Genomic DNA, 72,089 nt, shown 5'->3' on the forward strand with positions numbered 1-72,089 from the left:
ACCAGGGAAGCAGAAAGTGTGTACTTTGTTACCTTTGGAGGAAGCGGAGCGGACGTGGCGCACGATGGAGTCACCGATGATAGCCACATCGCGACCCGTATCACGGAGAGGGGCGAAGCGGTTCTCCGTGAGGATCTCGAACACCGGAGGAGGAGACGTTCTGCCCTGGGACCTGTGGTAGCCGGGTGTCGGCGTGAACAACGCCTGGGAGAGCTGCGTCCTCGGTTCGCTGGGTCTGGACAGAGAAACACGCAGCGTTGAGGAAGAAGGAGTGCTGTGATTGTATTGTACTTACCTCAGATGAGCGAGTACGGGGTACATCGAGCAAAGCCCGTTGTTCCCGGAGCCACGCTCGCTTCGTCTCGAGGGAGCAAATGTGGGACTCCACTGCTTCCAGCTCCAGCTCCAGTGCCTCCATCGATGCTTCTCCTGCACTCAAGAACAGACACACAAGCGACATTGTACAGGGTGAAGAGCAAAGCCAGTAAGTGAGAAAATAAGTGAATGAAAGAGGTCGGTAGCTTTAGCTAGTGGTGCTAGCAGGCTAAAGCTACAAACAACAGGCGGATTCTCGAGAGACAGAACGTTTGAAAGTAGATTTGTTTGTATAAATGTGTTAAGGGATTGTTTACCCTAGGTAGGAGAGACAAATATTTAGCGAATCAGGAGGTATTTTATGATAAAAATGTAAATTGCAAATCTAAACTCCAAACACACGCAGCGAGGCTACCGTACAGCAACAGGAAGAACGGTTCCAGAAAGCAGGTTAGACAAAAACCAAAGCCAAAAAATTAAATAAACAAGTAAATAACAGGGTGAGGATGTGGTAAAATCTGAAAACACTGTAAAAATCAGGCTGCTGTGAGGACTTTTCTTTTTCTGGATTGCTTTGGAAAACACTGTCAGTTGGGTTTAGGGAAGTGGGTATGTGTTGGTCAGTCGGTGCTTTTTAAAACAATATCGGTTGGGTTTAGGAAAGAAGGGCGGTGGACAGAAAGATGTGTGGAACTGATCCTTCCATTATGAATAGGTTTGGCTGCACTGTTATAACATTTATTCTGGAGACATCAACTTCAGCAGAGCACCTGTGATTATTATTATTTCATTTACAATAAGTTTGTGCACAAAACTTCTTGCGTGTCCTCAAACATACCCTGCTTAAGTGCAATTCAGTGCGTTTATGTAGTGAGTATGTCTCCAACATTTATTAGATTTGCTAGGAATATTTATGAATGTCTCCAGTAGACCTACAGAGTGGCAGTAATGCGTCCTGAAGTAAAGTGAAATGGCTATAAACTGCAGCAAGATAAAGTCATTGTATGCAGAGCCATAGACCTTTATCTATAAAAAATATATATTTATGGAAACTGTGTTCGTCATAACTGAAAGCTACGTCGTGTTTGCTGGCCTCACGCATCACGCATCTGTCAGTCAGTAAGTCAGCACGTCGCCTTAAAGGGTTAAACAAATAACGCACAGCACTACTACGATTACAGAAAAGTTTGCGCTGTTATAATTCACTCACCTTTTAATACGTTTTAGTGCGATTATAACCCGCTATTAAAAAAACAACAAGACTGAAGGTTTTGAATGAGAAGCTGTAATGTAGCCGTGGCGGGATGAATTTTGGTGTGGCGCCCTGCCATGGAAGAATGAATGTAGCCATTTAGATGTTAGTCAAATAACGTTTCTATGTTCCTTCTTATGATAAACTGCTGTTTGTTTACCTTCAAGCTCGGCTTCAATTGCTTGACGCGTGTGCATGTGAAGGAGCCGGTGAGCACCAGCACACACACATATTATGTACATCTCGACATGCGAAAGTGTTCCTCCATATGTTTTCATGGAATTTGTACACAATACTTATCCTTCCACACAATTTGTAATGTAGTCAAGTGTGTAAATATTTAGCTGCTGTTCGCGCTTCTGCCTTTGGATGTCTCTGGGACAAAGCAGCTGCATGAATGCTAAAGCTTTAAATAAAAGTGAAGCTATCAACAAAAGCCTGACCACTTCTGTGTTTACGAATACAAGCGCTGCCGTTTAGAGCTCATTTCTGGTTAATAATGTCAGAATTTACTGGTATTTTGAAATGGATGTGTGAATAGTCTTTTCTGGAAAAATCCCTGAACGTCCTTGCTTTTGTGAACAGCGCTTTTTTGAATTTACCGGCAAAGTAGTTCCGATAATTTTCTGGATATTTACCGGTATCACTGTGTATAAAGGGGCTTATAAAGCTAAAATGTGAATTTTCACTTACTAGTCAAACAGAACCAAGCGTCCTGGAGATGTTGTCTGACAGGAGTTCAGCTCCAGCTCTACTGGGGTGCAGACCATCAGCACGGAAAAGCCTAGGAAGCTCCCAGAAAACATTCCAGTTATTGGCAAAGAGCAGCTTTTTTTCTTTACACCATGTTCATTCAGAGCAAAAAGTCTAGTAACCTTTCATTTTCTCAGCTGTAAGTAGGAAGAAGTCCAGAAATGATAATCTGCATGGCGGGAGAGGTGCATTGAATTGCAATATTGCATCCTGTCTCACAGAGGGGGGCAAAGCAATTCTCTGTGGGGATCTCAAACACTGGAAGCAGTGGCGGGGGAGACCACCTGCCCCGGGTCCTGACTCGGGTTCGCTGGGCCTGGACAGAGGGGTTGAGGTGGAAAGAGTGTTGAGATTGTATCGCACACTTACCTCAGACGGCCAAGCAGCAGCCCAGTAGACATCAAGGCTCGTTGTTCCCGCAGCTGAGTTCTTTTCATCTTGAGGTCACGGATCTGTGCTTCCACTGCCTACAGCTACATCTCTAACGCCTCCACCGATGCTTCTCCTGCACTCAAAGATAGACAAACAAGCGACATTGTACAGGATGAAGAGCAAAAACAGTAAGTGAAACAGTTTTCAGAGATGCTCTTCTGCATACCTCAGTTGTAACGAGTGGTTATTTGAGTTACTGTTGCCTTTCTATCAGCTCGAACCGGTCTGGCCATTCTCCTCTGACCTCTGGCATCAACAAGGCATTTGCGCCCACAGAACTGCCGCTCACTGGATATTTCCTCTTTTTCAGACCATTCTCTGTAAACCCTAGAGATGGTTGTGCGTGAAAATCCAAGTAGATCAGCAGTTTCTGAAATACTCAGACCAGCTCGTCTGGCACCAACAACCATGCCACGTTCAAAGTCACTTGAATCCCCTTTCTTCCCCATTCTGATGCTCGGTTTGAACTGCAGCAGATCATCTTGTGATTGACCATGTCTGCATGCCTAAATGCATTAAGTTGCTGCCATGTGATTGGCTGATAACAAATCTGCGTTAACGTGCAGTTGGACAGGTGTACCTAAAAAAGTGGCCGTTATGTGTATTATTATATAGATACAGTGTAAAAAATGTATTTAATCACAACATTTTATGGGCAGCTTTAACCAAAACAACTCTCACAACAGAACACTAACTAGTGGTACAATTCCTCCTTAGCAACCTGGAATCAGTAGTTTTGTGTAAGGCTGTATAGACCATACATTTAAAATAATAATGATAATAATATCTAGTCTACTTAATATTGACATGTAATTCATATGGGGACGTTTTTTATTAGTCCTACAGTTACAGTATGTAATATTCTATGTAGCATTTACCTATTTTATTTCACAGTTCTATTTTTTTCTCTCAAATGTAAGTATAGATCTTCCTAGTGCAGACTTTCTAAGATGCATTTATAACAGTGGTGAGTTTGTATTTTCTAAGAAAAAAAAAAAAAGAAGTGTGAGATATAAACGTATGTTATTATTATAATGATGGAGATTATGACCTGAGCTAAAATATGCTAAAGGTAAGATAAAAATGTGAACACATGATAAAAAGTCTGAGGCCTACTGACAGCATTGGTGCCAGGTTAAGGTGCCAAGATGGGAGAACTGTTGGAATTGGATCCATACTGTAAACTGGCGAAACTAAAGTAAGGGATTTCATTTTAGTAACTATTTTAAAGGGGTAATAAATTGCATTTTTATTTTGTATTTTACTGTACAAGACTTTATCAGGACTCAACAACAAGGACTGCCCGATGGCAAGGGTCAGTGTGTGAGACGCTCGGGACAGAAGACAGGATCGTTACTAGCCTGATCGGGCCATTGCTGTCTTGTGATTAAAGTTAAATTTGCCTGCGACTATTTGTCAGTTGCATGCAAATACAGTCTTAGAATCAAGAAACAGTTTGTGTTTTTAGCCTTCAAATGCTACCTTCTCTGTGATGTCGTAAACACCATATTGCTCTCTGGTTCCTCTTATCTGATTGGATGTTGTGAGCATGTTGTTTTTTCCATAACAACCAGTACAGCGAAAAGACAGCAACCTGGCGGCAACATTAAATTATGATGCTAAAAGAAAACGTCTGTTTCTAACGTCTTGGAAGCAGACATTTACAAGGGTACACCACGACTAAAAAAATGAAGTGATGTTTTGTACATTTTGCCGTCAGTTTGACAGGTCAGCCACCTTTTGTTTTGCAATAAAATACCTGCACATTTTCCATACTGCTACTTTTGTTTGTTTGTTTGCATTGAATTTTGCTCATTATACATTTATTAACATTTTATTAATATTTAAATTCTTGATTTACAAATATTTTGACACATTATTTAAAATATGTGGCCAAGAAATAGCTATTAACTTTTCTTATTTTTTTATTCGTTTTGGTGGGGCTAGTGAAAATCTGAACCACTGGTTCAGAAAATCCTTAGCGTTGAATCCTGCTTTATGTAATGGAGGCCAGCTGGTGAGTGCTTTGCAGTAAACTTCACTGCTCTGACCTCAAGAGGTGAGATTCTTGAATCTGATTGGTTAAAAGCCCTGCTATATTCCACTATACACCGATCAAACTCTTCACACCCCTGTGAGAGTGAAGTGCCAAGCACATACTGAACTCACTGTAGTTTGACAAATGCTGCAGCATGCTGTTGGACTACATCATGTATTACTAAAACTTTTTTTTTTTTTTACATTTGTGTTTTTAATGTATGTTACAATGTATCCAGGAGTCTGATGGATGCCTGTGAAGTGGTTAACTGTGAAATATAATTCATTTAAGCTACAATATAACGCCAATATTTATTTATTACATAATAATAACAACATTGTAATAAAAATGAGAACATAAAATATATTCGTGTTATTTTGCACCAGAGCAAATAGGTTTGACTGCAATTTTAAGCTTTACAGCATAACAATAAATGCAATATGAAAACGTTGTTCTTTTATCTGATTTATTTAACATCTTTATATTGTTGTTTGTTTAACTGTATTGTTCAGTAAACGTCATTTGATATACACTGCAGTAGTAAATAATACAAGTATTCTATATAGAAAAATGTGGCATGTTTGTAGAGCTTAACAGTTGACATTACATTGTCCCACCATCAGATGGCGACAGAGACCATATAATAATCTGTTCTAAAGGCTTTGAGCAAACGAGGCCAGGGTGTTCCTAAAGAATATGGGCATTTCAATCTCATTCAAAACCAATACAGAAAGTAAGGTAAGCTGGTTAGACTGTTTTTCAGTAGTGACTTTAACACATATGTATGCCTCATTGAGCCAAATTCATATACTGAATTCAATTTCACCTCATTCATTATTCAAACATATTTAAGTTTTCAGTGTTTCAGAGAAATTGGTAATTTTTGTCTTAATAATCTTTGATGGACTATTTCAATAAACATGCTATTCTCCTTTTTTACCCTATTTTTGGTTATTAAATGGATGACAAGAGATTGTGCTTACTGTTTAACCTCCATGTGCAAGCATTTGCGTCTATTTAAATGCACTCTATGACTCTAAGTTGGCTTTACTTTAGGCTAAATGTAGATAAAAACCATCTATTTTATAAGTAAAATGTGTATTTTGAATTGTTTCAGTGTTTATCTTTTGGACTGCCGAATGAATAATTATGCATTGACAATGGTATGAACCATTATGGGATTGGGGGAGGGGGCAAATTTATATTAACTTATTATCATTACTAATTTTATTCGAGATGCAGACCAGAGCAAACTATTTACCACTATTTAATAATATAATCATCCATAATATATCAAATGTAGCGCTTTAAAATACAGCCAATATCTTCATTTTCTGTAAATTGCTGTTTTCTTTAGAGCGCTTCTCTCTCCTGCCCTGTATGCAAATGAGCCATTACGTCAAACGTTCTAAAGTTCCATCGTAGTTCTATAGAACGAAGTGGAATGACATTCACTTGCAACTCCTGGCTTGAATAGTACAATATCACTAGATCTGCGTTTTATATCTGATTTATTCAGTTGATCGTGGTATTAAATATTCAGTTCACCGTTGATAACGATTCTCTTGATTTTGGAAAGAAATCTAAAACAATGGGAGTTGGAAAGAAAGTTAAAAAGTTCTGTAACTGGGCCTTTTCTCGGAAATCCGGGAAAACCCAGCAGAACCAGCGTACAACCGAGGGCGACCTCGAGCACCAGAGATGTTCTGATGGCGAAGCTGGACCAAGTAACGCCGCGTTCATCTCTCACATTTATACTGGAGCTGGTGTTTCACCAAGCCCAGCACCACAGAAAGCGGAGAAGAAACTAAAGAGGTTCCGGAAATGGTTTTCTCGGAAATTCAAGAAAACTAAAACCAGAGCCCAACAGACCCAGCCGAGCAGCCCACAGACTCAGAGACCCCCTGATGGTGGAGCTGCAAGTGTGTCGCCGAGGCCGGTTCAGGACGAGCGGGTCAACAACAGGTGCGTGTCTATCCAGACCCCTGTGAAGACCCCGTCAACAGAAACCGAACAGCACGACGACACTGAATGCTGGCACTATTGTTTATCTTCACTGACCACCGAGGAAAACAGCGAATCTGACCGCGCTTCACTGCAAAGCTGGCACTTTTGTGCGTCTTCGCTTGGCACCGCGGTGATCAGCGAATCTGACCGCGCATCAGTGTTTAGCTGGCACTCTTGTGCGTCTTCGCTTGGCACCGCAAAGATCAGCGAATCTGACCGCGCATCAGTGTTTAGTTGGCACTCTTGTGCGTCTTCGCTCGGCACCGCGGAGATCAGCGAATCTGACCGCGCTTCAGTGCACAGTAGGCACCCTTGTGCTTCTTCGCTGACCCCTGACCACAACGATGAGGAAAACGCTTCCAGCGAGGACTCCAGCGTGTCCGAGGAAAACACCTCCTCCTCATCAGATGACATTTTTTGGAAGACAGAGGAGAACACCCCATTTAATGTGGAGGGGGCAGATACCGGTCAGTTTATTAAGTGTCCCCCTTAAGTATATGGCTAAGATTAGGGCTGCACAAAACATAGAAAAGTGTCATTATCACAATAATCGTGTATATGCAATATCCATATTGCAGAAAGTTGAGCCAAAGGCCCCAGAGAGCCAAAAATGAACACTTAATGGTAGGAGTATAGACAAGAGAGGAAAGTGACAACAGCAAAAATGAACAGTGAAACAGATTTTCTGCTGATATATATATATATATATATATATATATATATATATATATATATATATATATATATATATATATATATATATATATATATATAATCAGCTTAATATATTTATTGTTTATTTTACTATAGGCGATACATAAATACATTAAAAATAGCATTTCTCTAGGAAATATTGTTATGAATGCTTTACCTCATCTATTTTATCAGAATTGTGCAGCCCTAGCTAAAGATGTAATAAAATTAAAGATAAGACAAGTGTTATAATTACTTAAACACAAGAAAGTGTTAAGGAGTGAAAGTACTGTTGTTCCTTTCTTCAGGAATGTACTCAAGGTAAAGTAGGGCTTGCCAGTTTAAACTGTAGTTAGTTGAGTAAAAAACCTCCAAAATAATACTTATGCACAGTAATCAAATATTGGCAAGGCCTAATAGCTTAATAATGGTTTGTTACAATAGTGCTTTTCTAAAGCAATCTTCAGTTAGATTTGTAATGGTTTATGCTATAAATGTACTTCATTGTTTGTTTCATTGCTTATTTTTACAGGTAACATCTACAAGGAATATAAAGTCGATAAGCTTATAGGTCGTGGAACATTTGGAACTGTCTCTGCTGGAATTCGTCTGTCGGATTCACGAACGGTTTGTTTCAAACATTAAAAAGTGCTTTCTTGCTATTTAAATTTGATGAATGTTACATGACTGGATCATGTGAATTAACCATCTTTTTTTTGATGAACAGGTGGCAATCAAATATGTGAACAAGACTCATGCAAGAAGAACCATGAAGATTGTAAGTACACCGTGATAAAATTGTTAAAATACTGACTTCAACTTCAGTCCAATCACATCTCACTATCATATGTCTATTATCTCTCCTGTAGCTACCATATCAGAAGACTGTTCCACAAGAAGTCGGTTTGATGTATTTGATAAGCAGAGGTCCTTACGTTCCTCAAATAATACAGCTGCTGGATTGGTATGAGTCACGAAACCAATACGTACTGGTGGTAGAGCGTCCCGAACCATGTATGGACCTGGACAGGTTTGTAATGCAGAATGGTTGGAAAATCAGCGAATCCAAAGCACGAGTGATCATACACCAGGTGGTCACTGCTGCAAACGCATGCTGTGAAAGGGGCGTCTACCACAGCGACATCAAGCTGGAAAACCTGCTCATCAACCCCCACACCTTGCAGATCAAACTAATAGACTTTGGTGCTGGAAGTGTCGTGACCAAAATTGGCTACACAACATTCCGTGGTATGTATTATAATATAGACAAGTTATATTGAGTCTTCTAGGCAAAGCCAAAGAGATCAGCAGATCATTTCTTGTCAACATGATAAATAGCTAACTGCCCTTGATCTCTCTTCCAGGTACAAGAGCTTATGCTCCTCCGGAATTTGACAAATGTGGCAGGTTGCACGCCAAGACTGCAACAGTGTATTCTATAGGTGTGCTGTTGTTCAAGATGCTGTGTGGACATTTCCCTAAAAAAGAGCTCAGTAAGATTGCCACCAGAACCTGGCAGCCCGACGACCTATCCAAAGGTGAGACAGCATGTGGATGATGAAATAAAAACTTCAAACAATGTGATCATTTACACCAACCGTAAAGTTTGTGGCAATCTAATAACCTGACATCTGTTCCTACTTTTTTCACAGAATGCATAGATCTGATCTGTTCGTGTCTGCAAAGTGATCCAGCCAAGCGGATTCGTCTTGAAAAGATCCTCCTCCATGACTTTTTCCAGGTCTTGATCCTGAAGCCAAGCAACAGAAGAAACGATTAAGAAGATCAGAACAGTATAGAGGGAAATTCAGGTCAGTTTAATAAGATAAGCCCTAACATGACTTAAACATGTGCAAAATATTCTACTTTATCTCCACTAAATGTTTGTCCCAAATCTTCACTTGACGATAGCCATGTTTAATTTGTGAATGGGCTGAATATTATCAGTTAACCTATTAAATCAGTTCACAAATTGCACTGAGCTATTAATTTGTGCACTGGACAGATGTTTTGCATCTGTTCTTAAATCAACAGCTCACTGATTTAAATCATCCAGTCAAATTGAGACTTCAGTAAAACAATAGGTGCGTTTCCAAAAACCATTGCTGGCCAACTAAAGTCGCAAGTTGCGTCTTTACAAATATAGTTTGTTGATTTGATGTTTCCCAAATCCATGGTTCCAACAAACATTCGCAAACTGCGTCGCAAACTTGTATGCTTGTGACTACACCTCTACAGCTGTAGTTAGAAACAGAGTTCCTGGTTGTGTTCTATTCCCAGTTATCCCTCCTATGCCCTATTCGTTTGGAAAATTCTAACATTTAAACTTGGAATTATTAAAAAAAAATTTAAGTCATCACTCTTAGGTGTAATTAGCTTTCAAAGTATTTTTACAATTCAGTTTTAGCGATCTTCATGTTTACAATTGCGCTCCCTTCGCAGTGCACTTTGAAAACATTGATGTCATTTTAAACGGCCATATTTGGCTCATGACAAAAGCTATAGGTGACCTATTATTTAAAAGCGGAATTTATGTTATGTCTCCAAAGCTTGTAAAAAACAAAAAACACAGCAAACGTTAATGCTTTTAATTTATAGTAGGTTATTTAATAAGTATCTGTACTGTATATGACATGGGCCTGTTGGTTAGAACATTTCTGCAGTGGTTTGCAAGTGTCAAATTGTAAAAGTAGACTTAAAAAAAAAAAAAAAAAAAAACAATATCCTACCTAATAATAATAATCATAATCATAAATATTACATTTCATTTCTTAATAAATAGCCTCATTATTAATTTATTTATATAATTTATATATAATATTATAATACGTGTTAGCTTTTGTAAGTGATTTCATGTTAATTAAGAATAGAATATGGAATGTTCTCAATAATATTTGTAAAGAAAACACAGCCCTATATGTGCCGTTTACATATATTTCAATTAATATGGAAAGCGAGTGCATGTTTTTACCAAAAATAATATTGGATTTTTTTTTTATGCGTGTAAAATAATATAATTTGCACAAAGAAATTATGGGGTTCTGCTCTAAAGAAGTAGTGACTCCACCCCGTTTAGAGCATCATTATGGGTGTTTTACGTAATAACTAAATTAGTTCAAACGATGGATCTGCGACAGAGAAACTACGAGTTTTGGGAAATACTCGTAACTACGTCGTTACGAGTTACGTCGTACGGCACCCCAGCCTAGTTCACACAACATGACTTCAAACATCAGCAGATCGCTGTGCTGTTCACACTACATGACTTGATTTTACCTCTTTAAATCACTGTAGTATTTCGCAATATGTAAATAATCCACAAGAGTGGGTCACACTACACAATTTGACGTTTTTAACACGTTTTAAAGATTTATATTAATCAACAATTGGTTGAATTTGGGTTGTACAGAGATGTTGTAGATACTACAGTTAATTATTGCATTGTATTTTGGATATGTTTGCACCTAAAGATATTGTTTAAGTTATTATGATATATACTAATATAGTTTATTGTTGTTTAAAATTAGCTTTTTTCATATTCCAATGTTAAGTTAACTTTTTGTTAATCATATATGTGCTTTAGATGTGACCATATAATTTATTTACTACCTACTATTTAGTTGATTATATTTTTTATTAATTTATTTTTGCTTATCTTACATGAAACTAATATTGCATATTTTGTATTTTCCAACCAGATACAACCAGATGAGCACAGCTGAAGAAACTCCTGTTCATCCAGAGACTAAAATCAAGCATCTCCTCTTCTTCATTGAGCGACTAACTCCATGCTTCACTTCACTTCATCAAAGCTACTGGCACCAAGCTTCTCCTCTTCATCAAAGCTACTAACACCAAGCTCTTCCTCTTCATCGCGCCATTAACACCAAACTCCTCCACTTCATCCAGCCACTAACACCAATGGGGCAGGTGTTTGTGATTGGATGAAGAGGAGGAGATGAATGGGGCTGGTGTTTGCGACTGGATGAAGAGGAGGAGCTGATTGGGGCTGGTGTTTGTGGCTTTACAATACGGAGAAGCAGATTAGGCCGATATATGTGGCTTTACAAAAAGAAGAAGCTGATTGGGGCCGGTGTTTGTGGCTTGATAAAGAGGAGGATCTGAAAAATGTGTTTTGTAAATAAATGTTGTATATTTATGCTTGATTTTAATGAATAAAATTGTGAACATTTCAAACATAAAGTTTTTTCATTTTATTCAGTGTTATTTTATTTATGCACTCTATGTTGACCTGTCCTGTGTGCACACCTAGCAGTTGGGGTTGCTCTAAATTGACCATAAAATATGGTGTCATTGTTTCAGATTTCACTAAATGGTGGCTCCGGCTAGGAATAAATGAAAATTAGTTATATTATTTATTATTTACCCATTAAAATATGTTTTATTAACACCCACCCTTTACAGTAATGTAAAATAAGAATTATTCTTGTACAGTGTTACAAAAATTGTACTATGTTCATGTGCGTATCTGCAGCTGTATACCTTCTATAATCCCTCCTATACTATAATCTTCTATGTGAAGCTGCTTTGACACAATCTAAATTTTAATAACGCTATAGAAATAAAGATGAATTGAATTCTAGACTTTACTGCAACTCTTTTTTCTTCTGTTTCTTGTGTAATCTTGATCTTAAAATTTAGATTTTTTTATTGTACAAAACAATTACTGTTTGTATGCTAGGCACACATTAAATGAAAGGTTAATTCGACACATTTGAATCAACCTTGCTTGCATACACACACATATACAAGTTTTATATATTTGTTATAAGATAATTTTAAAATACATACATTTACGTAAACAATAAATTGGCCTGTCTTTTACAGAATAATTTCATCCAACATACATTATTTACTCTTAGATTCCACTTGTTCAAAGCAATACAGAAGAATGCTGGATAGCCATTGATAGGTTTTTTTTTGTTACTACTATGTCAATGTCTGCTGGTTTCCAACATTCCTCCTCTATTGTGAGAAACAGAAGAAATTCATTCGAGTGTAAATAAAATTTTGTAAATTTTTTTGGTGAATCACCTCTTTAAATGTACTCAGAGGTTAGGCATGGGATGATAACTGGTTTCAAGGTATACCACAGTTTGGAAAAAAGGTTTTAAAACCGGCAAAATTTTCTGCTATACCATTCCTACTGTATAAGATTTTTTTTTAATGTTTTGTTTTAAGTTTTTCAGGATTACAGTATCTCCAGCAGAAAATATCTCCAAAATTGTCTTTTCAAGTAGAAAGAAATCTGTTTTTTAACTAATGAAGACAGCAGAAGTCAGTGATTCAAAATATTCTAAAAGTTTCTCAAAATAAAATATATTGTGTTCAAAAGGGAAAAAGGTTTTGTTTTTACCCAAACATTCAAAGAGAACATATTTTAGAGGTGTAATCACAATACTCCAAAACCATATTTTTATCCAACACTGTCAAAAATGCAGGGTTCCACATAATTCATTCATGTTGTCCCAACACAAATCGATTTAACTTAACACTTTTAACTAATTTATGTGGATTGAATATAAAAAAAAACTAAGTTGTCCAAATGAGATCTCAAGAATTGTGTTTCAGCTCATTTTAATTAAGTAGGTTGAAGAAGTATATATATATATATATATATATATATATATATATATATATTTTTTTTTTTTTTTTTTTTTTTTTTTTTTTATATTTTTGTTTAAATGGAAAGGTTTTACCGTCAGAATCTTGCCTCACAGCAAGAAGGTCGCTGGTTCGAGCTCCAGCTGGGTCAGTTGGCATTTCTGTGTGGAGTTTGCATGTTCTGCACGTATTCGCATGGGTTTCCTCCAGGTGCTCCGGCTTCCCCTGCAAGTCCAAAAACATGTGGTATAGGAGAATTGGGTAAGTTAAAATTGTCTGCAGTGTATGTGTGTGAATGAGTGTGTATGGATGTTTCCTAGTGATGGGTTGCAGCTAGAAGGGCATCTACTGTGTAAACATATGCTGGATAAGTTGGCGGTTCATTCTGCTGTGACGACCCCAGATTAATAAAGGGACTAAGCCGAAAATAAAATAAATGAATGAATAAATAACATTTTAAAGCTTACTCACTTGTTAACGTATCCGGTATTGTGCTGAGAAACACACCCCTGCTGCAAAATGCAGCCATCATAGACTTTCATAAACATTCTTAGTCAACATAAAAAAAACAAAGGCCATAATTGATTAAAACGAAAAATGATTGTTATTTTGATAAAAGCAAGGATAAGAAGTAAAACGCACTTTAAAATGCACTAGGTTTGCAAATAAATGTAAAATAATAATATTAGCTATGTTTCCATCCAAAAATGCCAATGAACTTTATGCGCAAAACTGGATTATCGCATATAAGATGTGCAAATAAAGCAGCGTTTCCATCCAACGAGTCAAAGTGAACAAAATCGTCTTTTCCTGAGTATCTGGCGCCAAATAAAATGGAATTTGCTGTGGTAGGAGAAGCTGCGTGAATCTTTTCTTCATTTAATAAATGACTTGCGCCTCAGAAGGCAATCGTGACACGCAGTGAACGTGCAGTGGCGTGAGACGCGGAGCACAGATGCTCTTGATTCTAGAGGTCATTAATATTATAACAGTTTAACACTAGTACTGAAACGGTTACAGCATTTTAAAATGACCAAAACAACATTTCAGATGTTTTACAGTGTGCTCAACCTGACATTTTTATTATCACATGATCTTATAACAAAATCATGACTTTTTTAATGCACATACTGGAATTTGTTCTGTAAATGTTTCCATCGCAATTCATGCGCATCTTTTCTTATTAAATAAAAAGTTTATCCTACTCAGTTATGTACATGTTTTTTTATGTGCAATTTCAAAATTTATGCGTATCTTGGCGTTTCCATCAACTATTTTTTTATGTGCATATCCAAAATGCGCATAAAAATAGATGGATGGAAACATAGCTAATGACTAGTGTAGCCTAAAATTAGGCTTTTGGGGGGTTTTCAAGAAAAAAAAAGGCTACATGGAACACATAAAATTGTTGTTGCTGTTTTAAACTAAATCACACATTAAAGAATTTACTTAATCTCATCTGTATTGTATTTAAAGTCAATCTATGTATTTATTTATTTATGTATCTTCTGTAAGGAACGGGTTCCATTCATGAAACTAAACTCAGTCAGTCTCATTAGTGTCATAACTGTATTAATAATTTTTAAAATCAATTTCAGATAATAGATGCACATTTTTAGAGGGGGTGCATTATATGGCAGGGGTGCGCCTCCCGGCACAACACTGGAAACCAGAGAACCTGTAGGTAACCCACGCAAACACGGGGAGAACTTGCACCAATACTAGAAACAATCAAAATTATGGAGCTCAAGTTTGTTTTTTACTAGTAAGTTAATGTCTCTGTTGACTTCCATTCATTTAAAATGACAGAGCCACAGTTGAATTTGCACTAGTTAGAAATACAATTAGAGCTCAGTTTACCTACTGCAATTAAAAAGTTTTTTAATGTAATTCTTACTTTAAATTGGAGAGCTCATTAGGGAGCTTTACAATTAAATTGTTAACGTTACTAGTTAATTGTGACGAGTAATGCTAACTGCTTTTTAAGCTTATTCGGCTTGCCATATGCGGCTGCCAACCCTGGATTGATAACGTTAGTACCACTTGAATAACAGAGGGTTACCTACCCTTCCTGTGATCGAGTAAACTTTCTTCATCCCAAAATTATACTTTTTTGGGATCATTAAACCCTTCTAACGTTAGACGTAAAGTAACGGTAGTTTGGTGGACCACAACAAAAAACGTTGGTTACCGTTAAAAGTCATTGGTTTAAACCATGATAAAAAATTCCGGAAACTGACTCAGGAAGAGCGTCGACGATTTTAAGGGACAACTCAAAGTTGAACATAATAAGGACCACAACCATTAATAAATGTTTTTCGAAATATATATCTATTTTTTTAAATGTTTAGACGCGCTGTGTTCGTTGCCATGAAACAAAATGGCGTCGAGCGTAACGTTAGAAGTGACCTGACAGAAAAAAAACAAGTTGGATTTTGAGTTCTGGGTTTGAGTTCCCTTGATAATGTGGACCTCTGTGGAGCTTACCTTTAGGATGCAGCACATTAACGGATGGTCTCAGGTAAAAAAGGCCTTGAAAAATTTAAAAGTGAAATTATGACTCATTAAGGGGAAAATTGTGAGACAATAAATCGACATTAAGACTTTAAGGTTATAGAAATGACAGGGATAAGCAAGCATCCAAATGTGTGTCACTTGATTCATTCTTTTAAAATTATTAATCTACATAAACATGAGATCTTTAAAAGCGAGTTATTGAATCATTAACTGAAAATGATATAAATTAAATAAAAACTTTTTTGTATAAAATATAAAACATATATTAGCTTATATAAGCAAGTTGTAGCTTATACATGAACATAAGTATACATGAACACTACACACACTCATATATATATATATATATATATTAGCTTAGTCCCTTCATTAATGTGGGGTCGCCACAGTGGAATGAACCGCCAACTTATCCAGCATTTGTTTTACACAGCGGATACCCTGCCAGCTGCAACCAATCACTGGGAAATATGTTTCATTATTGACAGTTTATATATGTGAAATCCAAAAAATGAACTTGTATTTCATATAATTCAGGCCCGTAGCCAGCCTGATTAACAGGGTGGTTCTTTTTTTTCTCAAAAAGTGGACCTTTTTGCAGTGATTGCCTCATTTTTTTATTTAATTATGAGATTTAAATACTGCATTTTAGTGTCATTTTAAGCACTTTTTTTGCTGGATTAGCTTGTCAGATGGTCATCATAACCACACTTTTTGATGTACCAAATATTTCCTAAAGATTTAGAATAAATTATTTTTAAAATACAAATTAATTACATCGGGCAGCACGGTGGCACAGTGGGCAGCACAATGCAAGGAGGCCACTGGTTCAATCCCCAGCTGGGTCAGTTGGCGTTTCTTTGGGGAGTTTACATGTTCTCCCTTTGTTTGCGTGGGTTTCCTCTGGGTGCTCCGGTTTCCCCCACAGTCCAAAGACATGCGCTGTTGGTGAATTGGGTAAGCTAAATTGTCCGTAGTGTATGTGTGTAAATGAGTGTGTATGGATGTTTCACAGTGATGGGTTGCAGCTGGAAGGGCATCCTCTGCGTAAAACATACACTAAATTGACAGTTTATTCCACTGTGGCGACCCCTGATTATTAAAGGGACTAGGCCGAAAAGAAAATGAATGAAATTAATTACACCATTTATCATTAGAAAAAAAAAATAGAAATCTGGTAAAGTTTTAAGTTAAAAACTGTAGCCTATTGTCATTTATTAGGCTAATAACAAACTGGCCAGCGCGTAAAATTTTCCTCAGTCAGAATTTGGCCATTTCAGTAAAAAATAATAGTTACTAAAAGTTACTAAAATGTGTTCTCTATGGAAAAACAATACAGTCAGTGCCGAAAGAAGACTTCTCTTACGTCAGATTGTGTGTTTTCTTGCACAGCAGGATGTTGGACTCATGAAAAATAATTGTTAGCATTGCCCAAAACTAATTAGCGGAAGTCATACAAAGCTACACACAACATAGGATTCCGCTTGGTCTTAAAGTCTTAAACCACCTGAACCCCCGCTGGATACGGTCCTGTCTTTATTTTCAAGTGTAAGTTACCTGTTAAAAAATATTAAGGAAAAGTTGGTTTTATATTAGCACATTAGATTAGTGACAACATGTGTCATGCTTACTATATTGTTTACCACGGTACTTTGAATATTTGGTCTGGAATCACATGCAATTATGACTTCAAAACAACACTATTTATTTGACTGTGAACAATGTTTGTTATTTGGCTTCTAATATGATTTCACTACTTAGAATTTGTAAGGAATACTTTTCTGAAATTATATTATTAAGAAAATAGTCTGAATGTGTGAATATAAAGCCAACTTTACCTCAATAATTAGTCTCTTACATAGTAGATAAACTAAAACACAGAAAATATTACTTTACAAATTGTTTTGTACATAAATGATCTAAACATTAGCACATTATTCACTAATATTCATGAAATAATTGTAAAAAATGAATAAATGTATATGTTTAGGCACATTCAAATAATAAATAATAAACAGATTTAATAAAAATTCTCAAAAAAAATAAAGGTAAAAACTACTAGTTGGTTTTATATTTGCACATTATATTAGTGACAACTTGTGACATGCTCCCTATATTGTTACTATGGTACTTTGAATATTCAGTCTGGAAACACATGTAAGTATGACTTTAAAACAACATTAGCACTGTTTATTTGACTGTGAACAATGTTGTACTTTGAATACTTTTCTGAAATGATATTATTAAGGAGAAAGTCTGAATGTGTGAATATAAAACCAACTTTACCTCAATAATTTGAGTCACTTGTTTGGTATATATAGTGGTCTCACCCGGTCTCACACATAATAGATCCACCGACTAAAAGACAGAAAATATTACTTTACAAATTGTATTGTGTATAAATGATGTAAACATTAGCTCATTATTATAAATAATAATATTATATATAAACTATCAAAAAAGAATAAATTAATATAGACACATTTAAATAATAAATAAGAAACGTGCTCAAAATCAATAAATGTGCTCAAAATCTCAAAATAAATAAAGGAAATAACTACCTGGTCAAAAATATTGAGGTAAATTTGGTTTTATATTAGCACATTAGATTAGAAACAACTTGTGTCATGCTCCCTATGTTGTTTACCATGGTAGGCTACTTTAAATATTTAGTCTGAAATCACAACAACTTCAAAACAACATTAGCACTATTTATTTCAATAGTATCTGGATGCAGCCTTTATTGTGATCGTCTTTGGCTGCTAATATGATTTCACTATTGAAAATGTGCAATTAACACTTTGCAGGAGAAAGTCCACATGTTTGAACACAGAACCAACTTTACGCCTGCGTTTAAGCTGCGCAGCCAGTGCGTGCTCGAGCACCTCCACCCAGCGTGTGATGGTCATGTGATCAGTTCCGCCTAGCGGTGTGTTGTGTTGCTGAAGATGGCGTGTTGTGGAGGATGTTTGTGTTGTCAATGCTGCTGCAATGAAGGCGAAACAAGAACACCAGAGGAGCTGGTATGAGCCCATTTATGCGTGATATTTGCTTCCAGACGCAAAACACTTTATTGACTGAAACGCGCGTGCTTTTCGTTGCTTTAATAAGTAATGCTTCCCCTGTTATTCTCCACCCAGATACACTGTAAACAGCATAATGTAAATCAAGTGTACATTTACAGTCAGTTTAGCAAGCATTAGAAGACTACTGAGATGAGTAAAATTCAATAAGCAGTTTAAATAATATCTATTAGTCATGAGTTTAGTTTAGTGTACTCATTTTTTGGGCATCTTACAGGATAATATATCATAAAGGATATGCAATTTGGGCGTTATCAGCTGTCACCACAATATTTTCTTATTAGAAAGTTCACCAGATTATTAGACACAGCTTATTTCAGTTTTTTTTTTATAATGGGATAAATAACCTCATAAAATACTGCTAATCAGTTACTTATTGTTGTGAAGAACTGATGATATTGTAGCAGACTGGACAAACCATTATCCTAGGTATAGTAAAGTTAAATGTCAAAGATGTGCTCAGAAAGAGTCATGCCATTGTGTGAAGTCGTCACAGGCCATCTGTCCATTTTAAAGACAGAGATCTCAGTCTTGGAAACCTCAGAACCATCAAAAGAAAGCATCTGAATGGGGGTTTCCTTTCTGAAGCATCTGGTCTCTTTTTTTTTAGCATGTTAAACTGATTTCACTGCTGGCTTTTTGCTTATTAGACAATACTCGGTGAAACCAGAGAAGATGATGATGAAATATTGCCAAGAAAAGACTATGAGGTCAGTAAATAATGGACAATGCAGATTATAACACGCCTATAAAAGCAATACTTGCATGATCTTTTGTCTTAATCTACAATTTTAAATTAATGCAGACATTGCTTATTATGTCTTGTATTGTGTTTTCTGTTTTATTTTTTGTTATTTCAGAGTTTGGATTATGACCGGTGTATAAATGAGCCATTCTTGGAGGTTTTGGAAGGGTTGGACAATAAGGTAAAATTTGTAGTGTTCACTTGTTCTCAAATGATTGTTTACAAATTGTAATAAAACATGTACCTTGCAGAAAGCCAGAAAATATGAAGCGATAAAGTGGATTTTAGTCTTCGCAATTGGAGTATCAACAGGACTGGTGAGTTTTATGTATGTAAAATTAAATTATTGTGATCAAGATTTATGATACACTATGGCGTAAGCTGTTTTAGGCTTTGAATTTTAAGATTTTAGAGAGTTGTAGATCCTGCAGATACTTGATTTGCTCACAAAATCAGAGTAACCTTAAACCTTGTGTATATATATATATACATATATACACACACACTCACACACACGCACACACACACACACACACACACACACACACACACACACACACACACTCACCTGGCCGTTTTGTTAGGTACACCTTACTAGTGCTGGGTTGGACCCCACTTTTGCTTTCAGAACTATCTTAATCCTTCTTGGCATAGATTCAACAAGGTACTGGAAATATTCCTTAGAGCTTTTGGTCCATATTGACATGATAGCGTCACACAGTTGCTGCAGATTTGTCTGCTGCACATCCATGATGCGAATCTCTCATTCCACCACATCCCAAAGGCGCTCTATTGGATTGGGTTCTGGTGACTGTGGAGGCCATTTGAGTACAGTGAACTCATTGTCATGTTCAAGAAACCAGTCTGAGATGATATGCGCTTTATGACATAGCGTGTTATCCTGCTGGAAGTAGCCATCAGAAGATGGGTACACTGTGGTCATAAAAGAATGGACATGGTCAGCAACAATACTCAGGTAGGCTGTGGTGTTGACAGAATGCTAAATTGGTACTAATGGGCCCAAAGTGTGCCAAGAAAATATCCCCCACATCATTACACCACCACCACCAGCCTGAACCATTTATACAAGGCAGGATGGATCCATGATGCCAAATTCTGACCCTACCATCTAAATGTCGCAGCAGAAATCGAGACTCATCAGACCAGGCAACTTTTTCCACTTTTCTATTGTCCAAATTTGGTGAGCCTGTGTGAATTGTAGCCTCAGTTTCTTGTTCTTAGCTGACAGGAGTGGCACCCGGTGTGGTCTTCTGCTGCTGTAGCCCATCCGCCTCAAGGTTCGATGTATTGTGCACTCAGAGATGCTCTTCTGCATACCTCGGTTGTAACGAGTGGATATTTCAGTTACTTTTGCCTTCCTATCAGCTAGAACCAGTCTGGCCATTCTCCTCTGAACTCAACAAGGCATTTGTATCCACAGAACTGCCGCTCACTGAATATTTTAACTTTTTCCAAGCAAGGTTTCTGTAAACCCTAGAGATGGTTGTGCGTGAAAATCCCAGTAGATCAGCAGGTTCTGAAATACACAGACCAGCCTGTCTAGGACCAACAACCATGCCATGTTCAAAGTCACTGAAATTCCCTTTTTTCCCCATTCTGATGCTCGGTTTGAACTGCAGCAGATCGTCTTGACCATGTCTACATGCCTAAATGCATTGAGTTGCTGCCATGTGATTGGCTGGTAAGAAATTTGTGTTTACAAGTAGTTGGACAGGTGTACCTAATAAAGTGGCCGGTGAGTGTAAGTTTATTATATTGAATCTTTGCATTGCCAATATAGAATATGACCATTGAGTTTGCATTCCAGTATGGTTGTTTTAGGAAAACAAACCTACACACTGCATCCATTTGGGTTCAATGTACACTCAGCTTTTTGGGTGGATTAGGCTCATTATAGGCCCCCTAGAGTTCAGTTTTAGCATTTTTTTAATTCTTTCAGTCAATCTCTGGGTCTGGCAGGAGCACTTTTAGCTTAGCTTAGCAAATTTTTTTGAACCAGAATAGACCATTAGCATCTTGCTCAAGAAATTCAAAAAAGTTTCTTTCGATAATTCCTATTTTAATATAGACTATTCTGTACAATGACATTATTGTCCACAGCAAGATAACTAGGTAAAAGTACTTCATTATATCATTGCACCTGCTGCACCTTGATTTGCATCTTCAGTGTTAGTACAACAGATACACAATGTAACTACAGCAAAGTCAAGCTTTAAAAAGGAAAATTATCAAATGTTTTTTTTTTTATACAATTTTGAATGAGATGCTAATGGTCTAATCTGATTCAATGATATATGCTAAGCTAAGCTAAAGGTTTCGGCTGAATAGTTTCAGAAATGATCAAATTCAACTGTTTACAAGTAGGTTACTGGCAAAATGAGCCCTTTTCCAAAAAAGTGGAGTGTATGTCCTTAAAAAGAATTGTTACCAAACATTGGAGTAATATTTGAGTTAACCGTTTTTTCTGTTTCTGTGATTACAGTATATTAAAAAATATACCTTTTCTTTTTCAGACTGGCCTTTTTGTTGATTTCTTTGTGCGGCTTTTCACTCAGCTGAAGTTCAGCGTGGTTGGACAATGTATCCTTTCTGCTCAGTGCTGCTGTGTGTTTTGGTTTATGTAATTTTGCACTATTTTGCTGAGTTGGAGTCCTTGACCTTTTATTCAGCTGTGGAGGAATGCAGTGAGAATGGCTGTCTAGCTCTTTCATTACTGGAGCTGCTGGCTCTCAATATGATGTTCGTGTTCATCTCCAGTGTTCTGGTGCTCATTGAGGTAGGTGAATAATTAACAATGAAGTCATTTGGAACAGACTGAGGGAGTTACACCCTTTTTATTAAAGGGTTCATTTGCACCAGAAAGAAAATTGTCATCATTTACTTACCCCTATACTTCTTTCCCTCCATTCAGCATCTTTTCTCCCAAAACTATGACACTTCCAAACATTCATAAAGACATTCTCAAATAAGCTAAAGAAACACTGCATTCATTCAGCTGATCTTTGGGTTTAGCGAGAGCACTTTAACCTTAGCTTAGCATAATTCATTGAATCAGATTAGACCATTAGCATCTTGCTCAAAATTTTGTGATAACTGTCTTATTTGAAGCTTGACTCTCCTGTAGTTAAATCATGTACTAAGATATTACGTAGCACCTGACAATAGTGCCCAACTAGGTGACAGTGCTGCATAATATCACTGCACCTCCTGTAGCCGTGGTAAGGTAGCAAAGTTCCTTGATTATTACGCCAGAATGAGAGTGTAGTTCCTAAAACTATACTAAATTAACTTTTCTGTCGGTCTTAGTACACAATGTAACTGTAGAAGTGTCAAGCTTTAAATAAGATAAAACACTTTTTGGAAATTTGAGTAGGATGCTAATGGTCTAATCCGATTCAATGATGTATGCTAAGCTAAGTTAAAAGTGCTCCTGAATAATCTTCTGAATGGATTAAAAAAGGTAAAACTCCACAGTTTACCTCAAGGTCACTTGTAAAATGAGATAATCTCATTTGTCTTTTCACAGTACATATTTTTCTTGTTATTTTGCTAGTATTACATTTAAATGCTTAATCAGGTTAACTAGGCAGATCATTGTACAAAAATGGTTTGTTTTTTTAGCCTATTAAAAACAAAATCTTAAGGAGGCTAATAATATTGTTTAGTGGTGTAACAGATCACAAATCTCACGGTTTGGATCCCATTATGGTATTTTAGTCACGGATTGGACCATTTTTCGGATCAGCCAAAAAGGGGAGGAGACATGTAATTTGCTTTTTATTTATTACAAAAACAGCACTGTAAGACACTTTGGTTTTAACAAACAGAGCTTAGAAGCTGTAATTTTAATAAAAATAAAATTAAGAAATTATCAGCTGAAAAAAATTGTTAAATATTCAGGACTGTGAAAAATTGACCGTTACTACTACTGTTGTCGATAATGCGAAATGTATAAATGTAATATTATATTTATTTTTAGTCAGATTTTTAATAAATGATTCCGTTATTCACTCAACATCTTGCTTTATTGCTAGATGCATCATTTTCGAAGAAGTATTCAGTGGCATTTTTTGATGGCTGGTTGTCGCCACCTTTTAGTTAAATAATGTAACTGCTGCCTTTAATGACGGTGCCACATGACGGTTATTTTTTAATCTTTACCATAAACATCACTGGTTTTATCTAAACTATAATCTGTTATCCCAGTACTTCTGTGTTAATTGACTGTTTGTAACTTTGTATTTAACTCAAAAGACTAAAGACTAAATCTCTTTTTTGATTTTTGAATTTTTCAAACACAGATTTGAATGCAACGATTTGAGGAATTAATAAACATATGCAAATCACCATCACATATCATTTATGTTGCATGGGTGTTGAGAGCACGATCTTTTAATGATTAATTGTGCAGCTTACACTGAATGCATTAATGCAGGCTAAACAAATAGTGAAAGAAAACACCTTTAATAACCTAAGAAACCCGCCACATCCCGAATAACCCACCGCAATTTCTTCCTTCATCATATTTTACAGGAAAGCCGAAATGCTTTTATACATGTGATTTGAATGAAGCGAGAGGTGATCGCAATCGATACAAATCTAGGATTAATCTACAAGCAATGTATTAATCTGCAGGTCACGTGTGTTTCGAACCTTTGCTTGTGATCTCTACAAATCACGGATCAACCGTGATGCGTTACACCCCTAATATTGTAATTTAAAATTATTTAAAAAATATTTTTTTTCTAGCCAAGCTAAAATAAATCAGACATTCGTTAGAAGAAAAAATATAAATTAGGAAATACTGTGAAACTTCCTTGCTCTATTAAACTTCACATGGGAAATACTTATGAAAAATAATTTATGTTTCACAGAAGGGCTAATAATTTACCCTCAACTATATATATATGTTATTTAAAGTGCTATTTAAACAATATTAATAATAATTGTGTAGTGCATATTTGTGGGAGGAGTAAAAAGTCATTTTGTTTTTCTCTGTGTAACAGCCTGTTGCAGCTGGGTCGGGTATCCCTGAAATTAAAAGTTACCTTAATGGAGTAAAGGTGCCAGGAATTGTGAGACTGCGAACCTACATATGTAAGGTGACGGGGGTCCTGTTTGCTGTTGCTGGAGGTAATTATGATGAAAATTTCACAAATCAGCACTATAAACAATGAAGTCAATTCTAAAAATGACTAAATTGTTTTTGTTTCAGGATTGTTTGTTGGGAAGGAAGGACCAATGATTCACAGTGGAGCAATAGTAGGGGCAGGACTTCCTCAGGTACAGCTTTATATGCTGATGTTTTAATATGATCATGACTGATTTCAATAATCATTAACCCCAATGAATGTTAAGTTGACAGAATTTTGTGTTCTCTTTAGTCATTTCTCCATCATCTTTTCGGTCACGGTCTATTAAATACATGCTTGTCTGTCTGGTTAGTTTCAGAGCATCACCTTCAAGAAGATCCGCTTTCATTTCCCCTATTTCCGCAGTGACAGGTTAGAAAAGCATTACTACATCCAGCCTCTAATCAGTTATGTTGTGCAAAAAATGACTGGCAACAAAACTGACTGGACTTCCGTTGACTGCAACACTCTTTATTTTTGGACATTTGGTGTATTTTTAGCAGGACACAGAAGATTAAAAATATTTTCACTATAAAACCTGTTTAAAACAATATTAGCGTATGGTTTTTATCCAGAAAATATTTTTAGGGGAAAGTTTAAAAAGGGATCTTCTGGAATAATTTTCCAATATTTATCACTGACTAAATGTAAAGAGCTTATATGAGCTTTTTATCGATATTGTTGTCATCTTTATGTTTCAAATAATGCTTGTTTGTTAAGAAACTGTTACTGTATGTCTGGAAAATGGTGTATTTAATAATTGCAATATCTATTACCAATATTGCCATGAATATAGCCAATGTTGCTGGCATGCTATTAAAACCAACAAACATAAATAAATAAATATATAAACAGAAAATCAATTAAATAAATAAACAAACAAACAAACATTCATTCATTCATTTTCTTTTCTGCTTAGTCCCTTTATTAATCTGGGGTTGCCACAGCGGAGTGAACCGCCAACTTATCCAGTGCATGTTTTACGGAGTGGATGCCCTTCCAGCCGCAACCCAACACTAAGAAGCACCCATAAACACCTTCACACTCATACACTACTGCCAATTTAGCTTATTTAATTCACCTATAGTGCATGTCTTTGGACTGTGGGGGAAACTGGGGCACCCGGGGAGAACATGCAATCTCCGCATAGAAATGCCGACTGACCCAGCTGGGGTTGAACCAGCGACCTTCTTGCTTTGAGGCGATCGTGCTACCCACGGTGCCACCGTGACGTCCAACAAACAAACAAACAACAAATAAATAAAAAATAAATATATACGTACATACATAAACAAACAAACAGACAGATAAATAAGTAACCAGACAAATAAATAAATAAATAAATAAATGCGTACATACACACATTGTTGTAGGAAAATTTGCAGTACATAATATTTATACTGGCAATAATCCAATTGAAACTTTCTGTAATTCTGCAAAGGAAATATTTCTCTTTTGATTAGTTAAACTTGAACTAAAATAAATTAAAGCAAAATAAAAATGAACGTTTTAGAAACCATCAATGTTTAGAAATTATGGAAACTTTTGCAAAATGATTGATCATACAGTAGGGCTGTATGGTATTTGAAAAATTTGACTTTACGATATTTTGCTGTTCATCGATATATAATGCGATATGAATACAGCTTTCCCACATGACTTCCTATATGACATATCTTTTTTTTGTAAAGAATTTGTCGTTTTAGATTGACTGGGATGATTTGGTAAGGGAGTGCATATGCATATAATATAAGAAACATCTACAAACATAGAGAAATATCATAAAGTAAAAGATTGAACTGAAATAAACAGTGTTTTATTGTTTGCGAGGAGTCTAACAGTATTCAGGTATACAGTAATTGAATAGTCAAATATAAAATAATATTACATAGGCTTAATTTTATGAATAATATGAATAAATCTAATCGTTATTAGAGTTGAAACCGATACAATTTCTTATTCCTGAATCCTTTTCAAATCCTCATACAGGTCTCAAAAACACATCCAAATGATCAACTATAATTCAACATTGATGATATCAGACTCAACATTGCATATACTTGCGATGTGACTATTGCGAATCATCACATTGCGATATCAAACCTGAAACGATATATTGTGCTGCCCTATTATACAAGTATACAGTATATAATCAAATAAAACACGTTTTATTACATTTAATAATCTTCAGTAACAGCAAAATCTAAAAAAAACTATTAAAATATTATCACAATAATACTACAATAATTATAATTTTTTTCTTTTTCAAAAATATTTATAATAATGATTATTTATTTGATATCTTTAGAGTATTGTGCCCCGCTGAAATGAACACAATAGCACTATAGACCAGGCATGGGCAAACTCGATCCTCGAGGGCCGGTGTCCCTGCAGAGTTTTGCTCCAACACTAATCAAACACACCTGAACACCCTAATTAGTGTCTTCAAGATCACTAGAAAGCTACAAGCAGGTGCGTTTGATTAGGGTTGGTGCAAAACTATGCAGGACACCGGCCCCCCAGGATCGAGTTTGCCCATCCCTGCTATAGACTATAGTGTGTAGGTCAGTGGGACAATTTAGAATTTTTTTTTAAATGATGTGCATTGGTTGTGTTTTTAAGGGACAAAAGGGATTTTGTCTCTGCGGGGGCAGCAGCAGGAGTTGCGGCTGCCTTCGGGGCACCAATAGGGGGCACACTCTTCAGTCTAGAGGAGGGGTCATCCTTCTGGAACCAGGCTCTCACATGGAAAGTGGTATGTGGATGTTTGCAGCATTTAGGTTGTGCACAGAAAATGCTACTGAATCGTAATGCGTCGTCTCTCTTTTGTCTTGAAGTTGTTCTGCTCCATGTCTGCCACTTTCACTCTCAACTTCTTTCGTTCTGGGATCAACTTCAGCAAATGGGGGTCATTCCAGCTGCCCGGCCTGCTCAACTTCGGAGAGTTCAAGGTGATTAAAACATAAAAAGAGTTTTCTTATTTAAATTATGTAAATTAGGTGGTTGTAATGGTACACACACTCAAGAATGACTTTTACTGCTTGTTCAAACTACCTATTTAAAATGAGTGGAATCAACACAATTTTAGGACAACTTAATTGTTTTATGTTCAATCCACTTGAATTTGTAAAAAGTATTGTTAACACTTACACGCTATGAATCATTTATTAAGCATTAGCATATAGTTAAATCATTATTTGTTAAGCATTATCTCTACATTAATAAATGTTAGTAAGTAGTTTATAAATGCAGCTACAAATGCTGACTTGTAAGCACATATATAATGTGCTTAATGATTGTGTTTTCATAATTTGTTAATAATTCATTTTTCGGTAACACTTTAATTTAGGTCACAATTCCCAATATTAACAAACCGTTAACTAACACTCCTAGCTTAATAAATGACTAATTAGCTGTTTATTAATAGTTAGTAAGGTTATTTAATGCTTGTGCGTGTAAAACAATGTAATTTGCACAAAGAAATTATGGTGTTCTGCTCTAAAGAAGTTGTTTCTCCACACCGTTTATTGCATCATTATGGGCATTTTACGTTACTAATGTGGTTCAAACGATGGATCTGCGACAGAGAAACTACGGGTTTTATATATATTGAGAACAATCTAAAACTATAGCAGGTTGTGTATATATATATATATATAATGCCTTGATTGTTTATCTTTGCTGTCTGCAGTGTCCAGATGGAGATAAGGCCTGTCATTTATGGACAGCAGTAGATCTGGCATTTTTTGTGTTGATGGGGGTGGCAGGAGGTCTGCTCGGTGCTCTGTTCAACTGCATCAACAAACGGCTCGCCAAATACCGCATGAGAAACGTCCATCCCAAAGCAAGATTCATCAGGTACTTGAGAAACATCTTAAACTAAATAAAACTACACAAAACAACTTTTAGAATTGAACAAATCGAATATGACGGTAACACTTTATAATACTACACACTATAAATCATTTATTAAACATTAGCAAATAGTGAATTCATCTGTTAAGCATTACCTCTACATTAATAAATGTTAGTAAGCAGTTTATAACTGCAGTATAGTGTGTATAGTGTGTAGTTATTAGAAAATGTTAGCAATATGACCTATTTTTTTATTTTCGGCAGGGTGTTGGAGAGTCTGTTGGTATGTATGGTGACCACACTAGTGATCTTCATGTCTTCAATGACTCTGGGAGAGTGTCGAGATTTGGTCTCCAACGTGAATAACAACACTTCGACACAGGTCAGACTGACATCTGCTTCCTTTTTTTCTTTTAAAAGTGCCATTATATACTGCATTGGTTCAATAAGTTAAAATTAAATAAATCACGAAAAAAAAAATTTAATAATTCTCAATATCGAATGATGTGAAACATGATATCATGATACGTTTTTTTTTTTTGCAGTATCGCCCAGCCCTACTAACATCCGCTAACATGAACAAAAACTGTAATAAATATATTGTTCATTGTTTGTTAATGTTAGTAAACGCATTGAGTACCGTTAACTAATACAACCTTATTGTAAAGTTTAACCTTTTTTTACTTTACAGTATTTATCAGATAGGTGCAGTAATGGTGTGTGATTTGTAGGGGTCCGTAAATGAAGAAGTCAACTCAACCATACGCCGATTCTTCTGTTACAACAACACGTATAATGACATGGCAACCCTTTTCTTCAACCCTCAAGAAGTGGCAATTCACCAGCTCTTTCATCAGAATGGTAAAAACACCCTATACATCAGTGTACTATATGAGCTTTATTCAGTATTATTAATATATAAGATATTTGCTTTCTAAATATATATAAATATATCAGCCTATGCTTTCTATAGGCATTTCAGAAATTTCAGCAGTGCACTTTAGTTTTAGAAACACATTCACTATTAACTTTTTTTCCCAGTAAACTGCTAATTCTTTGCAAAAAAAAAAGGGATAGTAAGAAAATACACAGAAATGCCAACTGGCCCAGCCGGGACTCGAACCAGCAACCTTCTTGCTGTGAAACCACAGTGCTAAAGCCACTGTGCCACCTAATAACTAAACAAATAAACTAAGCACATAACTAAATGAGGGACAGATGGCTACATGTATACATTAACCTCAATGTTAAAATGCAAGGGATATTTGTTTGACAGCGCCAATAAAGATTATATACAGGCCTAGCTATGTGTATAAATATATTAATATGTTATATAAAAGTCAGATACAAACACCACACTTATACAATATCCAGGAGAACATATAACTCTCCCTGCAATGAAGTGTCCATCTTGTTTTGCTTTAATTCAAGTCTTTACTGGCGTTTCGGCGGAATAAACAACCGTAATGTGAACATCGAGATGCGCAGCAGCGGTAAATGTTTGTTGGTGGTAAGTTCATTGACCGAACTCAAAAGAAATGCAACCCTTGCGACAAAACTAGATGGTTATTATTATTATTATTATTATTTTTTTTTTTGGGGGGGGGGTTCACCGTTATTAGATAGGACAATAGAGAGTATTGACAGGAAAGCATGGGGAGCAGAGAGAGGGGAAGGATCGGCATAGGACTGCGAGGCGGGAATCGAACTCGGGTCGCCGTGAGCACCAGAGTGCATGTGTCGATGCACTAACCACTACACCACTGGCGCTGACTAGACGGTTATCACTGTGAAGCACTTTTCACCCTTACAAAAATAAATAATTAATAACGTAGACTATACGCCCACGCTTTTGTATGCTTTCATCGGTTATTTCGGGATGTCTGGAAGATATCCGCATGGGAGAAAATACTATAGTAATTTATAGTAAACATGTTTTTGAAGCACATAGTAAAGTGTTTAATGTGTACAACTCTTTGTTAATGAAGGCTACAAAATACTGTTGCATAGTAAACCGATAAACTGTAATAAATACTGTAACATTAGTGTAAACTGTGGTGTATTGTGATGGTGTGTAATTATACAAACTTAAGCCTATTGAATAATTAGTTTATTACTACAGTAGTGTCATAACACAGCAACAATATAATTACTACAACAGTTTAATTCAATTTCTATAATTCTATAATTTCTATAATTATCTATAGTATGCTTCCAAAGAGTTTAGAATTACTATAGTATTTTTTCATGTAACATAGCTTATACAGTATCTACTGCCTCTGACAGGCAAATATATTTTAGTTCAGTAGAAAACTCTGCCCTCTTCTTGACATAAGGATCATGCCCAACATATGTGCTTATTTTGTATTTAAATCTCCTTTGAAATGTGGTTTAAGTCGCAAAAATATGGATTTTCCTCTGTCTCCCATTTAGATTTTTACTTCAAGTCCTCCATCTGAATTATGTGTGTCACCAGAATCACCTGATTTAAAACAACCTATAGTTAGTATCAATTAGTTCAAAATAAATAAAAGCAACAATCGCATGCTTCCACAACATTAAGGAATGGGTAAAACCACACTGCTGTAATGGAAAGACGTGTGCTGGATTTTATACCACAAGACAAAATGAGAGTTTGTAAAATAATAATCATTTCAATCCAAATTGACATTGACAAGACTTTATGAAATAAATATCCACCCCAACCTCTACAATGCTGTGCTCTGCAAAAATTAAGTAAACGCTTCTCTTTTCTTCCTCCTTGTCCGTCTTATCCCCACAGCTACCTTTAGTCCGGTCACGCTCTCCCTGTTCTTTGTGCTGTATTTTTTCCTGAGCTGCTGGACGTACGGTGTGTCTGTCCCGAGTGGTCTGTTCGTCCCATCTCTTCTCTGTGGAGCCTCACTGGGACGCCTTGTAGCCAATGTCCTAAAAATGTAAGATGAATTCCTGTTACCGATGTCAGAAGTTGTACTAGTGAGGACACAATTTGATGAAAGTGATGAAAGATACTAAGTTTTTTTTAAGCTTTAAAACCACTCAAAGCAAAACCTGCATTCATTTTTTTTATTATTATTTTGTAAACTTTGAATTGAAAGTGTAACATATAAATGCACATATCTATGGTGGGCTCTGCTAAACAGGTCAATAAGAGACTATTAATTACTATTATTCCTTTTCACAAATGTAAACAATCAGGTAAAACCAATTAAATCTGTTCAGTGGTTTTAATCTTATGGCATCTTGATGGTGCAGTGGGTAGCACGATCGTCTAACTGCAGATCACCAACTGTTGGTGTGGGTTTCCTCCGGGTGCTCCGGTTTCCCCCACAAGTCCAAGGACATGTGTTATAGGTGAATTGGGTAAGCTAAATTGTTCGTAGTGTATGTGTGTAGGTGTTTCCCAGTGATGGGTTGCAGCTGGAAGGGCATTCGTTGCGTAAAACATATGCTGGATAAGTTGGCGGTTCATTCCGCTGTGGCGACCCCTGATTAATAAAGGGACTAAGCCGAAAAGAAAATGAATGAAATTAATTACACCATTTATCATTAGAAAAAAAATAGGAATCTGGTAAAGTTTTAAGTTAAAAACTGTAGCCTAAAAAAGGAAAAGGAAATTAATGAATGATTTTAATCTTTAAGGTACTAGAAATACTTAACTTTAAACTACTGTAAGCTACTTAAAACTCAGATCTACTTAAAACTTAGAACTCAGCAAAAGTACTCTTAAACATAATGCTACTTAAAACTGTTTTAAACGTATAACTATTGTTAAACTTTAAGCTACTTAAAACTTAAAACAACTTAAAACTACTTTTACACATAAAACTACTGTTAAACTTTAAGCTACTTAAAACTCAGAACTACCTAAAACTACTTTTACACATAAAACTACTGTTAAACTTGAAGCTACTTAAAACTTAGAACTACCTAAAACTGCTTTTACACATAAAACTCCTGTTAAACGTGAAGCTACTTAAAACTATTTTAAACTTAAACCTTTAAAAATTATGTTTAAACTTTAAGCTTCCTAAAATTTAGAACTACTTAAAACTACTGTTAAACTCGAAGCTACTTAAAACCTAGAACTACCTAAAACTACTGGTAAACTTAAAGCTACTTAAAACTGTTTTAAACCTAAAACTTTTAAACTTTAAATTACTTAACTTAGAACTGCTTCAAGTTTAAAATAGCTACATAAACTGTTTTAAACGTAAACCTTTTCAATTTTAAGCTACTTAAAACTACCTAAAACCACTTTTAAATTTAAAGCGAATTAAAACTTAGAACTACTTAAAACTACTTTTACACATAAAGCTTCTTTTAAACTTAAAGCTACTTAAAGCTTAAAACTACTTAAAACTACTCTTAAAGTTAAAGCTACTTAAAACTGTTTTTAACTTAAAACTATTTTTAAACTTTAAGCTACCTAAAACCTAAAACTATTAAAACTACTTTATACTTTTGGTCTGAGCTTTCTCAAGCCAGTCAAATGTATGTCTTGGTGATCTTTTTAATCTAGTTACCAATTTTCCCATTCATTTTACAAATGTAAATAATCAGGTAAACTAATAAACTCTCTTCAGTGATTCGTCACTAAGGGGGCAGTGGGCAACCTTTTATTTTTTTAGGTCCTTGTGAAATTAAAATATTGTTTTTTTAGATGTTAATATCAGTGATTTAAATGCAGCCATCATCATACAAGTTTTTTTTCTATTAAATTATTTTCCCTTACTCTTAAAATGTTGTTTATTTGCAGTAATTTCCACATGCAAATCTATTCGGGGACCTTTGCTTTGATTGGAGCAGCTGCATTCCTCGGAGGTGTGGTCAGAATGACCATCAGCCTGACAGTCATCTTAATAGAATCAACCAATGAGATCACTTATGGACTTCCCATTATGATAACACTAATGGTAGGAAAACAGTAATCCTTGTAATAACTTTTTAACTACGTTTTTATGTATTGGAAATCTTCATTTCAGGGATTTGCATAGTATTAGTTACTTTTTTGGAGGCAATTTGTGTCAACATTGTGTCAAACTGTATACTTTATTGATGTTTTCCCATGATCGTGTATATAAAAAGCTACAAATAAAGAAGATTCCAAAAAATATATATTTAATTTTTGGAAGTTTGCTTGGTAATAATTACAGTTATTTTGGCAGTTTGTATGACATTTGATATAATATTATTAAACAGTTATCAGTAAGGTCTTGCACTCACCGGCCACTTTATTAGGTACACCTGTTCAACTGCTCTTTAACGCAAATTTCTAATCAGCCAATCACATGACAGCAGCTCAGTGCATTTAGGCATGTAGACGACAATCTGCTGTAGTTCAAACCGAGAATCAGAATGGAGAAGAAAGGTGATTTAAGTGACTTTGAACGTGGCATGGTTGTTGATGCCAGAGAAGCTGGTCTGAGTATTTTAGAAACTGCTGATCTACTGGAATTTTCACACACAACCATCTCTAGGGTATACAAAGAATGGTTTGAAAAAGAGAAAATATCCAGTGAGAGGCAGTTCCGTGGGCTTACATGCCTTGTTGATGCCAGAGGTCAGAAAAGAATGGCCAGACTGGTTCGAGCTGATAGAAAGGCAACAGGAGCTCAAATATCCACTCGTTACAACTGAGGTCTGCAGAGGAGCATCTCTGAATGCACAACACATCTAACCTTGAGGCAGATGGGCTACAGCAACAGAAGACCACACCAGGTGCCCCTCCTGTCAGCTAAGAACAGGAAACTGAGGCTACAATTCAAACAGGCTCACCAAAATTGGACAATAGAAGATTGGAAAAACGGTACCTGGTCTGATGAGTCTCGATTTCTGCTGTGACATTTGAATGGTAGGGTCAGAATTTGGCGGTACTAGTAAGGTGAACCTAATAAAGTGGCTGGTGAGTGCATACTTGACAGTGAAATATGCATTTCTAATTGGTGTTATGTTTTGTCAGGTGGCCAAATGGACAGGAGATTTCTTTAATAAGGGAATATATGATATTCACATTCACCTGAAAGGAGTTCCTCTGCTGGAGTGGGAAACTGAAGTGGAGATGGATAAGTGAGTGTCTTTTTACAAGTGTCACAGTTTGTGGCTTACAGAGATTTCCAGGTGTATTTAAACATAAAATTGCAAGGTTTCAGTTTTCAATGGAGAAATAACAATAAAAATGCTAATATTAAATGATTTTTTTTTAGCATACAATATCAAGATAATGTCATTATGACTATCGAGATAGATATCAAATTGTGATTTTAGTGTTGAGTACACCACCGATAGATAGACAGACAGACAGATCGTTTTTTTTTTTTTTTGATAGATAGACCATTTTTGTTTTGAATATTTTCATAGAGCTTTATTTTATGACCTAAAAAATAATTCAAAATTACACACTGTCCTAACTACACTACAACACAACACTTCAACGTGCAATAATAGCTAGACTGTAAAAAATGGAGCGTTCCTTCCCAAAGTTTTTAAAAATTGATTTTGTGAATTTAAGTTGATTGAACACAAAACAATTAAGTTTTTCCCCCAAAAATCCCAACTCTGGTGTTGTTTTAGCTCATTTTAAATAAGTAGTTTGTTTTCAGTGAATGTTTTCTATGTTAAAAGGTGTTTTTTTTTTTCTTTACTCTAAACCTCTGCTAGAAGCAGATAGTTTACCTAGAATTTTGACAATATAATAACTAACTAAAATAACTAGCAAACATAAATAGCATTAAAAGCGCATCTGAATCCACCTCTGCTTTTTATGGACGGAAAAATGTGCTCTACGCCCTGGCGCATGGTCTAACAGAGTTGTGCTTATTCTCTTAAGGAGTTATGAGTGTGTTTTGAGCATGGCCATTGCTTTTTACAGCGAGAAAACAGTTAAACAGAGCATCTGCAGCGCAAGGATAAAGAACTAGCCTCCTCCATTCGGCCTCTTTACTTTCTCTTTACTTTACTTTTACTCTTTACTTTGCTATTTTACTTTCGTGGATGAGGAAACCGTTTCTTAAGTGCAAACATATGTTTCAAAACTATTCCTAAATTTACATGGCGCAAAACGTGAAAATTATAGTTGCACTGGTCTGCAACTTATTGTGCCATTTTGAGTGTCTACCGATACCAAAACCATAAAATACATTAAAAAAAGAATAAAGAAGAGTAAAGAACCAGATCCAGGATGTTCTTTATTTTTATTTAATTCACCTTATTTTAACATTTAACAACTTTAACAAGCAGAGCGCTTCTGTGAGGTAGCTTGAACAGTCAAGTAACAAATAACATCAATTCTTCACTTTTGGACTTTAGTGCAACAGTAAATATAAAAAATAAATAAAGAGCACCTAATATAAAAACAAATAGCATCTCAACTTAAAATACCTGAGTTCCCAAGTTTACAGTTTGCTGTGGCAATGTTGTCGTCATCAACTTCATAATACCTCCAGACGGCAGAAATACTTGCGCTTTCTGCTTCAAGATGCTTGTGTTCTACTTTGCCGGTATTTAACCAATAGTGTCTTTTCAACGAAATGATGTCATACCCCATGCGTTGCTGTTTCTGTGTGAAGTCAAGAAAGAGGTCTAACTCTGTGCCACCGCAAAACTATAGATATGTTAAAAATAATGAGAATTTGTATATACACATATATATTTGAGTCCTGATCGGGAGGTAACGTTCGATTCTGATCGAGTCCAAAACAACTTGATGGGGCCCGATTTCTGATTACATGATCGGATCTGGACATCCCTAATTGATTTGATTTTAAACCTTACAATTTCATTAGCGTTCTTTCTTTCTTTCTTTCTTTCTTTCTTTCTTTTCTTTCTTTCTTTCTTTCTTTCTTTCTTTCTTTCTTTCTTTCTTTCTTTCTTTCTTTCTTTCTTTTCTTTTTCTTTCTTTTCTATTCTTTCTTTTCTTTCCTTTCCTTTCTTTTCTTTCTTTTCTTTTCTTTCTTTTCTTTCCTTTCCTTTCTTTCTTTCTTTTCTTTTCTTTCTTTTCTTTCTTTCTTTTCTTTCTTTCTTTCTTTCTTTCTTTCTTTCTTTCTTTTCTTTCTTTCTTTTCTTTTTTCTTTCTTTTCTATTCTTTCTTTTCTTTCCTTTCCTTTCTTTTCTTTCTTTTCTTTTCTTTCTTTTCTTTCTTTCTTTTCTTTCTTTCTTTCTTTTCTTTCTTTCTTTCTTTCTTTTCTTTCTTTCTTTCTTTCTTTCTTTTCTTTCTTTCTTTCTTTCTTTCTTTCTTTCTTTCTTTCTTTCTTTCTTTCTTTCTTTCTTTCTTTCTTTCTTTCTTTCTTTCTTTCTTTCTTTCTTTCTTTCCTTCCTTTCTTTTTTCTTTCTTTCTTTCTTTCTTTCTTTCTATTTTATAAATAATAAATGTAAATATTTTCTGTTCTGTTATTGAGGATGAACTAATTTTCGATTTGTTATTATGATTTATTATAAACACTAATTAATAATTATACTAAATATACACTAATTTATTATAAGTGTTTTTATGTGTTACAATTTATTTGTGATGGTAAATATTTTTGAATAAGGTTTTTTTCAAAATTCTTTCTGATTTCTTTCTTCCCTTTTTCATTCATTCTTTCTTTCTTTCTTTTTTCTTTCTTTCTTTCTTTCTTTCTTTCTTTCTTTTTTCTTTCTTTCTTTCTTTCTTTCTTTCTTTCTTTCTTTCTTTCTTTTTTCTTTCTTTCTTTCTTTCTTTCTTTCTTTCTTTATTTCTTTCTTATGCATTGCAATTATTCTTACAAAATCTTCTGTGTTTCTCTTCAGACTGACAGCCAGTGATATCATGGAGCCCAACCTGACATACGTGTATCCTCATACCCGCATTCAGTCACTGGTCAGCATCCTGAGGACCACCGTCTATCACGCGTTCCCTGTGGTCACCGAGAACAGAGATAACGAGAAGGAGTTTATGAAGGGAAATATCCTAATAAGCAACAATATCAAATTCAAGGTACAACAAAGCATCAGCTATACCATTACTGAACTGCAGCTTTAAGACCACAAGATGGTGCAAATGGCCTAGTGGATTTATACACCGCACTCAGTAGCACAGCTTTATTTTGGTTCTTAGCCCACGTAACATTTTTCAAGATATATATTGGAGTTCATCATGCACTAATAAACCAATAGCATGCTAGTGATAAACATGTCAACAATGTACTACTTAAAAGTTATATGTTTGCTAATCTAAACTGTTATCCAGTGAATGTCACGTTGTCTTTATGACAGGATAAAATACTACTTCCTGTAAACACAAGATTACTTTTACTGTTTTACCTTATTTGTAACTTACAATATGAATTATTTAATCATATTTTATCAGGAAAACTTCAATAAGCAACTTTTCAATGCAAGAAATTCAAAGATATGCTTCTACTGTTTAACTTTATATGTAACATTTACCTTATTTGTAACTGAATTGTATTAGTAATAAATTATTTAATTATATTACATCGAGAAAACATCAGTAAAGTCACCCAAACTTATTACAAATAAGACTTTCAACATTATGATTTATTTTTCTTGTGTCTCCTTATTTGTAGCTCTTTATTTATATTAAATTGGGAAGATATCAGTAAAGAATGTAGTTTAAAATAATGCCAAACAAGACGCTTATCAACAGATACGTCACTGTGATACTGAAAAGAAAAGGCAAGATCATTTTAAAGCACAAATTAACTAAATATTAATATTTTATGTCATCTTTCAATAATATGTGATAGCTTTCTCAGTCTATAAAAATAATGTGTAATTCACAAATTCTTATGGATAGGCTACTCGTGTGATATTGCTCATACATACATATATATATATACATTATATATATATATATATATATATATATATATATATATATATATATATATATATATATATATATATATTAAATATTTCCCAAATGATGTTTAACAGAGCGAGGAAATTTTCACAGTATGTCTGATATTTTTTCTTCTGGAGAAAGTCTTATTTGTTTTATTTCGGCTAGAATAAAAGCAGTTTTAACTTTTTAAAAAACATTTTAAGGTCAAAATTATTAGCCCCTTTAAGCTATATTTTTTCGATAGTCTACAGAACAAACCATCATTATACAATAACTTGCCTAATTACCCTAACCCCCCTAATTAACCTAATTAACCTAGTTAAGCTTTAAATGTCCCTTTAAGCTGTCTAGAAGTGTCTTGAAAAATATCTAGTCAAATATTATTTAGTGTCATCATGATAAAGATAAAATAAATCAGTTATCAGAAATAAGTTATTAAAACTATTATGTTTAGAAATGTGTTGAAAAATCTTCTCTCCAATAAACAGAAATTGGGGAAAACAATAAACAGGGGGGCTAATAGTTCAAGGGGGCTAATAATATATATATATGTGTGTGTGTGTGTGTGTGTGTGTGTGTGTGTGTGTGTGTGTGTGTGTGTGTGTGTGTGTGTGTGTGTGTGTGTGTGTGTGTGTGTGTGTGTGTGTGTGTTTGTATGTATGTATATGTGTATGTATATTATTTTGTTCTTATGTATGTGTGGATCATGTACACATGTACATACATGTGTAATGAATATAACTACACACACATGTATATATTGTCAAACCAAAACTTTTTTTTTTGCTTGCGATTTCATCTTGGCCCGGCACTAATGATAATAAGTCATCAACATGTTTTATGGTAATTTAAAGCATCAAATAAGTGACTTTTTTAAGCATGTGAGCTGTTTAAGTCATTTAAATGTAATGTAAAATGACTTGTAAGGTTGCTTAAAAATGATAGGCAACTGTTTTTCAACTGCTTTACAGCACTCAAAAAAAGTTTTTTGCAGCTTGTTTAAATTACTCATTTAAAATGAGCTGAAACAACACAATTGTTGAGTTTTTTTTGGGACAATTTAATTGTTTTTTGTATAATCCATTAAATCATTAATGGTTAACTTAATCAATTTGGGTTGGGACAGCATGAATGAATTGTATGTCTCTTTGTTTCTACACTGTAAAAAATGCTCGATTCCACACAATTCCTTGATGTGGATTGAACATAAAACAATTAAGTTGCTCCAGAAAACTGAAGAATTGTGTTTATTCAGCTCATAATAAAAGAGTAATTTAAGCAAGCAGCAAAAATAGATTTTTCAGAGTATATACAAAAAACTACAACAATAAAAACCTGTCTCTTGATTTTTACACTCATTCAGAAAACCAGTGTGTTGACGCGTGCGGGGGAGCAGAGGCGGAGGTGTCAGTCGATGAAATCGTACCCATCCAGCGAGCTCCGTAATGTGTGTGATGAGCATGTGGTTGTGGAGCCGACAGAGGAAGGCCAGGACATCCTTCAGCAGATGCTAGAGAGGAGGTTTGTTCCATCCAATTTCACCTTTTGTTTCTTCATAAATATTATAACCCTCTTGAGCACAGTATAATATTAGACAAAGTGATGTGGAGGATTTGTATGACAGCACTTTGAAAAATTATGGATGACTCATGCTGGAGTTGGTGGTACATTTTAAGCAGTTTTGTTTAATTCAACTGAAATGGCATGAAACAAATGTATATTTACAGTAAACATTAAAACATATTGATATACAGTTGAATTCATAATTATTAGCCCCTCTTTGAATTTTTTTTCTTTTTTAAAATATTTTCCAAATGATGTTTAACAGAGCAAGGAAATTTTCACAGTATGTCTGATAATATTTTTTCTTCTGGAGAAAGTCTTGTTTGTTTTATTTCGGCTAGAATAAAAGCAGTTTTTAACCCATTATAAGGTCAAAATTATATGCCCCTTTAAGCTAATTTTGTTTTCGATAGTCTACAGAACAAACCATCGTTATACAATAACTTGCCTAATTACCCTAACCCGCCTAGTAGCTGTGCAATTAATTGAAAATCTGGTTTCGATTTCGATTTTGGCTTCTAACAACTATAAAAAATCATTAATCGAGATAAACGATTATTGTATCATATTCCGCCCCCTTTCCAGTTGTACACATTTGTTGCTCTGCAAAGCTCAGTTTCACGCAAAAATGACTAAAAGCATGTACTGTAATGTAACTTTTGCACCACGGAATGCGCAACATTCATTGATGTACGTTCGAATCATTCATATTTTTAAAAGCGCAAAAGAGCACATGCTGTTGTGTGTGTGTGTGTGCCGCGCTTAGCCTCGGACAGGCTCGGAGACGAGTAAAGCACACACATCTAACGCCATCTTAATGTGAGCGCTTTAATGGTCAAATACGTGCATTTTTGTGTCAGAGCGCGGTGTTTAGTGATTATTCATATTAACCCTCATTTGTGTAATAAACAAACAAGTTGAGAATTAAAAGACATGTGAAAGAGAAAACATATCAGAGCCGCACTATTCTTAAAGTGACAGTGCGCTATATTCCCGCTGCCGCCTGTTTTTATTATGAATCAAACAACAAAAGGAGAAAATCCCTCACTGCTCTTGACTGAAAGATTTAAGATAGAAGATAAAAGAAATCAGTTATTAGAAATGAGTTATTAAAACTATTATGTTTAGAAATGTGTTAAAAAAATCTTCTCTCCATTAAACAGAAATTGAGGGGAAAAATAAACGGGGGCTAATAATTCAGGGGCGCAAATAATTCTGACTTCAACTGTATATTGACATTTTTTGTTAATTGAATTAATGAACAAGGGATTAGGGGATGGGATCAACAATAGATGGACAATATGTTACCGTTTACCTCTCTCAATATTTAATTTGTTTTGACATACAAAAGACCAATAAAAATATTAAGATAATAATAAAATATTGATACAATAATAACATATTTTCTACACTTTTACATACTGTACTGTAGAGCTATGAATAAAGAGACCACTTGAAAATGCTTAGTATCTCAGAATGTGCTTTATTTTGATCAAATGACATTAAATAAATGTATATTTGTAGTAAATTGAATTGATTATTAATGTAAAATAATGTTTAAATGTGATATTGAATATTTGTTTGTTACTATAAACTCTGTTAGTGGTTTACAGAGTTGAGATTTTTCCACCATTTTCCACCAAATCAGACTTAATTATTTCCTGATCATTTTGGAAAAGTTGTAGTGTTAGTACTTAAGTTAACATTTTCAAGACAAAGTGTCTCTAAATACACATACAGGCAATGTTTTAGTATATAACTTTATATAATTTCTGTTCATCAAAATGTTTACATTAAACTTTTTTGTTTTTTGGAAAGTAATAGGTTCATTTTGGAGATGGAAAATGTACCTGTGATTATATTGTCATGCAAATATGATGAAATGTCACTAAACAAATGTGTAATTTACAGTTGACTGAGTCCATTATTAATGTAAAATAATGAAAATGCTTAAATTTGAATGGAAACATTTGATTGTAAACCACTAACAGAGTTGATATTAACAGTGTTGACATTTTCCTCCATATTAGACTTCATTATTTCATGATAATTGTAGAAAAGTAGTAGCGTGAGTATTTAAGTGAATATTTTCAAGACAAACTGTCTCTAAATACACATACAGTGTATACACATACAGATAACTTGATATAATTTGCGTTCATCAAAATAGTTTCATTAACGTTTTTGTTTTTGGAAAATAATCGGTTTAATGTGGAGACGGAAAATGTACCTATGATTATATTGTCATGCAAATATTTAAACATTTCATATTTTTAATTCACTTTTACATAGAGCTATAAAAAGAGACAACTTGAAAATGCTCAGAATCTCAGGACTTGCTTTATTAGGATAAATTGTCACTAAACAAATGTGCAATTTACAGTAAACTGAATCCATTATTAATGTAAAGTAATGAAAATGCTTGAATTTGATTGGAAACATTTGATTGTAAACCACTAACAGAGTTGATATTAACAGTGTTGACATTTTCCACCATATTAGACTTGATTATTTCATGATAATTATGGAAAAGTAGTAGTGTGAGTGTTTGAGTTAACTCAAAATGAGACCTTTTGAAAGCTCTTAAAATCTCAGGATGTGCTTAATTTTGATGAAATGACATTAAACAAATGTGGAATTTACAGTAAACTGACTACATTGTTAATTTCAATTAATGAAGTACTTTTGATTGTAAACCACTAATAGAGTTGATATTAACAGTGTTGACATTTTCCACCAAATTAGACCTCATTAATTCATTTTAATTATAGATAAGTAGTAGCGTGAGTATTTAAGTGAATATTTTCAAGACAAAATGTCTTTAAATACACAAACAGACATTGTTTTTTGAGATAACTTGATATAATTTGTGTTCATCAAAATTGTTTCAATAAAAGTTTTTGTTTTTGGAAAGTAATAGGTTTCTCTTGGAGATGGAAAATGTACTTATGATTATTTAAACATTTCATATTTTTTCACTTTTACATAGAGCTATACAAAAAGACCACTTGAAATCAGAACCACTAAAACCACTACAATCTCAGGACTTGCTTTATTAGGATAAAATGACAAAACAAATGTGTAATTTACAACATTTACAACATGTAAACTGAATATATATATATATATATATATATATATATATATATATATATATATATATATATATATATATATATATATATATATACATACACATTCAGTTTACATGTTGTAAATGTTGTAAATTACACATTTGTTTTGTCATTTTATATATATATATATTCAACATGCATAACAGAAGAAATCAAATTATTAGGTCATAAATATCAAAAGAATTAAGCAAATAATATAGATATAAATATCAGGGGTAGGGAGTGACAACAATACAACAATGATATTATTATTATTATTATTATTATTATTATTATTATTATTGTTGTTGTAATTTTTACTATCGGTACATTACTAACAAGTTACTACACCAACTACTACTACTACTAACATAACTACTACTACTTCTAGTACTACATCTACTGCCACTACTGATACTACTACAACAACTACAACTGTTAACGTCTATTTAAAAAAAAACTGCTGTCTGTTGTTGATTTTGGCAGACACGCGCCATACCCAAACCTCTACCCAGATCAGTCACCCAGTGAAGAATGGACCATGGAGGAGAGGTTCAGGCCGCTCACCTTTCACGGGCTCATCCTGCGCTCACAGCTTGTCAACTTGCTGATCCGTGGCGTCTGCTATGCTGAAAACCAGTCGGTTGGTGTCATTCAAACTCTCTCACTTCTCTTTTCTTCCCATTTCTTCTCATTTTCAATCTGACATCGTTCTTTTCAAATGCAGTTGTGTTTGAGTTTAATGAATTTATAAAATAAAAGAGGTGAAGAAAGTACGAAATAACAAAGAAATGACTGCTTAATGAAAGTTAAGAAACATGAACAGCAGACTAATACTTGTTAGAGAGAATAAGTGAGTTTTAAGAAGAGATTTAAAAAACAGGTAAAGAGCTGGCTGTTTTCAGTTGAACAGGCAAATCATTCTATAAACGAGAAGCCACCAATGAAAAAGTTCGGTCTCCCCTGCGTTTTTATCCTCGAAATAGGGATTTTCAATAAATTAAGATTACAAGATCTTGAACTTCTTGGAGAATTATTAGGGATGCAGGAGATTTAATAGATATTTAGGCAACAAAATTAAGTTAAATTAATCCTGGATTCCTTTTCAAGTTTTTTTTTTAACACTTAAAGGGACAGTTTGCCCAAAAAAATTCAATTCTGTTATCATCATCAACTTTCTTTCTTTTTTGAAAACAAAGGAAGACATACTCAAGCATTTTGGGGGTAAAACAACCATTGATTTCCTTTTTTTTTTGTTCCTGATATGAATGTCAGTGGCTGCTTTTTTTCCCCCCAACAATATTTAGATTATATCTTCTTTTGTGTTTAACAGAAGGAAGAAGTTCGTAAAAGTTTAGAACCACTTGAGTGTGAGTAAAAGATAAGTAATATGCATTGCTAAGAACTTAATTTGGACATATTCAAGAAGTTGTACCTCGTCCAAATGTTGTCCTACTCTAACAAACTATACATCAATTGGAAGATCATTAATTCAGCTTTATCTATCATCTCTGTATAAAAATGTATTAAAAATTACACTTATGAATAGTTAACAATATTATATTTGTTCATATACATAAGATTAGTCAGTACTGAAGCCAAATGTGGAACTAATCGAACAAAATAACGTATGATAACGGTCTAACTTTAGTACACCCAAATTCATATGCTAGGGAAAAGTATTACATAAAAAGATTTTAGGTAAGACTATTTCGATGGTCTTTATTGCACTTTTTGTTGACTGAAGATTGCATTGCAACTACATGCCAATTAATTCTCATTTGAGTATTTGTAGACTGTCTGATTAATATCTGCTGATCCCTCAACAGACATTTAACTGACTATAAGAAACCTTTCAGGTACATGTCAACTTACACTAACCCTAACCCCAACCTAACAGTCTACTTATAATCTAGTGAGAATTAGTTGTCATGTAGATGCAATGTAACTTAAATTCAACAAAATATATTAAAGGGACCATCAAAATAAAGGGATACGTTATTTCCAATATTTTTCATCAATTTAAATTTATTATCTTTCTATTTTCAAAGATGTTTGGTGACTAAAATATTATTTTAATAAATCTGTTTAATAAATCTGTTTTGTTAAAATCCACCAAATATATGACCTATATTCAATAAGAAATTGATTAAAAATGCAAATTTTCAAAATTGTGTGTACACTACTAGTCTTGTCGTGGATCCTAGATGTAAGAACAACAAATAATATGATTAATAAAATTATTCTAGTTGATCATTTGGAAAAGTGTCATAAGATGATGAACTGCTTCCCAATCATCACAAATACTGCAGACGACCTATTGGAACCAGCATGGACTCAAGAAATCAGTCAAGTTTGGTGAAGGAAAAATCATGGTTTGGGGTTACACTCAGTAAGGGGCGTGTGAGAGATCTGCGGAGTGAATGGCAACATCAACAGCTTGAGGCATCAAGACATTTGTGCTACCATTACATTACAAACCACAGGAGAGTGCAAATTCTTCAGCAGGATAGCGCTCCTTCTCATACTTCAGCCTCCACATCCAAGTTCCTGAAAGCAAAGAAGGTCAAGGTGCTCCAGGATTGGCCAGCACAGTCACTAGACATGAACATTATTGAGCATGTCTGGTGTAAGATGAAGGAGGCATTGAAGATGAATCCAAAGAATCTTTATGAACTCTGGGAGTCCTGCAAGAACGCCTACTTTGCCATTCCAGTTGACTTTATTAAGAAGTGATTTGAGTCATTGCAGAGATCTATGGATGTACTCCTCCAAGCTCATGGGAGTCATACACAATATTCATTCTTTTTCCACAGCAACATGACTTTATATTCTACTGTACATTATTTTTGTTAAGTGACAAGACTTTTGTCTAAGCAAAGTCAGACCTTACTGTCCTAATGAAATCATTAAAAATCAAGGCATGATCATATTTTGTTTTGGTAAAATAAGCGTAATCTAGAGGCCTTTATCTTTCATATAAGCCACTTCTGATACCAAATGATCAACTAGAAGTCAAGTTATTATTTGTTGTTTCTAAAACTTGGATAAGTGACAAGACTTTTGTCAGGTAGTATGCTCATTTATTTTGAGCACTGTATATGCACAATACATGGAAAATATGCGATTGTGTGTTGCCACGATGATGTTTGTTTGCGATATAACATTTCCCTAGAGAAAAGGGAGGGAAGTTTTTTTATTTATGTAAAAACTCTACTAAATAAAACGGGTAATAATTATTATTTTTTGTCAAAATGGACAAATATGAATAAATGAAGACATGTGCAGATATTCTGACTCTTTTTGGCTGTTGTTATTTTCTTCTCTTGTCTCTAACTTTCGTCATTAGTATTTATTTTCAGCTCTAGGTTCACCTTCTAGCCAATGGCAGAACAGCACCTGCTGGATAGGCGGGTATAACGAGTAAGATAGGTTGGATAGTTGGATAGGTCAAATTTTGATAAAAAGTCAGTGCTGATAGCCTTGTGGGCAGTGCACCAACACACAGTTAAAGTTAGAATTATTAGCCCCCCTGACTTATTAGCCCCCCTGTTTATTTTTTCCCCATTTTCTGTTTAACAGAGAGAAGATTTTTTAACAATTTCTAAACATAATAGTTTTAATAACTCATTTCTAATAACTGATTTATTTTATATTTGCCATGATGACAATAAATAATATTTGACTAGATAATTTTCAAGACACTTAAAGTGATATTTAAAGGCTTAACTAGGTTAATTAGGTTAACTCTGCAGGTTAGGGTAATTAGGCAATTTATTGTATAACGATGGTTTGTTTTGTAGACTATCGAAAAAAATACAGCTTAAAGGGGCTAATAATTTTGACCTTAAAATGTTTTTTTTTAATTAAAAACTGTTTTTATTCTAGCCGAAATAAAACAAATAAGACGAAAAAATATTATCAGACATACTGTGAAAATTCCCTTGCTCTGTTAAACATCATTTGGGAAATATTTAAAAAGAAAAAAAAATTCAAAGGGGGGCTAATAATTCTGACTTCAACTCTATAACACCAGTTTGGTCCAGAATTTAAATTTTGGTGCATCTCTGCGATATGAATATTGCAAATACCATTATCACAATAACGATAATATTTCGATATACTGTGCAGCCCTAAATTTCCATATTCTCCCTCTCCACAGAGTGCCTCACAGCCACGGCTCTCTCATTCAGAGATGACTGAGGATTACCCACGATTCCCTGACATCCACGATCTCGACCTGGCCCTTCTCAACCCACGCATGATTGTGGTAACGTCCTCTGACCTGTCAAACTCTTTATGGCATGACGCAGCAGTTTATAATCTGCTGTAAATGTCATTTATATATGATGTGTTCTGGTGTGTGTGTGTCTATAATGAGTCTTAATTGGAGTTAATCAGAATTATTGAAGTGCTCTTGTAGTAAAGTGAACCATGCAGAGATGACAGTTTGTTCAGTGGTCTCTCTCAGACATAATTAGCTTGATTTCTCTCTCATCCTTTATTTATTTACAGGATGTGACGCCCTACATGAACCCCTGTCCGTATACAGTCTCTCCAAACACACACGTCTCCCAAGTATTTAATCTTTTCAGGACAATGGGGCTTCGACACTTACCTGTAGTCAATGCAGTAGGAGAGGTAAGTCAAGTGCTAAATAAATAAATATAATCATAAATACTGTATGAACACGAACTGAACGTGACTATTGTCTACTAACTATACATATACTGTAATGTGTATACACTCACTGGCCACTTCATTAGGTACACTTGATAAGAAATGTGATTTAAGTGACTTTGAACGTAACATGGTTGTTGGTGCCAGACGGGCTGGTCTGACTATTTCAGAAACTATTGATTTACTGGTATTTTTCACGCACAACCATCGATAGGGTTTACAGCTAATGGTCTGAAAAAGAGAAAATATGCAGTGAGCGGCAGTTCTGTCGGCGCAATTGCCTTGTTGATGCCAAAGGAGAATGGCCAGACTGGTTCCAGCGGATAGAAAGGTAACCGTAACTCAAATAAGCACTCGTTACAACCAAGGTAGGCAGAAGAGCATTTGTGAACACACAACACGTCCAACTTTGAGGCAGATGGGCTACAGCAGCAGAAGACCACACCGTGTGTCACCCCTGTCAGCTAAGAACAGGAAACTGAAGCCTCAATCACACTACAATCGACTCTCAGCAGCAAAGTGACAAGAGACCGCTCATTTCAACGTAGAGTGAGCGACTTCTGGCAACCTTCGGTTACTCAAGCATTAGCGATCGTTGTTGACCCAGGTGGGCGTATCGAGCAACACGACAAGGTTGAGATTCCTTCAACTTTATGCAAATGAAGAGCGACTTTCTTGAGCGACAGCCAATAGGAACACTAGTAGAGCTCACGTGATCCTCTCTCTGCTTGCTCAGAGACCGGTTGTATTCTCCGTGCTGTAGACCTACACAGACCTGTGTTTGCAGCAGGTCGCCACCCAGAGCGACAGGCAGCTACAAAGTTGCTGCTAGTGTGACTGAGGCATGAGGCTACAAATCACACAGGCTCACCAAAATTGGACAATAGAAGATTGGAAAAATGTTGAGTGTCAATTTCTGCTGCGACATTCAGATGGTAGGATCAGAATTTGGCATCAACAACATGAAAGCTTGGATCCATCCTGCCTTGTATCAATGATTCAGGCTGGTGGTGGTGGTGTAATGGTGTGGGGGATATTTTCTTGGCACGCTTTAGGCCCATTAGTACCAATTGATCATCGTGTCAACGCGACAGCCTACCTGAGTATTGTAGCTGACCATGTCCATCCCTTTATGACCACAGTGACGCGCCATGTCATAAAGCGTGAATCATCTCAGACTGGTTTCTTGAACATGACAATGAGTTCACTGTACTCAAATGGCCTCCACAGGCACCAGATCTCAATCCAATGGAGCACCTTTGGGATGTGGTGGAACGGGAGATTCGCATAATGGATGTGCAGCCGACAAATCTGCAGCAACTGCGTGATGCTGTCATGTCAATATAGACCAAACTCTCTGAGAATTATTTACAGTAGCTTGTTGAATCTATGCCATGAAGGATTAAGGCAGTTCTGAAGGCAAAAGGGGGTCCAACCCGGTACTAGTAAGGTATACCTAATAAAGTGGCCGTTGAGTGTACGTCCTAGATGTCGATTTGTACATTTGCATTTTTACATGTGCATCTTTCTTTTTCAGATTGTGGGAATAATCACCAGGCATAATCTTACCCATGAGTTTTTAGTCGCTAAACTGCGACAGCATTACATCACAATATAAGACTCCACTGGCACCCATCTGCCATCGAACAGCCAAGCTTGAGTAATGGCTGACTGGAGCTGGGATGAGCTGAAGACTGAGCTGAGACCATCCTCCCAAGACCACCTTCAGACCTGAACAGCGTCTCCAGGTCCAATCCTTAAGTCATTCCTTGTCACCCTGTGGACTGCTAGCTGGAGTGCCTGACCCGTCCAGGACCACACACACATACACAAACACACAACACTAATGCAGGTAAGGTACAGTTAATCCACACTTGTTCAGTAAAGCGTAGTGATTTTTTTTTTCTTCTGACGCTACCTGCGCTTTACCAACCTCACTTTAGCACTTTTAATTTTGACGTCTCAGTTTTAAATTCGTGGACCATTTGCTTTTGCACAAAGAATGAGGTAAACCACTGACCATCCCTGATCAAACTATTGTTCTTTTTTTTGTTTTCCGAAGAAGTAAAACGTTTTAAATTCATGCAACTTGTCTTTTTTTTTTTATTATGTCATTATTATTGTAGTAAGTACATTTCATCATGTTTCTGTACTGCCCAAACAATATCTTTTTTGACATTGTTTATGCTTATTTATGTTAAATAAAATTATTACAGTAATACACATTAGTATTATATAGTAAAATAACACCTTCATAAGTCAAAACCACTGTGTATTTGTATATCTACACTACCTGACAAAAGTCTTGTCGCCTATCCAAGTTTTAGAAACAACAAATAATAAATTCTACTTGATCATTTGGTATCAGAAGTGGCTTATATGAAAGGCAAAGACCTCTAGATTACGCTTATTTTACCAAAATAAAATATGATCATGCCTTGATTTTAATGATTTAATTAGGACAGTAAGGTCTGACTTTGCTTAGACAAAAGGCTTGTCACTTAACAGAAATAATGTACAGTAGAATATAAAGTCATGGTGCAGTGGAAACAGAGTAAATATTGTGTCTGACTCCCATGAGCTTGGAGGACTGCATTCATACATCTCTGCAGTGACTCAAATCACTTATTCATAAAGTCATCTGGAATGGCAAAGAAAGCGTTCCTGCAGGACTCACAGAGTTCATCATTCATCTTCAATGCCTCCTTCATCTTACCCCAGACATGCTTAATAATGTTCATATATGGTGACTGAGCAGGCCAATCCTGGAGTACCTTGACCTTCTTTGCTTTCAGGAACTTAGATGTGGAGGCTGAAGTATGAGAAGGAGCGCTATCCTGCTGAAGAATTTGCCCTCTCCTGTGGTTTGTAATGTAATGGGCAGCACAAATGTCTTGCCTCAGGCTGTTAATGTTGCCATCAACTCTGCAGATCTCTCGCATGCTCCCATACTGAATGTACCATGATTTTTCCTTCACCAAACGTGACTGATTACTGTGAGAATCTTGGGTTCATGCGGGTTCCAATAGGTCTTCTGCAGTATTTGTGATGATTGGGATGCAGTTCAACAGATGATTCATCGTAAAAATCTACCTTCTGCCACTTTTTCAAATGATCAACTAGAAGTATATATATATAGGGAAAAAACACATCGTAAATGTGGCATTAAAGAAATTATAAGTTTTTTTAAGAAGTCGTCCATAAAATGTATGCATTCACTTTTGATTATTTTTATAAAGGGATTTTTCACCCCAAAATGAAAATACTGTCATCAATTGCAGACACTTTACACTCAAAAAATGACCTTTGCTTGTTCAGACTTTTTAAATGACTTGAAACGACACAATTCTTAATTGTTTTTGGTTCAATGTACTTAAATTTGTAAAAAACTTAGGTTGATTTAAGCGATTGGTGTTCTGTGGATGGTCTGTTAAGAGTTTCTCTCTTACATTCTAAACAAAAGAAGATATTTTGAAAAATGTTGGTCACCGTTTACTTTTTTCCCTACTATGGAAGTTAATTATTACAGGTTTATCTTTGTGTTCAACAGAATATATAAAGAAACTCATAAAATTTTCACTTGAGAGGGTGTAAATAGTGAATACATTTTCATTTTTGTGATGAACCATCCCTTTAAGTCAATCCATTATTTTGGTAATGCCTTATGTCTATTGACAAGCTAAAACGCAATATAAAATGATTTCATTCCAGTGTTTTTGGCCTTTACAACAAATGTTTTTCTTGTTATCCTGGGCATTGTTATTTCTTTTTAGTGTTTTAAAGTGCATTTGGAGTTTTGCTCATTCCATAGAAATGCCCTGACATTCTTGACATCGTTCTGTCTGGGAAGAAAGTTCTCAGGGTGTGTATGTTATCGTGAATGTATCGAACCACCAGAATATCGTTAAATTACAGGGATTTATGCTTGTTTTTGTAAAATACAGTAACATCTGCTGTAACTACAGCCGTGATATCCGTATCATCACTCATCTGCAACTTGGGACTTGTACTAAATAGTATTAAAAGAAATGAGTGCACATTTTATACTACACAATCCTTATTTTTATTGGATTTATTTAAGATGAATTACATTAAGGACGTTTTGTCAAGTATATATGCTTTAATTTATGCTTTAAAATGTCATGTTTGTTTATTGTGATGACAGACACTATTTTACTAGCATGATTAATAACATGCTGTTTAATTTTGAGGTTTTCCTCTGATGACTGAATATGTGCTGCAGCGATGGAGAGTTGACTGAACAACCTCCGTCTGTTATTGTTGCTTCATAAAACAACAGGCAAATGATTTCTGAAAACCATCTGTAATCTCAATACTCCATTGTGATGCCATGTACGCTATCATTATGGTTCTTCGGGAGATGGATTCAATGCAGTGGTCAAAATAAAATATATACCATTGGACAAATTCGTGTGAATTTAGCATGTTCATATATCTTAACATGTTTTAGATAACTTTTATATTAATGGTACTGTATAGAATTTGAGCTTTTAAAGGAATATGATGTATTCTCATGGCCAGCTTTTCAAATAATTCTTACACTTATAAATGTATTATGAACCCTTATACTGATTGAATTAAAATCGTTGTATTACAAAAGTCAAAATTACTCTCGTATAAATATATACCCTTGTACCGAGTGGTGTAATGAATTTAGCATTCCTAAAACGGTTCATATATCAAAGTGTTTTAGAAAGCCAATTTTAGTAATATTAAACACAGCTCGATAAATAATTGTAGCTTTTTATATGAATATGATCTATATATATTTAGTGGCTAATTCATATTAATTTGTACGATCTCGTGTACATTTTAGTACAGTTTGCTTTTGCTTTTCCTCAATGAGGGGTGGGGTTTGGGGCAACGCCTCCTTTAGAACAAATGCAAATGTGCGCCCTATACTGACACTGAGGAGAAGAAACGGCTGAAAAAGTCACTCAAAAGTATTTTCGTAGCTTGATAATATTCTGATTGAACCATGAAGGCATATGGTCTGTTTTAACCCTTTAAACATAATCATTTTGCACCCGTATCAAACATCCTTGAATGGTTTTTATGAGAGGGTTTACTTGCGTCTTTGAGTAATGAGTCTTGATTAGACATCATTTTTGCATCCATTCCCTTATTCCTGTTTATTTATCTTGCTTGTGACATATTAAATGTGCAAGCTGATAGTTTTGCCTTGTTTTGGTCATGATCAGTAGCTACAGCATGTAAAATAAGTGTTGAACACGTCACCATTACTCTCAGAAATTCTCAGATGTGTAATGAAAATAAATGATGCAGGGAGAAAGTTGAACACATGAAGAAAGAGAGGTGTAGAAGGGAGTGAAAGCCCAGACAGCAGCTGAAATCTCTCAGTAGTTCTTCAGCAACCATCTGCCCTTCCTAATTGTAAATGAATATTAGCTGCTTCAGTCCATCATCTACATTAGCAGGAGGATGAAGATGAAAACAGGGTGGACATTTCAGCAAGACAATGAGCCAAAACACAGCTAAGGAAACTCTCAAATGCTTTCAGAGAAAGAAAACCAAGCTGTGGAATGGCCCAGCCAATCACCTGTCTTTAATCCAATAGAAAATACATTATAAAGATCAGATTTGATAGACGAGACCCACAGAACCATCAAGATTTTTACACACTGTTGCATTCATGTGACTTCATTCTCCATATGAGAGGCGTCTTTAAGCTGCCAATACCAAAAAGCCTTCAATATAATGTATTAAATACATTTCAGTAGTTCAGCACTTTCTCCTTGTGTCATATTGTTATTACACATAACTCAGATTTAGACACATTAGACACTCGGACAGAGTTTATTTATTTATTTATTTATTTTTTATGTTTATATTGTTTGGGTTTTTACCAAAATCTGGTTCAATTTCATGTCGACAGCTCCTTTAGAAATATAATTCCCAGGAAAAACATGACATGTTCAATACTTTATTTCCCCACTGTATGTTTCCATTCACATATTTTTGGCTCATTATGTTTTGGCACAAACAAGCTTAATGGAAACAACATTTTGAAAATGTGCATACAAAATCTTATAGGAAAAATTACGCACATAATTCACTACTATGGAAACACTTTTACTGAATAAATTCCATCATGTGCGTCAAAGGAGTCATGTGATTTTGTTTGAACAGATCATGTGATAACAAAAATCCGTGTGATGGGATTGTACGGACCAACCACATTGTAAACATTCTGAAAACTTGTTTCGATTTATTTAAAATCTCACCTCGTCAAAGTGGTTTGGTGTTATTACAACCAGAACTTTCCCGTGCTCTCCCAAAGAGTAGTTTTGCACCACCAAAAGCACAGCACGTTCATTTCATTTTGTCTTTATCTTGTGAGAAGCAAGTCATTCATTAAAGAAAAAAAAGGCCCACAGTGGCTTCTCCAACCAACAAATTCCTTCATATTTACACTACCTGACAAAAGTCTTGTCGTGGATCTCAGTTGTAAGTGATTCAAGTAATAACTTTTAGTTGATCATTTGGAAAAGTGGCAGAAGGTGGATTTTTCAGATGAATCATCAGTTGAACTGCATCCTAATCATCACAAATACTGCAGAAGACCTATTGGAACCCGCATGGTCCAAAGATTCTCATATAAAAAAGTCAAGTTTGGTGAAGGAAAAAATCATGGTTTGGGGTTACATTCAGTATGGGGGCGTGCGAGAGATCTGCAGAGTTGATGGCAACATCAACCACCTGAGGTATCAAGACATTTGTGCTGCCCACACTACAAACCACAGAAGAGGGCAAATTCTTCAGCAGGATAGCTCTCCTTCTCATACTTCAGCTCCACATCCAAGTTCCTGAAAGCAAAGAAGGTCAAGGTTCTCCAGGATTGGCCAGCCCAGTCACCAAACATGAACCTTATTGTGCATGTCTGTGGTAAATTGAAGGAGGAGGCATTGAAGATGAATCCAGAGGATCTTGATGAACTCTGGGAGTTCCTGCAAGAACCTTTCTTTGCCATTCCAGATGACTTTATTAATAGGTTATTTTAGTCAATGCAGAGATGTATGGATGCAGTCCCAGAATATTGATTATTTTTTCATGCACCATGACTTCATCTCTTTGAATCATTGGCGGTGTCATGGTAGCTCAGTGGTTAGCACTGTTGCCTCACAGCAAGAAGGTCGCTGGTTTGAGTCCTAGCTGGGCCAGTTGGCATTTCAGTGTGGAGTTTGAATGTTCTGCCTCTGTTCACATGGGTTTCTTCCAGACGCTCCATTTACATATGCTGGAATAGTTGGCAGTTCATTCCACTTTGTCGACCTCTGAAATAGAGACTAAACCGAAGGAAAATGAATGAACGAATCATTCGATGGAAGTTGTGGCAACTTAATTCGCAAATGTTGAATAGGATATTCCAGTTTTGCGCATAAATCTAATTCACAGCCTTGGATGGAAACATAGGCAATTAATATTCATTTCATGTATGACTTATCATAATATTGTGGCTCGTCAGTGTACATTACTTAAGTTTGTGAGTAAGGAAGTGCTCAAAAATACAATGAAATAATGTTGTGCAATAAAATCTTTTTATTTTAATGTATTTTAAATTGTCATTTATTGCCGTGAAGCTGAGTTGAACTCAAGAGACATGATCATGGAAACGTACAGTACAGTAAGAAGGAGCTCTTCATGGCGAATAATGTGTCGCTGCACCTGCTGTTCAGTCGGTCTTATTCACAGCAGAGCTCAGTGCCCGATTCATTAAGTTCTTCACAGCTGAGTGCATGGAGTTAAACACACAGTGACACATGCATGCAGACCTCCTAATGTAGGCTGATGTGTCGGACATGGACTATTTCAGCGCAGATCTGATTTCTAAGAAGGAAACAATTAAGGCTCATAAAAATGTTGAGAGCTAATTGTGGCTTTCCTCAATGGCAAATTAGGACGTTGTCATGACTTTCTTTCCAGTTCATATCTCCTGGAGGCCTGCACCAGCAATTTAGTAGACCTGAATTGTGTATGAATGACTTGGCTGCCTCCAATATCACTCCCTATACCCTTAAATAGTACACCTGGGGTGCCGAATCTTGTTTCTGGAGATCTACCTTTGTGCAGAGTTCAGCTCCAACCCTGGAACTATAGGTAGGACCTGAAGGAGCACTTGGCAATTAAAGACAGGTGTGTTTGATCAAGGTTGCAGCTAAACTCCTCAGGAAGGTAGATCTTCAGGAACTGAATTAGGCACCCCTGTACTACACTATGGCTGTGTTTGAAATCACCCACTACTCAGTAGGTACTACATTTGAATTTGAATTTACCACATGACTGTTAGAAAAGTATGTTCTATATCAGGGGTCACCAATCTCGGTCCTGGAGGGCCGGTGTCCCTGCAGGGTTTAGCTCCAGCTTGCCTCAACACACATGCCTGGATGTTTCAAGTATACCTAGTAAGACCTTGATTAGCTTGTTCAGGTGTGTTTGATTAGGGTTGGAGCTAAAATCTGCAGGACACCGGCCCTCCAGGAACAAGTTTGGTGACCCCTGTTCTATATAGTATGAATGTGAGTAGTTTGAATGGAACTCGGACGTACTACATCCACCATTTGTCATTATCACGTGACCTACAGTTGCATTGCTTCACTCCCATTCATAAATTGTCTTCACGTGGCATCATAGGATAGCATAGTGTCCATCATATGTGCACTTTAGAATCTCGCAGGAAATAGTATGTCATTCAGGTACTTCTCACAGTGGAGTCATACACTTACATACGTAAAAGTCATACAGTTTTACGTTTTGCACCACGTAGTTTAAATAGCAAATCCATTTGCGCCACTTTGTGGACTCATGGGCATGCTGGTCTAAAATAGAGGTGTGTTAAGGCGTTGCCTTGTTGCTATTTTGAAGAACTGAAATAGATTGCGCCATTGACCATCTAAATACAGGTCTAAAGTCCAGCATAGAGCGCGTTAGTTATGTGCCTATGTGGGTTTAAATCATGGGTGTTGCTAGGCCTATTTAAGGGGGGTGCTGTAGCCCCCCCCTAACTTTTACAATTAGCTCATAAACTGTACACTAAATTATCGTCTCTGTCCCCTTTAAATTTGATATGAAGATGGCAGCAGAATCCATCTCCTCCCCAACTTTTGTTTTTCATTTGATCAGCAAACCACAGCTGTGCAGAGTGAGAGATGTGTGTATATCAATAGATTGCTATTACATCTGCTTATTTGCAGTTCTTTGCTATAGATACACTTGTATTATTTGTACCCCAATGTCATGGAGGAGCAATCGTGTTTCCCATCTACTGTTTTATCGGCACTCACCTCATAACCACAGCTGTTTCCTCGAAAAAGTAGCTCTTATCGAACAGTTTGCGATTTCAAATTCAAAATTAACTACCAATATAAAAACACGTTTTGTGTTAGTGCATGTGGCATGAACTATACCATACAGCAGGGGTCACCAATCTCGGTCCAGGAGGGCAGGTGTCCCTGCAGGGTTTAGCTCCAACTTGCCTCAACACACCTGCCTGGGTGTTTCAAGTATACCTAGAAAGACCTTGATTAGCTTGTTCAGGTGTGTTTGATTAGAGTTTGAGTTAAAATATGCAGGACACCGGCCCTCCAGGAACAAGTTTGATGACCCCTGCCATACAGTCTTGCAGATAAAGGATTAAAAACAGTGACAGAACCACTTAGAGAATGTACTCATTTTAACTGTCTGAGTCACTGACAGAGATAGAAACATCACATGTTGTCTAGTATTACAAAAATCCTATTTATTGTTGTGATTCAGATTAGAAGAAATATGTGAATTAACTTTAGGTTTAAAATATATATATTTAAATATGCCGTTTAATCAGAAAAGTGGCAGTTTTATTTATTTAATACATGGAAACAAAAAATGTACTTGAATATAGAATGTGTTTTTATTACGGTAAACAGGTGTTTTGAACCCTACCCTATTAAACATTTGAACTTTTATTAAAGTAGGGCGCAAACCATATTTTTCTGTCCTTAAAATATTCGGACATGCCCTAAATGCTTTTGTGCCATGCGCTTTAGATGGTTAAAATAGAGCCCATACTGTTTTCCGAAAACTATGAATGAAAAATGAATGAATGACCATGTACATACTCCTGTAAGGATTGTGGTCAGTGGGTGAAAACTCTTGTCCTGACAGCGATCTTACCCAGTAGGTGTAAGAGAGCATCAAAATGACTGTCCACCACCTGGAAGACCTGGTTTGGCCTGTATGGTCATACATCATATCTGCCACTTATATCTCCCTCAGTGGATTAATCTCTTGGCTAACACCAGTCCTCACCTTCAGCTCTGACAGAGGTTTCTCAGAAGCTTGTCTAATTGGAAGATATGCAGGTCTCATCATTCTCTTGTCAGTGTTATCCCACTAGACCCACATTAAACCAAAGACATCACTCTCTGACAGTCTGTTAGTATGTGACGCACTCCTTGGTTTGGAATGAAGTTTCTAATGAGAACCGTCCTGCGTGGCAGCAGTCGAAACAGAGGCATTATTCATGCAATCAGGAGACCCCGCAGAGCTTGTGTAATAGGATTAAGGCTGACATGGTGGTGGGGTTTTTTTTACGGGTTAGGGCAGGTGTTGATAAGCCCAAGAGAAATAGCCACCTGCAGCTGTTGGACTCATTAAAGTGTAGTGCTGATGGGTCTTGTAATGAGTCTGATAACGGCCATTTGAAGAGAAGACGTGGGCAGCCAATGAGTCAGATTCCTTATGAATGAGAGAAGGGGGCTGATGGTCAGTTATTTAACCCCTTAATTGTCAACATCCCACCAGCAGGACGTTCAAGCTACTTCACAATATTGAAATTAAATCTTAATCTAATCATGACTTTTTTGTTGTTGTTGTTGTTGTTGTTGCTACATAGATTGTTTACTGTCATCCTACGACCCATGGGACCATTTGTGCCTACATATTTCAAGTCATTATGAAATCATCTTCTTCATTGTATGTACTGTATATAGTTGTGCTTGTTATAAACAATATTTAATCAAATATCATAACCTGCTGTATACGTGTAGCCTATACAGTATATTGTCAAACTTTGACACATACATTTAAACTAAACATAATTACATATAGGTCCATAAATATTGGGACATTAACACAATTCTATCAGTTTTGGCTCTATAAACCAACACAATGGATTTGAAATTAAACGAACAAGATGTTCTTTAACTGCAGACTATCAGCTTTAATTTGAGGGTATTTACATCCAAATCAGGTGAACGGTGTAGGAATTACAACAGTTTGCATATGTGCCTCCCACTTGTTAAGGGACCAAAAGTAATTGGACAGAATAATAATCATAAATCAAACTTTCACTTTTTAATACTTGGTTGCAAATCCTTTGCTGTCAATTACAGCCTGAAGTCTGGACTGCATAGACATCACAAGATGCTGGGTTTCATTCCTGGTGGTGCTCTGGCAGGCCTCTACAGCAACTGTCTTTAGTTCCTTCTTGTTCTTGCTGCATTTTTTCTCCAGTTTTGTCTTCAGCAAGTAAAATGCTTGCTCAATCGGATTCAGGTCAGGTGATTGACTTGGCCATTGCATAACGTTCCACTTTTTTCCCTTCAAAAACTTTGGTGGCTTTTGCAGCATGCTTTGTGTCATTCTCCATCTGCAATATGAAGCGCCATCCAATGAGTTCTGAAGCACTTGGCTAAATATGAGCAGAAAATATTGCCTGAAACACTTCAGAATTCATCCTCCTGCTTTTGTCAGCAGTCACATCCTCAGTAAATACAAGAAAACCAGTTCCATTGGAAGCCATACATGCCCACGCCATGCCACTACTACCACCATGCTTCACTGCTTTGGATCATGAGTGGTCTTGATCTGGCCAACTGTTGTGAAGGGTGTTTTCTTCACCAGGGAAAGAATTCTTTGGTCATCAACCAAAGTTTCCGTGGTCTTCCGGGTCTTTTTGTGTTGCTGAGCTCACTGGTGCGAATGTTCCAAACAGTTGTTTTGGCCATGCCTGATGTTTTTGTAATCTCTCTGATGGGTGTGTTTTGTTTTCTCAGCCTAATGATGGCTTGCTTGACTGACCAAAAACCAAAACTAAACTAAATAAAATAATATTTTAATTGAACACATCACATCACATACAGTACCTTTGCATAAGGTACACATACAGTACCATCCTATCTAGTATTGTGGAAAGGCAAAGCTGAAAATTCGAAGTCTATGGTTAAAGCGCCACCCAGTGGTCCAAAGCTGCAAGCGCATTTACTGTCACTGCATGGCGGCAGAGGGAACATATCGAAGTGTTAACATCTGTATATAGTTGTGTTTGTTATTAACAATGTCTCAGTGCACTTCATTATTTTGTAAAAATTAATTTGCCCTCAGAATCGTCCACCAAATATAACCTTCTCTCCCCTCTTGAAAATACTTTTCTACACCTTTGGTCACATGGAATGGCTTTAGGGCGGGGCTAGCAGGGCTTGTCTAATTTCTGCTCCACTTTCATTCATTAATTCATCAATCTTCTTTCAGCTTTTTGGCAACGTCCATCTTCCAACAATCCAATCAGTTCCCAAAGGTCGAAATCTTGCACCACCCTACATTTATTTCTCGTTTCAGGACACAAAATTGTGACAATGACTATGTTTACATGGACATCAGTAATCAAATGATTTGCCTTAATCTGAATAAGACAATAATATGATGAAGGTGTTTACATCCCTTTCATGATCTAGTTTTACATGTTATAGCACATAATTCGATTAATGTCATTGCGTTACCGTGCTATCCACATTTCCTCCGGAGTTTCATGTAATTTCGGGTGTTTCACTTTTAATTTGTCGACTTTAACTGCAGTTTGGCACTTTCACTTTTATTCAGGAACATTTCATGCATGCCCCCGTGACAAACGAGATATTAGATGCGAGTATGAACGGCCGGAAGAGTGTTGTTTTAATGTAATTTGATACACCACACTGTATAGGAAAAATCTTAGCATTTCGTGTGTGTGTCAGTGGTCCCTCACTAACTCTGTTGCTGCAGAGAATAGTGTCAAACAGCCGTGTGTGTATAGACTATCCTGTACGACTTTAATAGTTTGATTGCGGTGTTTACATGTCTGTACTGCACTTTAATAATGCAAATAAAATCAACATACTCCACATGTCTTAATCCGATTTCTGTTTAGTTCGATTATGACCTTCATCGTATTAAAGTATTCAAAAAACACTATTTACATTGAAATCAGATTATTGGTGTCCATGTAAACATACTCAATATTAAGAGTTTCATGGTGACGAAGTCATAAAGAAGCACATTTAGGCCACGCCCACACAATCTAACCTTCTTTATTGACTTTCTATGAGGAACGATCACCTCTATGTCATTTATGACTTATAACAAAAACAGAACAGGTGTATACCAAAGGTGTTTGGTGAACAAGCTAAAAGAACGTTTTTATAAGCTGTCGACTTCTAAAAATGAGTGTTTAAAGACACAAAAGTAGAGCAGAGTGTGTCATAGAGCAGTGGTCTCCAACCTTTTTGTCACCACAGACCGGTTAACACTTGACAATTTACCACAGCCTGGGGGTGGGGCATGTATGTAGGTGACCATCAACCAACAATCGACGTACACTCTGGGCAAATTTACCACCCTTTTATTGTGTTCGGGATAAAAACGTCCATTAAATTAAACTGCTGTGCATCAGATAAATATCTTTTTCAATTTTTTGGTATAAATCTGTTAATCAACCTCAGTCCTGATCAAAACTACTAAAATCTTTAAAAAATTATATATTTATTATATAGATTTTAACTCTTTAATTGCCAAATTCATAAATGATGTCTCTGATTTGGTGAAAAACACACAAAATGACGTATTTTCAATATATAAAGTAATTGTGGACTGGATTTTTGAACATGCATTATTTTTTTTATTTTATTTTTTCTCCCTAATTTACTGTTGGTGGCTGTTTTTGCCCACCATTGCATTGACTTCCTTTATAACCATATTATTTTTATTACAAAACCATGAAGCTATACAATCATGCATTTTTGATTGTTGATAGTTTTCCCTGTTGAGAAGAGGTAAAAATTTGTAATTTTTAGTATTGGTGATCAGTTGGCACCATTAACCTTTTAGATAGTTAAAAATTTTTTTTTTTTTGGATTTTATATGGAGTATGACAGCAAATTAAAAGGTGTAAGTGTGTCTGTGAGTGGGTGAGAGTGACCTTTACCTTGATGTGTCTGAGAAAATCAAAACATGCATCTCAGCTCCCAGAACTACATGGAGTAAACAAAAACAAAGACTAATGTATGCACCATCAAATGTATCTATAAATGGAATCAATGAAGCAAAACAGCCAGAGTTAATTAGGGAGAAAAAGTTAAAATCAATGCATCAAAGCCACATGTCCAAGACTGTGATAAGACTTAAAAAAATCCAGTCCACAATTACTTTATATATTAAAAAAAATACACCAAATCAGTGACATAATTTGTGAATTTGGCAATATTTAGAGTTAAAATCCTGTGATTTTATTTATTTATTTTTAACATTTTGTAGTTGTAATCAGGACTAAGGTTGATTAACAGATAAAAAAAAAATAAATACACGGTAAATTACAAATTTACATTTTTACAGCGGTTTAATTTAGTGGACGTTTTCATGCCTAACATACTGTAACAAAAGGGTAGTAAATTTAAACAGTACACAAGGGTTAAGCTAAAAAGTGTCATTTCCAAAAAGAAGGTTAAGAGTTTAAAATATAAAACTAGAATTGAAATGTGTTAAAACATCAGCTTTTATTTTCATTGACATCTAAACAGATCTTGAACATATTTTTACACAAGTACAGTATCATATGTAAAACTATGTGATATGCAAAACCAGAAACAAACCAATTCATATACTGCACAGAAACCTCATACATGAATGCAAAACAAAGTCAAATTTTAAGGAAGTCATGCCATTATGGGATATACTGTATGCATTTCAACATTTTTATTAACACCCAACTACTTGTACATAATAAATAACAAATATAAATGTCACAACAGTGATTACAAGATATGCAAGAATACAGCAACAGTCACGATGGTTAAAAATTGTATAAATCTATGCAGTGTCAACATTTTATTTCTAGATCAGCTATATTTATTACTAATGCAGCTTGATGAACTCCTATTTATATGATTTATATGCAAAAAAGTATTATTTTGTTCCAATAAACACTCTTCTTTAAATGTTTGTAACATTGCAAAACCATTTAAGTGTTACTTACTGAAGGCAAAGGTCAATAAAAAAAAAATGTGGATCTACTTTTCCTCATTTAAATACTCTAAAATTAATCCAAATTCTACGCTTGTTCATAATTCATAAATATATTGTAATTTCAGTAACACAGTCTAGTTTGTTACATTAGCTATAACAGTGGTTAATGATATTAGTTGTTTATATTAGCTCTTTATTTAATTATTAGTAATTAACACCAAGGTTTATAAATGCTTTACAAATGTATTATATCGTTAGTTCATGTTTATTAATATTAACAAATTAGGCCTTGTAAAGTGTTACCGTCATTTGATAATCACTGTATCCGCTTATTGCAGCTAACCTTTTTTAGAGTTGCAACCGAGGGTGCTGGAAGAGCCTATGCGATCCAGCCTTCCCCCAAAACAACCAGACAAGCTTTTGCTTCGGGTCGACAATAGGAGATCTAGCAGGCGATTTCTCTGCGTGTCAAATCCATCTGATGGGTTGGAGTCCTCCCCCGGAGCTGCTGCTTCCTCTCGGTCTCTGTCCCAGGATGTGGAAGGGGGGCTCTGCTCCAGCACGGTGTTGCTGTCTTCATAATCTACGGCTCTCTCTGATGCCTCTTCGGTGGCCAGGGCCTCCTCAAACTGCTGCAGCAAGCTCTGGAGAGAAGCATAGCGTGGTAAACGGAAGTGTTGAACTATTGCCTTGTCTCAAACACAGTGTTTATGTTTCTCATATAAGCACTCGTGCTACTTTGCATTGAAATATAGTCCGCAAAAATGGCAAAGTGAAGTTTTTAAGCTAATTTTGAGAGGAGCACGTGACATGATTGATTGCGGCTGGTCTCTCATCCATATTCAGTAATCAATCAGATTGGTTCAAGCTTACTATAAATAGACCGATTCCACCCTACTGCCTTATCTTCCCCGTTCCACCCCAACTCCGTCTTTTCCTTCTTCACTAGGAGGCACTTTTGAGACCTACCTCAGGGTTTCCCAACCCTGTTCCGGAAGGCACACCAACAGTACACATTTTCAACCTCTCCCTAATCAAACACACCTGAATCAACTCATCATAACATCAGAAGAGACTCCAACACCTGAAGTTAATGGGTCAGAAAAGGGAGACATCCAAAATATGTACTGTTGGTGTGCCTTTAGAAACAGGGTTGGGAAACACTGACCTACCTGATCTCAGACCTCCTCACATGCTAAAAGACCTGGCGGGATCAATTATCTCCGAGCTCAGGATTCTCTCCCGCGACAGCATGTCAAACCTGCTAATAGCGTCAAGCAATATCTAAGTGTGAACTCTTGAAATCAACTTTGGAAAAAGGAGGTGCGCAGATGACCCTGACTCTGGGATGCAAAATAATTATTTTTAATATACTGTATTGAATTCTCAGGATCATTAAAAAATAACATTAATAAAATGCTCTAGGAGTCCCCCCATCTTTTTTGTGCTGAAGAACCATTTTTGCTTCTCTAAAGAACTTTTCAGTAGGCAGTTGTGAAAAGAACTCTTTCTCTAGCTTTTCCCGAACAATGTTTCGAGAATTTAAAGAACCCATTTCCTACTATTTTCTACCATTTCTACTTTCCAACATTTATTCAATGGAATATTTCAAAAGGTGAATAAAAGAATTTTTAAAGAACATTTTGTTCAGTGAAAAATTCCATAGGTGTTTGCAAAGTGTTTTTTCCGCTATAAGAACCTTTAGTCCAATTGATAATTTCCAAAAGTGAATCTAAAGATATTTTTCTCCCAGTATAAGAACCTTTTGTCCAATGGAAAGTTAAATAAGTTTAACAAAAAAAAAATCCCACAAAAAGAACCGTTTGTTTAACAGAAAATTTTCATAGGTACATAAATATTTTTCTACAAAACACTACAAAAAAAACATTTATCCAATGTAATTTTTTCATAGATGCATCCTATAATTTTCTCACAATAAGAACCATTTGTCTAATGGAAAGTTCCATAGGTCCATGTAAAGATTTTCTCCCATTATAAGAACCTTCTGTTCAATGCAAAGTTCCACAGGTCCATGTTAAGATTTACCCCATTATAAGAAACCTCTGTCTATGGAAAGTTCCTTGTAAAGATTTTTTTTCACATTATAAGAACTTTTTGTCTAATAGAAAGTTCCGTTGGTGCATAGGTGCATGTAAAGGTTTTTTTCCATTATAATAACCTTTTTTTCAATGGAAAGTTCCATAAGTACAAGTGAAGTTTTATTGTTCACTTTAAAAACCTTTTGACCAGTGGAACATTTCCATATATGCATCTAAATATTTTTTTCTACTGTAAGAATCCCTTTTCCAATGGAAAATGTCCATAGGTGCATCTAAAAAGAATGTTTCCAACAATAAGAACCATTTGTCCAATGGAAAATGTCTATAGGTGAATCTAAAGATTTTTTTCCCACTTTCAGAACCTTTTTTTTCCAATGGAAAGTTCCATCGATACATGTAAAGGTTTATTTTTTTTCGATTATAAGAAACTTTTTGTGTAATGGATAGTTCCATAGGTGCATGTAAAGATTTTTTTACACTATAGGAACTTTTTTCCAATAAAACATTTCCATATATGCATCTAAATATTTTTTTCCACTATAAGAACCTTTTGTCTAACGGAAAGTTCCACAGGTGCAAGTAAAGTTATTTTTTGTTCCAATATCATAATCTTTTGTCCAATGGAATATTGTCGTAGATGTAACATCCCACAATAAGAACCTTTTGAATAAAAAAAAAAATTTCCCACTATATATAAAAATCTTTTTTTGTCCAATGTAAAATTTCCATAGGTGCATCTAATATTTTTCTCACAATAAGAACCATTTTTCCCAATGTAAAATTCCCATAGGTGAATCTAAAGATGCTTTTTCCACTAAGAACTATTTGTACAATGCAGAGTTCCATAGGTCCATGTAAAGATTTTTTTCCATTATAAGAACCTTTTATCCAATGGAATGTTCCATTGGAATGTTGTCTAATGGATAGTTCCCATAGGTGGATCTAAGTATTTTTTTTCTTTCTACTATAAGAACCTTTTGTCCAATGGAAAATTTTCATAGGTGCATATAAAAAAATGTTGCAAATGATAAGAACCCTTTGTCCAATGGAAAATATGCACAAATAAATTGCAGTCATTTTTTCCCACTATAAAAACCTTGTGTGCCATGAAAAGTTGGAAAATTACTATATGTGCATCTAAAAAAATAAACCTTCCACTACAAGAACCATTTGTCCAATGGAAATTTTCCATCAGTGACTTGTAAGACTTTTGGAAAATTGGAAAGTCTGCATGTAAACATGGTGCCTGTGACCTTTTAAGAGTATCTAATATATCTAAGAGTATTTTACTCTTACATTCTCTATCATATTTAATTATTTTATTGGTATTGATGGACCCATAAAGAGCCTTCAACATCAACAGAAGTCTCTTAGCTGCACAAAAGCTTGAAAAAGAGTTGTTTTGATGATGAAAAACCACTAACTTTTAAGAACACTGACTATTGACCTCATATTGAATCCTGCTCATTTTAAATCCCTGATGGTTAAATATGAACCCAAATACCTTGAGCTTGGCCATGTTGCTGTCAGAGCTGTGCCTGCTCAACGTGTGCGCTTGTACATCCGTCTGCCACCAAACCAGGAGCAGCAGTCCTGTCAGAATTAGTCCCCTGGCCATCTCTGAGTGTCTCTGAATGCTGTTTTCTTGCCCTCTAAACTGGCTTGGCTCTTATATAGGGACAGTTGGCTGTCAGTGGCTCATCCGTGGTAAAGCGTGTGAAGTGCATTCCGACACCTCGTCCGTGATAACGCTTGCTGGGGCAGATTTCCTTTTAAGTGGCTGTTTTTCGCAGGCCCGGAGAAGTCCTGGTAACTCGGACACAAACAGTGACCTCAGGCATCATGGGGAATGAATCCGCTACACACGAGTGGCTCACATGCTTCCGGCAGCAGATACAAACTACAACTGAGTATACCATAAGGGGTTAAAGTATAGACCGCAAGCCTATATATAGGCCAATGATGCTGACTGAAAGGATGACTTTGTGGAATATTTGTGAAATATGTTTAACAGAGATGTTTTTCTGATGACTAATTTCTTGTGTCGTTGCCATGATGACTGTACATAATATTTTACTAGGTATTTTGCAAGATCTACACTGTTAAAAAAACCTGTTGATTAATAGTTTATGTATTATCTGCTTTCTATTTACGGTTGTGAATTGCACAATGGAATATTGATCTCTGCTCTGTTGACTTTTAACGTGGAAAATTCAACTCAGTTTAACAAAGTGACTTTTATTGACATTTTAGTAGTTTGAAATAGTATATAGAAATACACTCACTGGCCACTTTATTAGGTACACCTTACTAGTATCGGGTTGGACCCGTTTTGCCTTTAGAACTTCCTTAAATCTTCGTGGCATAGATTCAACAAGGTACTGGAAATATTCCTCAGAGATTTTGGTCCATATTGACATGACAGCATCACGCAGTTGCTGCAGATTTGTCAGCTGAACATCCATGATGCGAATCTCTCATTCCACCACATCTCAATAGTGCTCCATTGGATTGAGGTCTGGTGACTGTGGAGGCCATTTGAGTACAGTGAGCTCATTATCATGTTCAAGAAACCAGTCTGAGATGATTCGTGCTTTATGACATGGCGTGTTATCCTGCTGGAAGTAGCCATGAGAAGATGGGTACAGTGTGGTCATAAAGAGATGGACATGGTCAGCAACAATACTCAGGTAGGCTGTGGCGTTGACTTGATGCTCAATTGGTACTAATGGGCCCAAAGTGTGCCAAGAAAATATCCCCCACACCATTACACCACCAGCAGCAGTCTGAACCGGTGATACAAGGCAGGATGGATCCATGCTTTCATGGTGTTGATATCAAATTCTGACCCTACCATCCAAATGTTGCAGCAGAAATCGAGACTCATCAGACCAGGCAACTTTTTTCCATATGCTTATCCAGAATATGTTTTACACACCAGATACCCTTCCTACACTCTCATTCACACACATACACTACAGCCAATTTAGCTTACCCAGTTCACCTACAGTGCATGTCTTTGTACTGTGGGGGAAACCCGGAGACAACCCACGCCAACATGAGGAAAACATGCAAAGTCCACACAGAAATGCCATATGACCCAGCCCGGGCTCGAACCAGCGACCTTCTTGCTGTGAGGTGACAACGCTACCCACTGTGCCACTGCGCTGCCACATTTTATTTAATAAATCATTATTTGTTTATTCATTTTAATCCCAGCTTCAGCCCAATTTTAATTTAAACTAGCCGTTTAATATTATATACACTTAATATTTAAATTAAAGTTGACTTGGTACAGTTTCTACTCATTTATTATATTTTTTTATTTGCACATTTATTTATTTCACTATTTTAACCATCAAATAATTACTCATTTTAATCTTAATGTATTAGTAAAATTAGTATTATAATTTGTATAAATTTGTTGTTTTATAACAGTAATGACTGAATTTATTTAAATTATATATATTTTTATTATTTTAAAATCATTATAATGCATATATCTGTCACGATCACCAGCGATATAGGCCTTGCAGATTGCTGAAAAACATGCACCCAGTGTACAAATCTGCTACTGATATGAACTACGAATCCCATCATCCACCTCACAAACACACCAGTTCCAGTTCTGTCCAGTTCTCTCCCTACACGGACTAAAAAACACCTCATTCACAAATACTCTTTGCTGAGTCTTGTTCCACTGTAACATTTCCAAGCGTTATTCCTGTCTAGCCTTGCATTTTGATCCTTGCCTTGTTTATGCTGTTTGCCGCCTGCACCGACCTCTTTGACTGTGACCTCGACTACGCTTCTGGATTACCTTTACGATATTGTTTGAACCTGTTGACTATTGCCTGCCTGACAATTCTTAATAAACTGCACATGGATCATAAACTACGTTGTCCAGCGTCCTAATGTTATATTTTATATTGTTTAATGCTTTTAACGTTTTTTTTAAATGCTCTTTAAATGCCTTTTATTTTTAACCTATTATTTAATAAATTACTAATTGTTAATTCATTTTAATCCCATTTTCAGACCAGTCTTAATTTAAACTAGCCATATAATATGATAAACACTTAATATTTCAGTTAAACTTTGGCAGCTTTTCCTTTTTCCTATTTTCATTATGTTAATTTTTATTAAATGTTCATCCATTTTTATTATTGGGTACACAGATTCCAGTTTCCAATATTTATTAACAGTTCCTACCATAAGATTTGTTGTTCTAAATTTCACCACAACCCTTTGTCACACAACAGGAATACATTATGCTTTAAGTCAGTATTGTGACCTTGAGTTTGTGTGAGTAATGTGCAGCGATGTCGCTCTCCGTGGTGCTGAAACAGGTTGAACTGATAATGATGCCCTGAAGATCTCCATGGACAGTTTGATCAATCTAACCATGTTGTTGTTATAAGGCGAGCACTGCAAAAACTCCCTTAAACTATAGCTTCAATAGTACTTAATAACACAATGATTTAAAATAGCTCGAAGTACAATGCTCAGCATAATTGAGTACACCCAATTTTGAAAATTTATAATTTTATCCATTTCTCTGTGGATATAGGCACTGTACTTTTGTGCATTTGAACAAAACAGATTAATTAAAATGATATATTTATTAAAATAATATTTAGTAACCAAACATTTAGAAATTGAAAGATAATACAAATAAATTCAAGCAAAATATTACAAAAATGAATTGCAAACTACAAAATCTTTACAAAAATTTTTCCATTTTTTTGCTTCTCTTTATTTTTTCTACTTTTAAAATTTGTATTTAATATTTTTCAATAACATAAATTTGAGTGTACTAGTTTTTGGACCAGTATCGTAAGTTATTTTGTTAGATAAGCTCCTGATTTGACTTCAGTGACTAATCTAATGTATAATATTGTATAGCTTCCTATTAAAAATATGAATTTAAAAGAGATTTGTGAGAGGTGTACTTATATATGCTGAGCATTGCAATTTTTTTAAATAACATGCTTTCATATTGAAATTAGGAGGGGAAATTAATTTAAAAAGACGACCAAGGCATGTGTAAACATTTATTAAATATTAAAGAGGACAAGTACAACAGATTGGACTGACAATTCAATTTAAATATGCATATAAATATATAACTCGAACAATTTAATAAATATCTAAATAAATATGCATAGTTAAGAACACTTTAAATTGGAGATAATGACACTGTAAAAAATATTGTGTCAGTTAACCTTGAAATATACTTCAAATGGTAACAAATGTAACTTTCTAAGTAAAAAATACATATATTTCGTATTAACCTGAATTCATTAGGTTACCAAAAGAGGTCATTGTAAGGTTAAATCAAGTAGAAACAACACCTGCACATATTCATTTTTCTTACAGTGTAGAATTTCTAATCATTAAGACTTCAGTTCTTCTTGGGACCTGAAAAGGGAGAGAACTGTGTAAGTTTTTAACATATGGAATCGACAAAACACTTTAAACAACAACAAAAAAGTATATTTATTCAAAATACGCTATTCACGCATGTTGAAGCTTATTTAAAACGTACCTGAGCGCCCGACTGTGTTACATCCCAAAGACGACATTGAACCGATTCTGTCCAGTTTGCTCCCGAAACACCCGGAGTTTCTCTTCTTTGAGTCTTTACGCACAGTCTTTAAGTCCCGAGCAGAAAGATACTCTCTCAAGAAAGTATCGGACAGCGTTTCAGCTCGGGTTTCTTCAATATTGGCCGCCTTTTCTTCTCTTCCCGCCGATGTTTGGTCTTGAGCAGGAATTGACTCTTCAAGTCGCTGAAGGAGAAACTGAAAGAGGTCGCATGTGATTTTTTAGTAATCATTTACTTCGCTTTTTTTTCGAGCATTATAAAGCATTATTAAGTCTTACCTTTAAGACACCCATGTCGTCGTTTGTTAAGGCTGTGTTTTGAAGCGGGAATGTGCTCATGTGTTGAACGCTGAGGAGAAAGAGAAGGCCGACTACAGGAATGTGAAGCGATTTCATATTTCCAGATAACGTTATACTTTTTTATCTTCTTCGCAGTTGTTCTGTCCTCTCTGTGAAGTCGTCTGTATTCCCCTCAGAAGAACTTCGAGGTCTTTTATACCTAAAAGTTTGACACGCCAGTAATGTGAGGAATGACCGCTGCATTCCGACACCTCAGCCCCTGATAAAGGCTGCTGTCGGAAATGAGTCCTTTAAAGCTTATAGACGAGTCCAAATGGGCCAGTGACGGTAACTCATGAATCACTTTTTTCCTTTTTACTCTCTTCCCTGAAATAATTTACGTCAAGTGTCTTACTGGAGGATACATGAAGGTTTTATGATAGGTAGGCCTACTGTTACACCTTATTAAACTTAATAAGTCTAGTATACACTGAAAAAATGCTGTGTTTCACACAATTGATTTGTGTTGGGACAACATGAATTAATTAAGTTAACTTGTTAGTTTTTACAAATTTAAGTGGATTAAATATAAAACAATTAAGTCGACCAAACAAAAAAACTCATTTGAATTAAGTAGTTTGAACAAACAACACATCTATGTTATTAAAAGACTATAGCCTATAATGCTACCGTGAATGTACTGTACACTCACCAGTCACTTTATTAGGTACACCTTACCTTATTGACATAGCATCACATAGTTGCTGCAGATTTGCACGCAAATCCACGATCCACATCCCAAAGGTGATCTATTGGATTGAGCTCTGGTGACTGTGGAGGCCATTTGAGTACAGTGAACTCATTGTCATGTTCAAGAAACCAGTCTGAGAGGATTCATGCTTGATGACATGGCTTGTTATCCTGCTGGAAGTAGCCATCAGAAGATGATTACACTGTGGTCATAAAGGGATGGACATGGTCAGCAACAGTACTCAGGTAGGCTGTGGCATTGACACAATGCTCAATTGGTACTAATGGGCCCAGAACAATATTAATATTGCCAAGAAAATATCCCCCACATCATTACACCACCATCAGCCTAAACCATTGATACCAGGCAGGATGGATCCATGCTTTCATGTTGTTGAATTCTAATCCGACCATCCAGATGTCATAGCAGAAATCAAGACTCATAAGACCAG

At 35.6% G+C, this 72,089-nt stretch overlaps 4 protein-coding genes across 4 annotated transcripts in view; 2 read left to right on the forward strand and 2 right to left on the reverse strand.

The window, feature by feature from the left end:
- The window catches only part of LOC130234007 (mitogen-activated protein kinase kinase kinase 15-like), a 15,277-nt gene extending 6,007 nt beyond the window's left edge, over positions 1–9,270 (forward strand). Inside the window, exons 3-9 of the mRNA XM_056464289.1 lie at positions 6,310–6,927; positions 7,000–7,264; positions 8,023–8,117; positions 8,218–8,268; positions 8,360–8,738; positions 8,855–9,028; positions 9,143–9,270. Of these exons, the coding sequence (XP_056320264.1) occupies positions 6,310–6,927; positions 7,000–7,264; positions 8,023–8,117; positions 8,218–8,268; positions 8,360–8,738; positions 8,855–9,028; positions 9,143–9,270 (1,710 nt within the window). The remainder of the gene's footprint in view (positions 1–6,309; positions 6,928–6,999; positions 7,265–8,022; positions 8,118–8,217; positions 8,269–8,359; positions 8,739–8,854; positions 9,029–9,142) is intronic.
- Positions 9,271–18,564: 9,294 nt separating this feature from the next.
- Positions 18,565–51,714, forward strand: clcn6 (chloride channel 6). The gene is made up of 23 exons (XM_056463087.1): positions 18,565–18,652; positions 19,363–19,422; positions 19,573–19,638; positions 19,709–19,774; positions 21,992–22,058; positions 22,148–22,254; positions 24,485–24,611; positions 24,694–24,761; positions 24,924–24,982; positions 27,233–27,365; positions 27,448–27,561; positions 28,302–28,468; positions 28,730–28,847; positions 29,197–29,326; positions 31,248–31,401; positions 33,225–33,381; positions 34,428–34,534; positions 37,235–37,421; positions 39,655–39,812; positions 43,454–43,610; positions 47,130–47,237; positions 47,483–47,608; positions 49,185–51,714. Exons 1-23 carry the CDS (start codon positions 18,578–18,580, stop codon positions 49,263–49,265), a joined length of 2,592 nt encoding a protein of 863 aa, XP_056319062.1. The 5' UTR covers positions 18,565–18,577; the 3' UTR covers positions 49,266–51,714.
- An 11,409-nt stretch (positions 51,715–63,123) lies between these two features.
- On the reverse strand, positions 63,124–66,634 carry nppa (natriuretic peptide A). Its single transcript, XM_056464476.1, has 2 exons — positions 66,506–66,634; positions 63,124–63,585 (listed from the first exon to the last, which is right to left on the reverse strand). The coding sequence occupies exons 1-2, from the start codon at positions 66,617–66,619 to the stop codon at positions 63,280–63,282; spliced, it is 420 nt and encodes a 139-aa protein (XP_056320451.1). The 5' UTR covers positions 66,620–66,634; the 3' UTR covers positions 63,124–63,279.
- A 3,549-nt stretch (positions 66,635–70,183) lies between these two features.
- On the reverse strand, positions 70,184–71,036 carry nppb (natriuretic peptide B). The gene is made up of 3 exons (XM_056464512.1): positions 70,888–71,036; positions 70,550–70,805; positions 70,184–70,422 (listed from the first exon to the last, which is right to left on the reverse strand). The coding sequence occupies exons 1-3, from the start codon at positions 71,002–71,004 to the stop codon at positions 70,406–70,408; spliced, it is 390 nt and encodes a 129-aa protein (XP_056320487.1). The 5' UTR covers positions 71,005–71,036; the 3' UTR covers positions 70,184–70,405.
- Between the last annotated feature and the right edge of the window lie 1,053 nt (positions 71,037–72,089).

Source organism: Danio aesculapii, chromosome 8, assembly GCF_903798145.1.
Source record: "Danio aesculapii chromosome 8, fDanAes4.1, whole genome shotgun sequence".
In the NCBI taxonomy this organism is placed as follows: domain Eukaryota; kingdom Metazoa; phylum Chordata; class Actinopteri; order Cypriniformes; family Danionidae; genus Danio; species Danio aesculapii.

Bases quoted from the DNA above. Each gene is read 5' to 3' on its own strand.
- nppb (XM_056464512.1), bottom strand. From the start codon at position 71,004: ATGAAATCGCTTCACATTCCTGTAGTCGGCCTTCTCTTTCTCCTCAGC. The intron at 70,806-70,887 runs GTAAGACTTAAT...GACCTCTTTCAG, and splicing joins ACGACATGGGTGTCTTAAAG to TTTCTCCTTCAGCGACTTGA.
- nppa (XM_056464476.1), bottom strand. From the start codon at position 66,619: ATGGCCAGGGGACTAATTCTGACAGGACTGCTGCTCCTGGTTTGGTGG. The intron at 63,586-66,505 runs GTATTTGGGTTC...GCTTCTCTCCAG, and splicing joins GCAACATGGCCAAGCTCAAG to AGCTTGCTGCAGCAGTTTGA.
- clcn6 (XM_056463087.1), top strand. From the start codon at position 18,578: ATGGCGTGTTGTGGAGGATGTTTGTGTTGTCAATGCTGCTGCAATGAA. The intron at 34,535-37,234 runs GTGAGTGTCTTT...GTTTCTCTTCAG, and splicing joins ACTGAAGTGGAGATGGATAA to ACTGACAGCCAGTGATATCA. The intron at 39,813-43,453 runs GTTTGTTCCATC...TGATTTTGGCAG, and splicing joins CAGCAGATGCTAGAGAGGAG to ACACGCGCCATACCCAAACC.